The following is a 72089-nucleotide window of genomic DNA, read 5'->3' as shown; positions in this document are numbered from 1 at the left end:
TTCTCCAAAGAGGAAATGCAAACGGCCAACAGACATATAAAAAAAAATGTTCAATATCACTTATAATCAGGGAAATGCAAATTGAAACTACGAGATACCATCTTACACCAGTGAGAATGGCACATATTAAAAAAACTAGCTACAACAAATGTTGGTGAGATTGTGGAGAAAAAGGAACTCTCCTGCACTGCTGGTGGGAGTGCAAACTGGTCTAACCACTATGGAAAGCTGTGTGGAGATTCCTCAACCTGCTAAAGATGGAGCTTCCATATGATCCAGCAATCCCATTCCTGGGTATTCACCCAAAGGGCACAGAAACGTTAATTCAAAAGGGCACCTGCACCCCTATGTTTATAGTAGCACTATTTACAATAGCTAAGCTTTGGAAACAACCCAAATGCCCAAAAATAGATGACTAGATTAAGAAAATGTGATACATAATGCACAATGGACTATTACTCAGCAATCAAAAAAGATAAACACATGCAATTTGCAGCAACATGGATGGAACTGGAAGGGATTATGCTCAGTGAAATAAGCCAGAAAGAAAAAGAAAAATACTGGATGGTCTCACTCATAGCAGGAATTTAGAAAACCAAATAAGAGACCAGGAAAAAGCCTAATTATAATAAAGTAAATTTCAAAATCAACAAACAACTATAAACCAGAGACAATATGGGGGGGGGAGGGGAGAGTATAATGAAAGCAAGGGATGGGGTGGGAATTGTATGGGGAATATGACCAAGATGAAAATACATACATTGTGCAAAAATGAAAAATGTTGTAAAAATATATAAAATTTAAAAAAAGCCAGGATGTTGGGATAAGCTGATATTAGAAGAAATGACTGCCCCATGTACCTATCTGTTCTTTTAACTTTAATACACTTTGAGTGCTTACGTGGAAGCCACGAGACCAGATGTTAAAGCCAATACCCTGACATTGGATGGCTTGAATTTGAACCCGGGATCCATGATTTTTTTAGGTGAGAAGGGACTTGGGGCAAGTTACTCTCTGTATATTTCCTCATGTGCATAGTGGGGTTAATAAAAAATTAACCTCATAGGACTGATATGGAAAATAAGTGACATGCTGAGCTCCTAGTTCCGTGTTGGGCATTACTGAAGTTTCAGCAACAAAAGCTCTTCTTATTACTATGTGCTATGTGTTGTGTCACTGTGTTGAGGATACAGTGAGACAAGGCAATGAAATTATCATACCTAGAAACTTCCATATATTTATACCTGCTCTTTAAATGAGATGTGAAAGCAAGTTTGCTTTGATTTTGCTTTGACTTGAGTTGATACTGCTGGCCATGTAACAATCTCTAAAGCTATTTCAGATATATTTTCTGCAAGGGACCCATGATAACAAAGGAAATTACTATCAAGAAATGAGATCTAGTATATAGTTCTTCCAGAAGGAATAATGAAACAAGTTGCAAATGTCTTTTTCTTCTTTTTCCTTTTTATGTAACTCAAAATAATGCTATCACTCGATGATGAAATAATTTTAAAGTCAAGTGCTTACTGATGTTTTCTTGTGTATAAAAAGTTTGGGCATATCAATTTCAGGTATTGGTTTTTTCAGGTTTTTCAAAATGAGAAGGTCACTGTGCTAGACAGTGGGAAAATCTAAACAGTGCTTCAAATACCTGGCAGGATAACCAAAACAATGGCCTTTATAACAGTAACTTTTTTTACTATCAAAAAGATTATTTGAAGTACTTCAGAGGTCAAAGAAAGGAAGAAATTTTCACTGCCTTTACCATTTCTTGTTCTACATCTTACTAATCTTTTATTTTTAAACTTGAGTGAATAAGGAATAGATCAACTAGAACTGCAACAACAGAATGTTAAACTGAAAAGGAGCTTAGGGATAATTTGAATATTGTTATTCTGCAAATGACGCAACTCAGAAACTGAAAGGGATAGACTCAAAGCCACACAGCTTCTAGTCCAAAGCTTATACCAGAACCCAGCTACTGAGTCCTGACCCAGATCTCTTTCCCCTTTACCAGGTTGGTGGCCTGTGGCAAAGAGACAAGTGTAGGGAACACATTAGAATAATAGGGAGAGTGAGTGTCAAGCTTCCGTGATGCTTCCTGTGACCTGCATCTGTCCAGTCTAGTTTTATTAATCCAAGCTACAACTCCTGGTATATCCCAGGGACTCTCACTCCCACTTAAAATGCAAAATACTACAAAATTAGCTCCTGGTTATCTTCTGGCACTCGCTTATTCCTTTATTCTCTCCCCAACACCTCTTTTCCTAGGCTGATTCTATGCATTAGACATCATATTGAACTTCGATTTTTTTTCAAATGTACCAAGCTCTTCTACATCAGGACCTTGGATGTGCTAGTCTCTATTCAGTCACCCTTATGTTTTTGGCTGGTTAATTTCTCATTATTCTTTATATCTTTGCTTATACATCTTGTCTTCTAAACAATCTTCCCTGACCGCACAGTTTCTCCACCTGTCTGGGGAGAGTTCTCTCTATTTCAACAGCAAGTTGGATCTCCTCGTTGGAACACTTACCACACTTTATTGTACCTCTCTTTTTCCTCTCTCATTATCTTATTGCTCCCTGTGGGATGGAAATCATTTACATTTTCTAGAGGTGAATCTCCTCCAACTATAGCAATTCCTGGCATATAACCATAAAAAGCCTGTGAATGAATGAATGAATGAAGAATGAGCATCTTTACACTTTATAAAATTCTTCATGGGATTAAGAGAGAGATTGAGTTATTGTGAGGATGGGTGAAGAGTGGTGCAGAAGAAAGTCTCGCAACGTGGAGCTGGGGAACAAACAGAGCACCATATATTCCTCTCTGCCTTGGAATTCTAGTAAAGAATAGGCTTGGGGACAACCCTGACTTGCCCTCCTATAAGTAAAACTTTGAAATCAATGAGGGGGGGTCTCTTTATTAGTCTCTTTATCTTAAATCATTGGTTTGCATTTACTTTGAGTATAACATTTTCCATGATAAAAAGTTTAAAAAATTTATACCTTTGTCTAGAATTTCAAGAAATCGGAGAAGCAATCCTTGGGTCAAAGGCAATGTTTCTTTAATCAGTAAACAGGTATTGGGAGGCATGGGCTCAGGGAAGGAAAGTGTATTAAATGGGATGATGTTATATGGAAAACAGTCACCCGAGTAACTGATGGCCAAAATTTAAAAAAAAAAAAATATTGTAGATTGATACGGTTTATTTTGTAATGATTATATTTGAACTTTTGAAAGAAAGCCAGAAACACTGTTTAAATGGGTTATTACTACATAAAAACCACATCATTGTCTCAGTTCCCCTAAGAAGTTTATTAAGTTATTTTCTGAAGGTAAAACAAAGGTTGACAGAGTGGGGATTAGCTGGACATTTGAATGTGTGTCATTACTTAAATTAACCAAGTTTATACATACATCTACAAGCTTGTATTCTAGATGCCTTCTGTGGTAACTTTTAAATTTTCTGGCATCACAATTTTTTTCTTACAACATGGATATACCTATTTGTTACCAGGACACCCAGTCTCTTCATGTTCTGTCTGAAGCACGTTTGTGGAAATGAAGATTCTCTTTCAAGACAGGAGATGAAACATAGTTCCAGGAGTTTCTTGGGATGCCAGTGCAGTTTCTCCTAGCCACTTTGGTTGGAGCCCAAATATATTTGACTTGTGGTTGGGTCTCTATTCCGGTGATTTTCCTCATTTTTCATAATTTACCTGCTGCTGTCAAGAATAATCATTGTCTTCCACTAGAGACTGGTAAATACCCCTGTAAGCCAATGGATTTATTAAAGGTAGAATCCAATGATTCAGTTCATTTGGGCAGATTCATCAAATGCCTCCTAAGTATAAGGCACAGTGGGAGATATTTTGAGGGATGCAAAGAGAACCCTCCTTAACTCAAAGGAACATGTAGTCAAATTATGGACACAGGAAAAAATATACTAGCACATAATTTTTTTCCTGCATCTAGGTGGATACAGTCTATAAGAGAGAAAACCCCTATACGGTAACTCTTGTTGAAGGAACATGTGATTGCATCCAACACCAAAGCCAGGAGATTGTTTATGTAAAGTAGCTGCAAGTAAGTGTTCTTGCTGCCACTGTGTGCTCCATCAGAGAACAGATAAAACCATAGATAGACTTGCTCCAGAGAAAGCAAGTTGCTGTGCCAACATTGCACACCTATTTGTTTTAGAAACTAGTACATTCTGGACGAATAAACTTTTCAGCTAGTCATGCCACTGGAGTTCCACCAATCCAGGAATCTGAATTAAGGGGGTGTAAGTGTTCGGCCTCTTTGGTTTTGGTCATAAAAAACCTAAAATTGTTGAAAATGTTGAAGTTGCTGCTCTGTCTCAAGGGGACTAAAACATCAAATTTATTATTGATTTATTTTTGGCAAAATGCTCTTGAATTTTAGCATTTATTTCTTGTTTGATGGTTCTCATCTTGTTTTTTATTTTTTAAAAATTAGCTTCTTTGGATTAAGGTACTACTTTTAAGAACTTATAATGTATGGGCTCTAGCCCTGTAGACTTACAGCTAGATTTTACAAAGGAAAGCAAATAGTAAAAGAGTTATATATCTCAATCTAAATGTAATTCTAAACAGCCTATAAACTGTATCTATTTATTTGTATATACATGCATTCATAGTTGGTATAAGATAACCATGGGCATTTTTAAATCATAGAATTGCCCTTTGTATGCAGATTTATAACATTTACAAAACAGGCCCTCTGAATTCTTAATTTTTAAGTATAACAATAACATTATATTTAATATGGAAGAAAGCAGAACTCTCCCACTGGCTATTTAATGTTGACAATAGCACAGAAGAAGCCTTGTGTGGAGTGATTCATTGCTACGACCTCACTACAGCAAAGTGTAATTCCCAGCGCTGGACTTTGAACATGATCACATAAGTTGTCTTAGTCAAAGGGATGTTAGTACACATGACACGAACAGGCTTGGCTTGTGCTTGCGTGATTGGGGCTGCTGTTTTTGCACGATCATGACCCCCAGGGATTGCATGCCTCCTGTGGACTCTGCTGCTTCCTGAGTCCCAGTATGGGAACTGAGGAGGTGATCCCATGGCCAGATTCAGGCTCCATGGCAGCCTGGAGCCTCAGTCCAGCTTAGCTCCACCATCAGCCACTCATGCTGCTGGGTGTGAGAATACAAGATTATTGTTCCCAGTCAGTAAGCTTTACGGTGGCTTGATATTCAGCTTTATTGTGGTAAGAACTGACAGATACAGGTGATCTTCCAAGATTTTTTTCTAACTCCATACAGACATACATCACTGTTAGAAATCCTAAAAAAAAAAAAAAAATCCCTTGCCAGAATTGTCTCCAGAAGTATTTTGCAGTATAACTTGGATTTTTAGTGTTTTGTAATGAATAATGTCTTTTCTCTAAACTGTGAGAAATGAGTTGTGTGTGTGTGTGTGTGTGTGTGTTTAAGGGTACCCTACAGTGGAGATATCTGATGATGGAGAGAATCCTACTGGTACTATAATTAAAATAATAAATTATTATTTAAAAATATATACATATATAGTTTGACTTTCAAAAAATTATAAAAATAAAGTAAAAGAAGGATGTTTTGAGTGACTTGTAGGTAGAATACAGGTGACTTTCTTCAGAAGGTGTGAACACTGACTATAAATTATGCGCTTCGAATTTGGGAATTTGATACTTAGGGACATTCTAAGATGTAAAAATTGACAAACGTGCAAAGCTCGAACTTTTCAGAAAAGCTCGGCTGCTTTTGAAATTCTTGTCTTGAGTTTGAACAAACTTTTCACACATAAGCTTTCTAATTTTCCACGTAGAAAAAAAAAATGATATGACAAAGAATGCAAGTGTGAGGAGAAGTTAGTTCCAAACTGCCTGCTGCTTTTCAGCTAGGATTGTGTGCAGTTTATGTCAAAACACTTCAGCAAAGAAACACAAATACAGACTAATGTTTGACTTCTTTTGTTGTGTTGAACTGGAGCCAGCAAAAGTATTTATATATAAATCCACTTGTGAAATGCATAACTCTCTCAATGTGACTTATATGTTTAAGGCTTAAAGAGAATTCAGGTTGATTGACAGAAGCTACTGCTCTTACAATGTCAAAATGTATGACTCTGCTTATGGGGAAAGTTTACAGTTTATTCTTTTCACTGAGGGGTGTTTACCTTCTAATTAAGTGCCACTGCATTAGCAAGGAACCTTTTTTTTTTGCCCTACTGTGTGTATTGTAAAGCATAGGCCTTCATTACACCCCCCGCTTCATTCTTCTCTTTAAAAACCCAAGGGAAACAAATCCCCCCAAACTCCAAGTGTCTCCAAGTGTATGCCTAAAATATCTACTTAGACACTGCCTCAGGGCAAAATAGATGACTTTGCTGTTTTAAACACTTGAACATAATGTAGGTATAAAAGAGGCAGTCAAATATTCTCCTCCTCTCTGTAACAGTAATACCCTACAAAACCCCATTTTCTTTTCCTTAATTCTGTGAGGAACTAAGACATGTGTTTTTGGAATCTTTGATTTTCGTGAGTGTCTGTGGCTAGAACAAGCATGAAGGAGCCTGGGAAAATCAAGGATCTCATAGACCATGTGGGAATGGCCGTCTCTGTTTCTCAAAAACTGTGTCTTTCTTTTTTGTTAAGTTTTCCTACCTCTTTTAAATTTTTATTGCATTCCACATAGCATTATGCATAAAAACAAGAAATGCCACAACAGATTAGGTCAGTGGTCCATATTGCCAGCCTCTGAGGGATGTTTTTTAGGGAGTAAAGATTGTCTTTCTTGATGTTACTCTGAAAAGCATTAGAGATCGATCACACACTTCCCTTACACCCCATTATTATCCCATTATAGAGCCAACATCTGAGTTCCTAAAACTTTTAAAGCTTATTTATAGCATCACTCTTTTATTCTTTGGGGACTCTATGATCACTGTATGATTTGTATTATAAAAAGATCACCACCTTCAAGTTGCAAGAGTTGGTTCTGAGACCTAACATTTTGAGATTTGATGAATAAATCTCTTTGCAAAAATTCTGTCTTCACAATTACCTAAAATTTAGTGATGTGATAGGCTGTCTAAGTGGTTTCAAATTATCTTCAAATTCAGGTATTCAAACCCTTGTGTAATTCCTTCTCCTTATATCTGGGCTGGACCAGTGCTTGGTCCTGATGAACAGAATATGGTAAAATGATGAAGTGCAATTTTACGATTAGTTTGGAAAAAACTCTCTCCACCTCTTTCTCTTGTGCACACCCTTTTCTTGTGTTTTCTCTGAAGAGGTACACTACCACATGTGTGCCCTGTGGAGGGGTGAACAGGCAAAGACCTCAGGGCAGCTTCTGACCAACACCCAGCATGGTACTGGTTACCTCAGTCCAGAAGACCTGGAGAATTGGCTCCTGCCAACAGTCACTCATTGAGCTTGGGAGCTGATTCTTCCCTCACTGAATGTTTACCTGAGGCCACAGACCCAGAAGGCATCTTGATTACAGTCTTGTATGGGACCTGAGAGTAAAGCATGGGGGCACTGATGTCCTTTTTAGGACCAACCAACCTCATAACAAAAGAGATATGGTGAAGGTTCCTGTCTCAATTTATTTTAATTATATAATAATGTCTCAATTTATTTTGTCATTATTTTTTATTTGAGATTGTCCTGGTATAAAATCCTAGTAGGTTGCCATATTGGTCTTTCAAAAAGTACTTTTATCTTGGTAATTACATTCCATCTCTTAAATCATTTATGTGACTTAAAAAAATTAAGCATGATCCTAGCAGATTTTTCTATAGTTGGTGTATCACTTAGTTATTTATGTGTCACGTATCACTTTAATTTTTGTGTTCCCAACTTAACCCCCAAAATTCTTTCTTTTGGTTTTGATTTTGTGGGTTAACAATTTAGTCCGAGATCATCTGGGTGGTTTTAACCTAGCTGAACTTCCTTCTGCCTCTGTCATCAACTACAGGTCACCTAGTGAGTTTTGCTGATCTTTGGTAGACTCTCTGACCTCTCTGAGGCTTCATCTGGGATTATCTAACAGACTCAATTGCGTTCCATGTGATGATGACCCAGCAGACCATCCTGGGGCTGTTCACGTGGCAATATCAGGGTCCTAAGAAAATAAACAGAAGTGAAGCATCTTGAGTCCTAGGCCTAGAACGGAAGCATCTGTCACTCCCACCACATTCAAGCAGTGGTGTCTTGAGCCAAAGCAAGTCAGAGGCCAGACTCATGACTGGGGTGATAGACTGTACCTTCATTGGGAGGAATGAATGAATTGTGATTATTTTTGGAATCTACCCAGTGGACTTAAGTTAACATAGAGTCTACTTCCTCCACAGCACAGAAGTGGTGCCAGTTGTTACCAGTTACACTACCGAGGTAGGGTTTTCGTTTCAGTTTCAGAACTCACTGTCTGTGTGACTCTGCCTCAGTTTACTTATCTGTACTGTTATTAACAGGCTCTAACTCATATGATCATTGGGAAGTCATAATGAATCGCTATGCCTAATGATCTTAGGCCCCCAAAAGTGCTCAAAACATTATTAGCTTTTATTATCATGATTATGTTGATTTGTACCATCTACTTTTATGTTTATTTTCCTGCTAGCTCTGGACTCTTTGAGGGAGTGATCTTTAGGCATTTACTCTTTCATTAAAAATTGCTGAGCATCAGTTATATGCCAGGCTCTTGAGTTGGGGAATAACTGGTTCCCACTGGTACACAAACCCACAAGGGTCATTGTTTATGCTCTGTGTTTTTCTCTAGGTATCTTCCCTAAACTCCTATCTCAGTCCTTTTTGTTGTGATCTCAGTTATAGCCACTGGTTATCTTGTACATATCTCTTTTTAGCCTCCCAAGTTATAGTAGATTGATGAGGTTTGGGATTTTGTGCCTGCATTTTCCACAGACACTGTTTATTCCCACTGTTTCCGAGTTTGTGGTAGAGTTGAGTATGATTAGAATATGTTTAGAGTGATCTTATGTTCACTTAACCAAGTGGTGGAGTCATTCATCTGTTCCTTCTCCTGGCCAATGGGGATGGTGAGTACCCAGGGTTGTTGAATGGATGATTTCTGCAGGCAGTGGATTCACTTGATACCTTGTTTTCCTGATCTCCCAACTGGGAATGGTCCTGGCTATTCTACCTGCCTATAAGGTTGATGTGAGAAGCAAATTAAAGAATAGGAGCAAAAGCATTTTGAAAATGTCTTGATAATATTTGTAGTGGGAATGATGCCATATTTGTTAATCAGCAAGAAAAGACCAGTGGGGGATCAACATTGACAAAGACCCAATACATTCTAGGGACCAAAAGGAACTCATGTTGGTCTCAGGATTTTTGAAAAATAAGAATAAAATTTTACTTAATGTAATGGCTACATTCCTTTGTCATCTTTTCCAATGTTTTTTTTTTTTTTTTCTTTTTTCCCTGCTTCTTGAATCTAAATCAAAGCCGAACAGGAAAGCTTCTGTAGGATGTAAAATCTCTGTTGTTGTAACTATAAAATGTTGCGTGTACTTCATTTCCGTAAGTACAATGTGTTCTGCATCACTTTTATTTTACTCTATTAGGTATGCAGCCTATTTGCCAGGGTGAGTTATCTCCTCTTAGAGTTTGGTTATATACCTAGTCAATTTTGTAAACAGAATTTACATTAAAAATGAATTACTTTTCCTTAGAGCTTATTGATGGGGCTGACACCTCACTGAATTTCCTTTCTGAGCCAAGATTTGTCACCTTGATCAAAAGTTGGCAAAATGCAGCTTGCGGTCATGTGAAAAGTAGAAGTGTTGTGTGCCCTACAAAAGGTTTTCATAGCAGCACACTTGCCCTTGATTTTTGTCTTTAAAGTAATTAACCAGCAGGAACAAAGAAATAGCAACTCTGCGCTATGATTCCTCATATAGTCTTGGCATTCACTAGAAACACTTTTCTTCATTTAGAAAGAAGTGTTCTTCTGACAGACAGTCTGGAACAAAGTGTGCGTACACACATACAATGAGTCAAGAGTTGGATTGCAAAAACATGAGACCCCAAACAGTAAGCTCAAAATGTGATATCGGATGCTTGGCAGATTACATTGTAAACCTTCTGAAATCCAGCCTGTGACACAAACAGTCAGGCACTGAGACGGTTAGTAATTGCTCCCCAATATCTGCAGAAGCGGCTAGAAGAGAAAAGCATTGGTTTGGTGAGATGCCCACTTCTTTCACTTTTACCAATGAAAAAATTTTGAAAGGGATTTTTCTTTTTCTGATAATAAAATCATGCAGGCTCATAGTAAAAATAAAATTAGAACATTTTAGTTGTGAGAATAGAAGTGGGAAGAATTTAGAGATATGTCCCAGTCAACCCTAAATGGCTATTATTATTTGTGAATTCAGATACAGATTGTGTATGACTTAATATATTTAATTATTTGGCATTTATTGATGCAGGGTTAAGATAAGAGAATTTCTAGGACCTCTGAGAAAACAAATATATTTCTTAGTGAAATGTCTGCCCCATTGTTCTGAACTATTTGGCACATACAATATCCTAAGTTTCATTTTTTGTGGTATTTCCCACACAAAACCTGCCTTCCCTCAGTTTCTTAGAATGAAATAACATTAAGCGAGAGAAGCCATATGGATTAGGTACAAAAAAAAAAGCACATGTTCTGAGATGAGTTTGGATGGTTTATTTTCCCAGAGATGAGGGAGGTCAAGATCAGTAAGACTTGGGCTGAACACTTTGATTTGCAGGAGAAGAAAAACCATTTTCTTTTTTAATGTTGAACATCAGTAAATGCTGAGCAGTTTTCTGGAACAAGATAAAACTGTGCTAAGTTGCGAGCGGGTCTACAAAATACCGAGCCTTGTGGGAGACAAGAAAAGAAAACCATCTTCTTATCTGTGCTCCTCACAAAAAGAGGAGTAAACAATAATTATTATTCAATGATGGGTAAGAAATGATAATGGCTGAATTCACCATTAGGTGCTCAGCTTGGGGACTGCTTAACTCCCCATGCATGGTCAAGGGAAGGGCAGCCACAAATAAGGGGGCAGTGATAGTGGGAAAAGACAGCACAGCCCACAGGCTGCCCATTATGCCCTCACACTGAGGCTGGAAGGCCCAAGACATCACTGCTTGAAGAGCTTAAGCAGAGGAGTAGGAACCCAAAATCCTAGAGATAAGCGTTCACGTTTTGCTTGGGCTCTGGGCTCTCCGGGAAAGTGACGTGATAGCTTCACCCATACATATTTTTTCTATATGTGTTCCAAAGTTCCACAAAGGGTTTTGATCCCTTTCTGTTTGTGTTACTATCAAAAGGCTTTATTCAACTAGCAACAGTACTAATAGGAGGAGAACTAATAATTGTAATAAGTACAAGCGGGATTATTTCATTCAATCCTAACAGAATGTTACTAGATCAGTACCATTATTACTGATTTTATCGATGTGGTGCTTAACAGTTGAAGAGGTTCCCTAAATTGCCAAATGCCATTAAAAATAGGTGGCAAAACCAGGAAGTGAACACTGCAGGTTGATTCCAGGTCCTATACTCCATTGCCTGCCTGGGAAATAAGTTGTTAATAATAATAAATATACTCTCTGGCTGGTATTTGTGTGTCATCTCATTGAACAACACAAAGTTGATGTGGCAAATAAAAATGTCATGCCCATATTGCACATGAGAACTGAGGCTTACAGACTTTGGTTGACTCACCTATATCAGGTGAAGCATGTCAGGATGTTACTTGCTTACGTGAGGTCTGATGAACCCCAGAATCCATTGTTCAATACAGCCCATCTTACACACTTTATATGTTGAGAAGTCTTTGGAAAAAGATAAACTTTTCCCTTCTGTTTAATTTCTCTCTTATTTTTTAAAACCATGACTGAATGTTACCATCTATTTTCTCTTTTCAAAAAATGCACCTGTTTTTGGTGTCAAAGGGAAAGACCTCATTGGGTGAGAGGCTTATTAAAAACCCTCACTCTTGAGGAGCCAGGGACCCCTGAGCACTTTTGTGCTTCCCTTGTGAGCACAAGCCAAAAGCATACTAAATTTTGCTATTTGGTACTTGACAGTGACCACTGCTTAATGCTTTTTAGGCATGTTAGAACCCCCACAGTGCCTCTAAATTGTGCAGGAGTACTCCTTGGGGAGAAATGTCTTTCTGACCCCAGCTTGCAATCAATTAACACCATGAAGCATGGGAATTTATAGCCCTTACTTTTTATTTTCTCAGCGAGGGAGAATCTGGAAGACGCCAATGCTGTAACAGAATAAAAGGATGCAATTTGAACTGTTGGTCCACAGATTTCTCCTTGACCTGCCTTGTAAGGTCATCCAGGAGTGAGGCAGTTTCAACAATCCCCCGAATGAATGCATTGTGGCTTTTTTTTTTTTTAAACAAACTTCCAATGTCTAACTTTTTAATTCTTGCCATAACACCAGCTGGCTCGTAATTAACCGCTGGCATCATCAATATCTCGTCAAAGTTAATGAGTTTTTAACATAATTTTTAACTGCTCTGAAGAGGTTACAGAATTAAAAGAACAAGAATAATGTATATATTTATTCACAGACAAACAGAGGGATGAAAGATAAGGATCCAGGTCTTAGGCCACTGGGCACGGAATCTGTGCCCACGACCGGGCCTTCCTAGTGAATGCAGTGGATTGACAGTTCTGGGTGGTCCCAAACACCATTTGTACTTGCTAAGAACTAACATTTACCGTGGTTTCAAATTGCTTGGGCTGAGCATTCAGATGCAATGGGATCAATGCTTAATATATTGATTATTTTCCCCTCTCTTTCCTTGGTCCTCAGACTCGGGGAATTCATTTCATCATAGTTCTCATTTCTTGGCATATTAATGATCGTTGTTAGAGCCAGTTTCCTGTCTTTCTTTCCTTCATTCTTTCCTTCCTCTCTACTCCCCTCCACTACGCTCACCTTCACTCTCCTGCCTTTTTCTTCTTTTCCTTCCTTCCTTTTTATCCTCACCCCCACTCCTATTTCCTTTATCCATAGTCAACCAATGTGATTGATGTGTATCCTTTTATTTGTATATGTTTCTATAAAATGTGTTGTTGATTTCATGCATTCTGCATGAGATCTGCATGACTATTTCTGTAGTCACACCTTGTGAACACTTGTCATCATCCTGGTTTTTTAATTTTTACCAATTTATTATCAATGAAATGAAATCTCATAATTGGCCTTTCTCTGATTATTAATTAGTATGAGTTTTTTGTATGTTTATTAGAATCTATGTTTTCTAGTAACTGCAAGTTTGTAATGCACCCATTTTTTTAACTGGGGTTCACAAAATCTTGTTGACTTATAAGAACTTTTTATTCTTTTTCTCTTTTTAAAACATAGTGTACATGTCCATTCTTTGACAGCTTTATATGTTGCATCTTTCTTCTCCCAGAAGGTCATATGTGAATGAACTTTGCCCATAAATCACATCCTTGACCTGATAGCCTTAATTTCAATGGAATTAAACTTACTAACTTGAAAGTTTGTGCTTGAAACTTGTGCTTGAAAGTTGAAAGTTTGTGCTTTCAGTGTTTTAAGAAATCATTTCTCACCATTATACTCTAAAGAAATTCTCTGACATTATTAAATCTACTGCTTTTACCTACTTTTCACATCTAGGTCTTTGATCCACTTGATGTCTACCTTGCATCCCTTTCTTACCTGGTGTTAGGTAGGGATCCAGTTTATTTTTCTATATATATAGTAAACCAGTTTCCTAACTCTACTTATTAAAGAGTTTATCTTTTCTCATAGAAAAGCCCCATTCTCATGTTTTCTATTTTGATTCAAAGTTAATTAAGTTTTTAATGAGCATTTTTACTATAAGTTTTAGGATAACAATTGGAATTGCATTTGTGGAGAAGTGACATCTTTAGAGAGTAAATCATCCAATCCAAGAGCATGAACTGTCTCTCGTTTTACTTTGATCTTTTATGTACTTTAGTTTAAGTCTACATTTTAATCCATGGACGTGTCCTGTATTAATTTTTAACTTCTTTTTCAGGCACCATTAATACATTTTTCCCACAGCACAGGGTAGCCCACTGGAATGAGGACATGCCATGTGGTATTGTTTGAACCATTTGCTCCCAACGCAGTTTCCAGTCTGGAGTTGAGCTGCCTGTGAAAGAGTCATGTGAGTGTTTTGTTAAAAATAAACATGACTGAGATCCAATTCCTCCCCTCTCCCCAAGATTTTGGTTGGATTTAGGAATCTGAGATTTTAATAGTTCTCAGATAATTCTGAAAAACTACTTTCCTGCTAATTATGTTTGAAGACCTTTATTTGTTTTATTAAAAGTTGCTTTTGATTTTTTTGTGATTCTTCACTCTCGTTTGAAAGGATGCCATGAGAAAAGATAATTCTGAGGTTAGAAGGAATTATGAACTGATATTGGTAATTGCAAACAGAGGTCCATTGTCAATTTATAGTAAATTTTTTAAAATCTTTAATCCTTAGGTCAATGACATGCTGCCTACCCTGTGAATACCATTTAAGAGCAAATTTATTAAAATAATTCAGGACAACACAATATGCAATTTATTCTTTTTTTCCAAGCCTAGTAAACAAGCATGGCAATTATAATTGCAATGATGACTTATAGATGGTTTGGAAATTGAAGTCTATAATAGTTGTGAATGCAAATTCTCTCTGCTCTCAACCAGAATAGTGCAGTACATAACATTTTAACCTCTCTGTGAATGTAGTGTACAAAAAAGGATTTCATTAGTGACAAGTCAGCTAGGAGACTGTCTTTCAGGAGCAAATAGACAACAGGGACAATGGATGGTCATGCAGAAATGTACAATTATCTGTTCTAGCAATCCTAAAACTTTAATAATCCTTAAATGTCATTTAGAAAAAAGTAGATCAATTGCTTAGCCGCTTGTTCACCTGATCTATCATACTTTATCAGGGCTTCCTAAAGACTGTTGAGGCAACAAAAATGTATTTCAGGATGGAATTTAAGGCAGTTTTCAAGGGACTGTAAGAATAAACTTAGCATCAGAACCTCAAGTCATGATGCCTGATGATTATGCTGAGAGAGATTCTAGTTGTCCTAAAAGCGTCTAGTTGTCCTTCAAATGTCGTTGGCAGATTATCTCTTATATACACAATTGAAGCTCAGAAAGTTGAAAAAATAAAAACTTAACAAGCACCCTTTTATTCTGTTTTCCCATGGTTAAGTCAATGGCTTCATTTTCTTTGCTTGTATATCAACCTTTCTTTACAGTTGTATTACCTCCTTCTATTGATTCCTCCGTCTGGTGAAATTCCTATGTGCAAATGAGCTTCAAGGCTGATGGGCTTCATGGAAATGAGAAGTGCTCACAAAATAAAATTTTAAAGTAAACCCTTGATAGGAACTTTTAAGACAAAAGTGGCGTATTGATAATTCTAGAAGAAAAAGCAAGCATCTTTTCAAGAAATTTTGTAGGGCTCTTTGTTCAGCTACTTCCTGTCTAAGGACATCATAGTGGTCAGTGTATTTGAGCAATCCCTGAAGTTTTCGTAGTGTCCATTATGTACAATTTGTGACTCCCTTGTAAGCTGCTGTCAGCAAAAACTGATGTTTTTCTAATGTTTATGAATTGCAGAGCATGTTTATTTATTTATGCATATAAAAACTGGGGTACAGGCCAGAAGTGCGGGAAGTGAGAGGATTCACCAGAGACAGAGTAGGAAGCAGAACAGGCAGATCTACTGAAATATACTGATGAGGGGAGCAGTGGATGAGACAGGAGAGGCCTCCTGTGCTATTTGGGTAGCTCCCTGGCCAGGTTTCGAACTCATGCTGCAATGGCTGCCGGATAGCTGATAGTGCTGAGACGTTAACCACCAGGGAGGCCCTGCAAAGCATGTTTTAAAAAAGTGATTTTCACATTTGAGCTTCCTTATAACTCTGTGAAGTGTGTATTATGAATCCCATTTCACTGAGGGGTAAATTTGGTCAAGGAAACAGTGAATTTATCTTTTATTCCGTTTTGATGGCTCCAGATTTGCCCAGAGAATTAATCTGACCAATAAATTATTTTTTCTTTCATTAATCTTTCTGTACTTCTTATTTCAGGGTTTGTATTTGGCAAGGGTTGACAAATTTCTTTAAAAGGCTAGGTTATAAACATAAGCTTTGCAGCCATGGGGTCAGAACTATGTCACCACTGCTTACTTCTGCCATTATATGTAAAAGCAGGCATGGTCAATAATTACAATGAATGGGTGGCTCTACGTTGTGATCAAACTTTATTTGTAGAACCAGGCTGGCCAGATTTGGCCCATAAACTATAGTTTGTTGACACCTACTAATGGATATTGCAAGAGAAATTAAAGAGAAGATGTGTATAACCAGGTCTTGCTTTAGTAGTTAAACTCCTCACTTACACCTCATTTGTGTTTTTGTATTGAAACTCCTCCCACATTTTTGCTGTAGATTTCACGGAAGGATGACCTTGCACGCATTCACGAAACTTGACATACGTCACATTTAGGCATTTCTTCTATTTCTTTGACAACAGTTGTATCTTTCTCATCTCTCTCTCTCTCTCTCTCTCTCTCTCTCTCTCTCTCTCTCTCTCTCTCTCTCTCTCCTTAGTGCAGATCTTTCTTTCTGAAGTCTCTCTTGTTCCCCTCTGCTGTGGAGTTCCTTCTCCTCCTTCCTCATAGTCTTTCTTTTCTTCTAAGGAGTGATTTAGCTCTATATCAGCTTCCTCATAACTATCCTCACCCTTCATACTCTCTCAGCACATAGCGGGGATCCTGAGAATCTACTTTCTTTCTCAGGTAGGAGAAAGGGTGATTGTTATTTTAATGTCTTTCCCTGCTTAAAGTATGAAAAGGGCTTACCCTAGTGCGTGGCGGCGTATAGTAAATGTTAAAAAAAAGGACAATCATTTTTTTTTTTTTTGCATTAGGTCCCTGATAAAGAGTTTTGGAAGTTGAGAAGTATTATTCACATGTAAGCCATTGTCTATCGTTATGGTGATTAAGACTATGGAAACCTTTCCACAGCTCAGTGAGCCTCAGGTTTAGGATTTATGGGGTTATCATTTTTATGGTCACTTTTATGGTCACTCAGGGGTTCTGAGAATAATCTATAATTCTGGACTATGCTAGTTTTCCCTTAGAAAATACTTTCTTGTTTTGGGTTAATTTAAGCACTAAAGCGTTTTTGCTTGAGGATTTTATGACTTGAAGAAAAAAAATCTTCAAGTTGATAACAGATCTTATTCAAAAGGACCCGCTCTTGGAGCTACACCGTGAATGTTTGCATTCACGGTGAATAAAGAGCCTCAAACATGTTTTCAGACAGACAGTCATTTTGCAGAATAAGACTTTGTGGATAGCACTGAAAAATCTGATGTTAAAATTTCATCCTATTTTTTTATAGTGCTATCTTATGATAACATTATCACAATATTTTAAAGCAAACTGTCATGTACAATGAATACCACGATGTAAGACACTTTTGCACATTTTTCAATCATTTTCAAAGCATTCCCCTATCCTTGTGCTCATTCACTCAAGCAAACATTTTTCAGTTGCCGATTACATGCCAGGTGCCAAATAGTAAGACATAGTTTATTCTCTTATGTGCAGTCCAGGAGGAGAGACATTCATGTGATGAAACTGTCTTCAGCAGAGGTTTCTACCAGAGGAGTCTGCAAGATAGAGTACTTCTCGCCAGGATACTGAATATTCCAGGAGCACTTCATTGCTTTAAAAATAATTTTTGAGGTGTCTTACAGAGTATAATGAAGATAAAAACTAAGTAGTGAGGAAACCGGGGTTAAGGAAAAATAAGGGGAACAAAAAGTCAATTAAACTAAGTACAAGGTTAATGAACAAAATACATGTCGTAAATTATTCCATTAATAGAGATGAACCTTAAATCTGAGTTTGAATTTCCTAGCAGCCAAAGCAAAGGAAAATATGGTCCTTCCCATGGTCAAAGTATCTATATGACAAAACAGGTTATCTATGTCTAGTGAACACCTGAGAGAAATTAATCTCATGGGTTTTCCTAATTGACATTTAGTTCTCACTCTCTACCTAAAATAAGTCTCATTTAGGGTAGTTTCTTATACTTTCTTTCAAATAGGCCAATGGAGTAATCCTAAACCAGAGGTCAGCAAAAACTACTTGATATCATGCCAGAAAAATGTCTCCAGTTTAATTCTCATCTGCTTAAAGGTTTGCGGTATTTAGAAGAATCTATATTATGACAAACTTTCAAGAAATCCTCCGTGTCTCCTATTTTTTTTTTAAGATTTATTTATTTATTTATACAAGCACTGGGTACAGTCAGAAGCACAGGAGGGTGAGAGAATTCACCAGAGCCAGAGCGGAGAGCAGAACAGGCAGACTGATGAAGTGCACTGCTGAGGGGAGCAGCGGGCAGCAGGGGAGGTCTGCGTGCCATGTGGGACCCTCGCACAGTGGCCAGGGATTGAACTGGCGCTGCAGAGGCTGCGGGCAGCTCCACAACCCAGCGCTCAAACACTGCGCCACCTGGGAGGCCTGTCTCCTATTTCTTGCACCTGAAATTTTGTGACTGAGGGGCATCAAAACATTTGAATTTAGGGCCTCCCTGGTGGTGCAGGTGGTTGAACGCCACACTGTGAAGCTTAGCTGTCCACAGCCTCTGCAGTGCGGGTTCAATCCCGGCCGACCAGTGAGAATCCCACGTGGTGCGGCAGACCTCTTCTGTTGTCCACTGCTCCCCTCAGCGGTGTGTTTCATCAGTCTGTTTGTTCTGTTCTCCGCTCTGTCTCTGGTGGGTCCTCTCACCCTCCTGTGCATCTGGTCTGTACCCCAGTTCTTGTATAAAAATAAATAAATCTTTAAAAAAATTTTGAATTTATACTGAGCAGATCTGAAAAAGCTGCTTTTAACTAACAGGAACTAAATAGTCTTTTTTTTTTCAAAATGAACTTGCCTTTCACCTCTGCTATGGAATGAAAGTTTGTGCCCTCCTCCCAATTTCACGTATGGAAACCCTAATGGCCAATGGGATGGTATTTGGAGGGGTTTGGGAGATATTAGGTTATGAGGATTGAGCCCTCATAGTAGGATTAGTCCTCTTATAAGAAGGGGCAGAGAGATAGTGCTTTCTTATCTCCTTCCTGTGTTCCTTCCCTTCTTCAATTCCTTTCCAACCCAATCCCTCCCTTCTCTCACTCATCTGCTGTGTGAGAAGGCAGCTGACTGCATGCCAGGAAATGGGTCCTCACCAGACACTTCATCTGCAATCCTCTTGATCTTGGGTTTATCAGTCTCCAAAACTGTCAGACACAAATTTTGTTCTAACAAAAACATGGTAGTTTTGTTATCGCATCACAAGCTTACTAGCACACTCTGTCATCTAATAATTTTATGATAATGGAATGAAGGAGAGCATGAGAAAATAAAGGTCAGAAATAAAGAAACAGAAAGTTACATCTTAATATACCTTGGGCTGTGTAATTTTTTTGTTCTGCTACATCTGTATCAAACATCTGGCTTCCATGTCCCTAATTACTCTCAATAACATTAGTTCCCATATCCAGAACAATGCTATAATTCTCTTCAAGGGAAGCTGACACTAGGAAAATTTGGTGATAAGTCAAAATATGGATTTTCCTTTAATGTTTGATACTATTATGTCAAAACTGGGTTGCAAAAATCAGTATTATATAAAGCAACATTACCCTAGCATTTTGGAATTAAAAAGCACTCAGAATAGCATAGAGTCCACTTCTTAGTAAAGCTTCATAATAAATTTCTTCTAGAACTTATCAGAAAGGAGAAGTCTTGAGATATCATATATAGTTACAATTTGTAGTTATATTTTCATTAATAATTTAGAAATTGTGTTTTCCTTATGAAATTCATGTCTGTTCATTGGAAAACATTTGAGTCATAAAAAAATAAAGAAGATAATAAGTGTCAGCTATATTATTTCCACCTGGGATTACCCATTGCAGAAATTTTTTTTATGAATACATATTCACATAATTGAGATTATATTTAATTCACTTGACATATTTCATTAATTTTCCTCTGTGTTATTAGGAGTCACTTAATAAATATCATTTTTGGCCTGTTTAATATTCTACTGGATAAGCGACTCATACTTAGCCACTGAGTTCTTAGACACTGGAGGATGTGGGGACAGATAGTAGAAAATAATTTTGAATCTTGACCCTTATGTCTGTAATCTTGGGTCTAATACTACATTTAAACTCAGTGACCCCTCTCCCAGCTCTCATATTTAAGGATACCCCATACTTTGGAATCTCTTCCTTAAAATTTTCTAAGCCCAGGGCTCAGGGTTGGCCTAATGGGTAGCAACTTGTGCAGTGGCACAGAATTCCATGTTCAGAAGGGCCTTTGGGGTTTATACCCTGCTGTCACTGCCTAGAAATTATATATCATTTTTAAGCAGGAAGTTCCACTTATTTTATTTTGCACTGCAAATTGCGTAGCTAGACCTGAGGGCAGTGCCATCCAGACTGGATACATGGGTCTAGAGTGGAACCTGATCCCAGATCCTGGGATCTTGGACCAGGTAACCTATATGTGGGGTCAACCAGATGCCCTTAAGAGCTCTAGGACTTGTGCCAATGGTCTGATCTGGGGGACCAAGTTCCTGGAGTGCAGCCTAGCAAGGAGGTTGATCATATTGAAAAGGATCATGGAGACCAGACTGCCAGAATAGTGACGACACACTAATTCTGGACAGCTACAATTAACTCTGATAACATTATCATAGTATCTTCCCACATACCCTAGTGGTGACCCTGCTTTAGCCAGAGCGCAAAGCACTACTCTGCTTCACTTTTCCTTTCTGCTGTTCACATGTCCACCCTCTGTGTTCTTCCAGCTCTTGTCTTGGCACAATCTGCTTTGATTTTTGGCACAAGTAGAGCATCCCAGAGAGCTTCAGGTCTGATATCAGCGAGGTGCAAGAATGGCAGTAACAAGGATCGTAGATGAGCAGCGACGACCTTCTTGGTGGGGGGACCATCCCAAACTGGGAGCCTGGGTCGGAGCATCAGTTCCCATGAGACTTGTAGAACATTAGCAAGGGCCCAGCTCTGAGTCAGAGCTTATTTATAAACTCTTAGTTAATTTCTCAATGTTATATTCAGAAGCTGAAATTCCCACAATCGCTGGTATGAATGGAAAAGTCACACCATATGGCAAGAGTGATGAATCTTAGGAAGCTTAAATTTTTCCTTTTCTCAGAGGCTCCTCAGCTGAGAAATCTCTAGTTCCTTCATTCATTCTTGCCAGTGGGGGATCAGCTTGCTCAGCTCATCTCTTGGGAAGGCTTGGACTGTGGACTTGGAAATGCTCACTGCCCTGGGGTCTGTGTGCTGGGCACTCTGTGTTTTTTGGGTGCTGGAGGGTGATGGTCTCACAGCCACCCTGGAGAGTGTGTTAAGGTCTGGAGGTCAATTTTATTCCTGTGCTGTGTTTGGCAACTGAGTCCTGCTGTGCTAATTTAAGGCTCCTGATTCTGGGTTTTACTGTTATCTGCTACATCCTTGACTTTGGTTTCTTGCCATTTTCAAAAGGAGAAATATAATCAAAGAGCATTTTCACAGCAGAAGAGACAGGAATGGCTTTGTGGGGACGTTGATGGTCTTGTGATTGGATACAGCAGGAAACTCATAAGGTCATATGTATTTATGAAGCCATAATTCACTCCCTCATGCATTCATTCATTCATTTATTCACTCACCGAACATTTATTAATCCTTGGTTATTTCCCTGGCAATGTTATGGGGGCTAGAATAAGAAACAATCATGACTTTTTTCCCTTGTAGGGTTCACAATATTATGGGAGAGCAGAATGACAAGATAGTCTGAGAAGGGTAAGTTAGAGACATGGGTCATAGTGTGGTGGGGAATGTAAAAGGTGAGGAAGCCATTTCGTCTCCTTGGAAGGGGGCAAGAGGAGCCGGGCAGGTCTTTGTGGAAGAGGAGCTTTTTGAGCTGAGGTTTGAATGAGGCCTGGGGGTTTGTAGCAGGTGGTGGAGACCACAGAATTGTTCTGACCAATGGGCTCTGAACAGAAATGACCAGCTTCCAAGTAGCTGAAAGGTTAAAAGTCAGTGTCACTTAACTACTTCTCTCTTCCCCTTTGGCAGGGTCTGTGGGATTTGTGTATTAACATTGTACAACCTTAAGGTGGAATCCTTGGGTCACTGCTTGGAAGAGGGTCACCCAATAAGGACAGCAATCTACATGGATCTTTATGTGGGCGAGGAAACCTCTGTTGTGGTAATTTATGGAAATTTAGGATCATGTGTTTTCACAGCCTACCCAATCCTATTATGACAAATTGAAGGAGTTTTCCACAAGTGTTCAGGGATTTCAGAATGAGAGAAAAGGAGGTGAAAATTCTATGGAGGTGTTTCCTGAAGGCAAGGAAGCTGGCTTAATTTCCTATTAACCCATTTCCATCTTTGACTAAGGGCCGCTCTTGGGAAAAGTGACAGTTCTCTATCCTTGCAAATGGCTTTATGCATTGGCTCAAGGCAGTTACTTGGAAGGGGAAAGCTCCCGGGTAAAGGCTGCAGGCTCTTTTTGTAGACAGCTGAAAGAGTGTGCAGGATAGTGAATGCCAATGCTGAGAGCATTGACAGGTGATAGTTGGAGGTAGCAAAGCCCATTTGCCTGCCTCTTAGTAATCCCGGAGTGGGTATCTGACCCCAGTTGTTTATGGTTGCCTCTAGAATGCGGGGTACTTGACCCCTCTTTGTCCTACACTTGGTGGCCTATCATCATTTCTGGGCAACAGAGAAAGTGTCATTGAATAGCTCATTCCACTGTGCATAAGCTTTTTGTGCAAGAAACGGGAGCCCAGAGAATCTGTGCCTTGTCTTTCAAGTAGCTGAATGGCTGAGTCAGGATGGAAGCATTGATTTCTTGACTTCACTGTTTTTTTCGCTCTTGCTATTTGTTTGATATTTCTTTTGTTGTTATTGTTTGCTTTTTATCTTCTGTCCTCTTTCTTAACATCCCAATGACCTGGTCAGTTCATTTCTTTAAGGACATCAAGGAAATTCACAATAGGGCTTGTCTGTTGCTTCAGTCCTGTGCCCACCCCTGTCTCCTGCCCGCCTGTGATGTGCTGGCAAGGTGTCCTTGGGCAAGACACTTGCTCTCTTTAACCTTGGTCTCCTGACATGAAAATGAGATAGTAATGGCAACTGTGAAGAATCAATGAGATGAGGTGTGGAACATACTCGAGACAATGTTTGGCTTAGAACCACCACTCAGTAAGAGCTGGCTCTCAGGATGAGGTCTCTCTAAGCGACCTTGCAAAGAAAGTGTCATCCATCTCTGTGCTCAGCAGATTTGTGTTTGTTTATTGTTCCTTCTAGTCCTAAGGCCAACCTGACTACTCTGTGGACCCTGCCAGAAATCTGCACCCATGCTTTGTCTATTGAGAGCCCTCTGCCTCCTTACTTCTGCAAAATCAAACCTTCAGGCCTCCAGGCTTCTCTTTCCAACAAAATGTGCTTCTTATTCTCTCAAATCTGCAGCAGCAGCTCATTTCTCAGAAACATAACTTTTTCTAATAGGGAGGGGAAATGAATTCGTTTCAGACAGACTTAGGTGCATTTTCAGTAAGGTCTTCTGCAGGCAGCACTTTTTTCCCTGTTTTCCCACTTCCTTTATAAATCATGAAGGGAATCGGTTGGTAAGAATTTATATCAGAGTAAGTAGACTGGTAGGCCTAAACCCTCACTCTGATCACTCGGGAGTCTTCTGTAAAGATGAAAGCAGAAAAAGGGCAGGAGGAAACACCAACAGGAGCACACATTTGCCTGGGGCAGGATAAGAAACTAGATTGGGCCTAATTGATATGAAACATCATAGAAATTTGAGGAAATTTGGGGTCACTTAGTTTTAGTTTCTGATGTACAAATTTTGTAGCCTGCGCTGAGATAAATACATTTTGGCAATTATAAAAGTTCTACAGCAGAGTACAGATGAAGATGTAACTCCGGTGATTTGTGATTCCATCACCAGCCCCTCAAGCTGTTTCTAGCCTCTTATTTATAGCTTTCCAGGGCTGTATATCTTATAAATACAAAACAAATGAAGTAGTGCAAATGAAAAAGCAGCTTTCCTTATGGCCTATTTACATCTCCTTGCTTATCATCAGGGTAAATAAAGACACAGGCTCCTGATCTGTGGGGGACTGAGTGACTTCTGGTGTCCACAATGTGAGGAAAGTATATTGGTGGACAGAGAAAGCTGGAGAGGTGAAGGGAGGCATTGTGGTAACTTCCTCAGTGAGGAAAATCCTGAAGGCTGGGGACAGTTATCTGATTTTTATATAGTCCAGGAAACACTTGGCATTCCCCACAGAGGCTTTCTGAGGGTTTCATGAGTACCTCTGATGTAAGATACCTGAGGGGTAGGTGGAGTTATTTGTCCCAAATCTTTACCTTCACAGATTCACACCATTTCCATGGATTTGTCATGGGCAGAGTACATTTCCCCATGTCTGGACTTTGGGCTTGGCCATGGGGCTTTGCTTCAGCCTATGGCATGAGGGCAAAAGAGAGTCTGTCAGTTCCAAGCCTAGTCCTGACAAAGACTTGTGCATTTCATTGCTCTCATGTGTCTATCTTACCCCAAGAACATGACCTGGATGTCTCATTCATGGAGCTCAGGAGAAAAAAGGACAGTTAGTACAGAGCTGCTGAGATGAAGTTGATGAAAGTCATCAAGCTTACTGTGTATGTGTCGACAGTCCAAAAACATAAAGTAGATCCTGTATGGTGATCTGACCCTAACCCTAAATCTCAGTCACTTACCGTAGCAGAGGTTTCCCCAACTATAGAAAGATCAGTGTGGTTTGGGATTCTTACTGGGTACCTCTCTTCCAAGCAGTGATCCAAGGATTCCAACTTGAGGCTCAACAATGTCAACACGCAGCTCCCACAGATTTTGCCAGAGGGGAAGAGAGAAGTGGGTGATGGAACATTGGCTTTTAACTTTTGGCCTCGCTTTGCCTGGAAGCTTGTCAATACCATTCAGAGTGGTTGGTGAGAACCTATTGTCCATAAAAGTCTCAGCTCCAAGGGAGCTCATGTGACCAATCAGCTCATCCCATTTTCTGGAAAGTGGCTGGTGCAGCCACTCAAGTGTCTGCTGGGATTTGACTCCAGGACTTTTTTTTGTTAGCATCGTTGGGAAAGAGAAGGTCTCTTTCCACTTGGATAAATGGCTGTAATGGGAACTGGGGGTGTCTGAGGCCCCTAGTGGAGCAGGCCTGTTGGAGAATAATGTCGAGGGAGGAAGGTGGGACCTAAAGAGATAGAAAGAAAACTAGAGATAAAAATAGAACTAGTGATAGAGGAAGGGAAGAGAAAGAAAGGGAGAAAGGTGAAAATATTATTTGAGTCATTTGAGATCCTGGAATTAGCTGGGCCAGGAGCCATTCTTTCTTCAACTTTGCAACGAAGTAATTTTATTTTATTTTACTTTATTTTTGCTTAAGCAAGTTTGAACAGGATTTGTAACCAAAAGATTTCTGATTTTGCAAATAGTTGAAACTAGAAGTGTAATATCCTAAAATGGCAAAAATCCACCAGTCCTGATAAGATAAGCAACCCTTGCAAGACAGTTTCCTCATGGGGATATAGGCAGGTAGCGTCTGGGCAGCAGTGACGGTGCTTGGACATTCCACTTCAAGCTGCATTGGCTATGGAACCTTCCATCTTGCTCACATGCACCATCATTTCTTTGATGGCTCCCCTTCCACTTCTGGATTATTTTGTTGGCCATGGATAAGTTCTCAAGTCTCCAGGGCCCACCACTCCATCCTGGATTCCTATAATTTACACCAGTTACTATCAACCAAGGAGTCCTGGGTTTGTCCTTGATTGGAGGTGAGCTCAGGTTCCTGAACTGCCTTCACTGATTCCTGCTGTGCTTCAGCAATAAAAGTGAAAGTTTGATAGTGATACTGCAAGACAGTCCTGGGGGTCAACTCGTGATGCAGCATTGTCCGTATGTGGATCATTCGGCAAGAGCCCTCTCCGAGGTATCCCCCCATAACCTCTATAGCCTGGCTCTTTCCCTGAGTGATGATGACTCTCTGCATCCCTCCTCATGCATGTCCTTCCTAGGTTTTTAATTTTCTTTCACTATCTTTCTCTGTTTGTATTCTTTCATCTTTCCATAATAATTCACAAAGTGATGAACGACCACTTGCTCTCTCTGAAGTCATTACCCCATGTCTGAATAAGGATTCTAATGTTTACTTAATATAATTGGCATGTGAATGAGATTAGCTATGTAGGGTGAGTCCCCAAAGCCTGGTGGGTCACAACTGCTAACATACATTAGTTCTCCATGTTTTTGACATATGTGCCATCTTTTATCATGCCTCCTCCAATGTGAGGGTGAACGAGAGTCCAAATATACTTCACCATTGAAAGTCGTTGAGGGTGAGGTATCTTTATGATCTGTCTTCTTTTAGTTAAATTCAGGTTGAGAATTCTTGAATTTTCAAACTCACTCATCTTATATAAAGAGTTTCATTTGAAAAGATAGCATTTTTCCTTTCTTTCTAGGTATGTGCCATTGTCTGCCACCAACATGAAAAGCAGTGAGAATCCTTAGTCTCAGTTAATCTCTGAAGCAATATTCCTTCCCTGAGCTGTCTTCAGTCTTGTGATAATAGCTCCTGTGGTTCCTCTGTGTTCTCCAGAACAACGTTCCATGGACTTATTATCGGTGCTAGGAGATCCAAAAAGATGTCCCTAGTTGAATAAAATTGTGAGTCACTTGGCTTAAACCAAACAGATCAGTCTTCTGCAGGACTTTCTAGAGCCTTTTTATGCGAATGTATATTGTGAATCTCCAGGGAGGTGGGGGGGATACAGCACGCCATGCTATATCTCATTCCCATTTGGCCGTGGAAGCTGTTATTAGTCGAGTCTCTCGTGGACACATTCCAGAGAACACAGTGAAATGCCGACCTAGGGTTTGAATTGGATTTCTCTAATCATGTCCTCTTCTTTGTTCCAGGAATGTCACATTTTTCTGTGCTCTTACTCACTTGTCTTGTCTCTTTTGTGCTTGCTCTTCTATCTTTGTTTAGTTCCTGCTGGGTAAATACAGTCATAGGCTGAATGATAAAACACAGTGATTTACTGTGTTTTACCGAGGAGAAGAGTGAATAGTAACACCAGTGTGTGGTGATAAATGTTTGCAATATAGAGACTTCACCTCTGCTGCTTTTCTTTGGCTGATAAAGTGAATGGGTCAAGGTAACAGTGTGTCTTCTCTTCTCTAGGACTTTCCTTTTGACTGGAACGTAAGAGGCTTTGTGGGGTCTTAAATATAGAGGACTCCTTTTGGGAATATGGTCCAATTTTTCATTGAAAGGCCATGCATCAAAAATAGAGTAGCCATACATTATTAGGCTGTGGTCATTTGGTTTTTATGGCTTATCTGTTTCTAATTTACTTGCAAAATGGGTGTATAATTTAGACCAGACCAAAAAAGAGAATTTTCATGTACATAGTCTCTGATACATTGATTCAAGAAATAATCATTTACTTATTCATGCCTTTCCTCTCTCTATAGTATAGCACATTATTAATTAATCAACATTAGCAAAGTCTCCCCCCACCCCGCCTTTTAGTTTTCCTTTCATTGTAATCCAGATAAAGCTTTTATGAAATGGAATTAGTGCACTTCACACCTTGTAGCTAATTTTTCAAATACAGTTCCCTCCAGATTACTATATATTAGAATTAAATTAAGAGGTCAGAATTAATGCCCTGCTTTCCTTCTTCTTTTTCTTTCTTTCATCTTTGAAGATTTCCTTTTCTAATGAAGAGAATATGATGTTTTTAAAGCCTGCTCTTGTTAATTTTATTTAGTCTAATAAGAGTGAACACAACCTACTTATTGTTTTCTTCGTCTTCATTTGTAAAGTGATATCACCTCTGTGACAGGTATATAACCTTAGGCAACATGTAAATAAGATACATCCTTCCTGTGATTGCATTTGCTTTTTACATAGGATTTAATTCTAGAATTCTCCATTTATGGTATCAATTTATTATTAGTCATTGTAGCGATGCAATAGAGTAAAAGAATTTTAAAGCAGTCTAGCTCATTTTTAATGGGAGTTGAGTAAGAAATGTATTGAATTTCCCTTTTATGGCATATACATTTTTATAATACTTGGGTTCTTTACATTACATATATGGTCATTTCTACAGAAACTAGGGATGTGTTTATCAGAATTGCCTTTAAAGGTAAGCAATGAAAAATATCCAGGGCTGTTTTTCCCTTAGAAACTCTGACTTAGTCCTGGGGTGTGGCCCCAGCATCTAAATTTTTAGAATCCTCCTCTGGGTTTTAATTTTACATACCCAATTGAAAAATGCTGCTTTAGAATGTTCTGCTTGGAAATAATTTCCTGTGTGAGAAGTCTGCCTCATTTTGTGACTGACAGGACAAAGGCGCAGAGAGAGGCAGAGATTTTTGTGAAAACCACACAGCAAGCCCTTAGGGATGTCTGAATTGTGAGAAATTATTTCCTTTTTTTAAAAAAAAATATTTTTTATATAATTATTACATCATTTTTCATCTTTGCACAATGTATGCATTTTCATTATGGTTATATTTCCCATACAATTGCACCCCCCCCCTTATTTTGACTCTAGTCCTTCCTCTCCCCACCCCCCCCCCCCAAAGTGTGTCTCTGGTTTATAGTTGCTTGTTGATTTTGATTTTTACTTTGTATTGATAAGTCTTTTTCCTGGTCCCTTATTTAAGTTTTCTAAATTCCTGCTATGAGTGAGACCATCCGGTATTTTTCTTTTTCTTTCTGACTTATTTCGCTGAGCATGATCCCTTCTAGCTCCATCCATGTTGCTGCAAACATATTACTCAGCAATAAAAAAAAAATATTTTCTTTTAAGCTCTCTCTTTTTAATTCCTGCAAATAACCAGGGGGTCACACTGGCTAAGGCCCTGGTTGTTATTAATTGAGCTGCAATAGAATGCAGCTCATCTAGTTTTACCTCTTCTCTGCTCTTCTAGAAAAATCACAGTCCAAACTGGCAAAGCAGAGAATGTATATAGAGACACTCTGAGCATCCAGTGGGAAACTTTGCTATCTTCAAATTCAGCATGGGTTTAGATCTGACTTGGCTTAAAAGGGCCAGTCTGCCTAAAACAGAATTTTGTGTATGACTGGTGAGAACTTGTCCAGATTTCCTCTTCACTTTCCTCCCCTCATATGTTCATGATTCCACCCTCTTCACAGTGGAAAGGAATGGATAACAAAGGCCGTGCATTTCAGAAGCTAGAGTTTGATGAAAATGGATCAGTGTTTCACATCCTTTGCCTTTAAGAACAGGATGTAAAAGTCAACATGGGTGTCTCCTGTGCAGGCCCCGTTTTCATGGTAGTTACCTAACAGATGGAACTCTGTAATGGTATGTCTAGAGGTGGTAGAAAGGTGTCCTTTCTGGTAGTGAAATGTCGCTTTGTGAGCAAAGACAGGCAGTCTAAGCAGGTTTTCCCCAAAACTTTCATACCTTGTGGTGCTGAACCATCACTCTTAACCACATGTGGTTAAGCAAAGCGTGCTTCAATGGGATTTAAGCATGACATCCCTTCCTTCATTCCACAAATGAGAAGCAGATGTCCATATTCTCTGGGTAATATTCAGGCCTTAATAACATTGTCATGCATTAGGCCCATTAATTGACGCTGACAGTAGCAGTAATAATAGTAATAATCATAGTAAACTTTTATTGAGTGTTTACCATGTGCCAGCTATTAATGTTTTATGTGGATTACTTTATTAATCCTCACAAATTCCTGTGTGGAAGGGTTCTGAGGGTTTTTGTTTTAGGCCACCCAGATTCTCCTTCCCCTCCTGTTGATAATAGCACCCATATTTTCATTTCCTCCCCCAGGATATCCCTTATGCTTTGGGGAAAACAGATCTCCTCCCCATCTGTAAGAGGAGCCCAGAGAGACTTAAATCAATCAGCAAATCCTATTCCCCAGGCTATTGTGATTAGTTCCAAGAAGGTCATGTGACCTTGTTTAGACGAGTTAATTCTCAGGAGAACATTTCGGCTGGATCCTAGGTCTTCTGTGGAAAGATCTGGACAGGCATTCTTTGCATGTTAGGTAGGAATGTGGAAGCTGCTAGGGGAAGTGAGCTTTGGGTAAAGTAGTACTAAAGAAGGCAGTAAAATAAAAATAGAGAAAATTTGGGACTTTTGTGGAGTTTTTTTTATTTTAATTTCACTGAGCTGCTAAATCAATCTTCAAAACTTTACTTTTATATTTTTCAGTCAATAATTCTCTTTCATCATTTAAGTTGAATTGGCTCTTCTATATTTCTAACAGATTCTGACATTAAAATCTTTAATTTACTGATAAGGAAATGGACTGAGAGAGTTTGAATACATTCCCAATTTAACTGAAAAAGTAAATGGGAACTTGTGAATTTGAATCCAGATTTGGGTTTGATTCCCAAATCATGAACACACCTGATACCTTGAGAAGATAGAAGATAACATAATTATTAAGGAAAGAAAAATGTTTTCATTCTATTTCTTACTCCTAATAGAATGTGAATTTAACTTGTGAAGAATGTATAGGAAATTCACTTGAAATCTTGGACTCTATACTCTTTGTTCAATATAACTTTCTAGGTCTGAATTCTGGAATGCCTGCCAGAGCCAAATTATCTTGTTGGAGAAATCATTATAAAACCTCTTGTTATGAACTCGTCCCATATAATTTTTAACAATAAGTTTTTGGAATAGAATTGGATTTAAGTGCATTACTAGATCTGACTTACGTTTTTTAATCACTTGGGAAGCTTAGGAAAATGTACATTCTTGAGCTTTGAAAGAGTCTGTTTGAGGTGAGACCCCAGGTGGTTATGGCACCTTTCTGGATTGATAGCCTGATTTACATTTCACACACACACACACACACACACACACACACAGAAACTTAATGCAAGCAATTGATCAAAACCAAGGCCCTGAGAGAAGTATACAGTTTCTACTAGAGAAGAACTAAGAAGACTTAGAAACCAAGGTACATGGTGGAACAAAGACCATTTCAAAAGCCTTGGTAACCCCTTAGAACAGTATGATTGCTCTGTTCTTTCCTTTTGTTTTCCCTTTTTTTCTTTCTTCTTTCTCATCTTGTCACATCTTGTCTTCTTTCTTCTTCCCACCAAGATTGGAGTGAGAGAAGAAACAAAGAAACTTGGAAGGACATACAGACCCCTTCTCCAATAACTTGATAACTTTTTAGCAGTCAATTAGAAATGTATCTTGCAAAAGAACCCAAAATCTCTGTGGAAGACAATTGCAAGGACCTTTCACTTAAACCTTCTCTAGAAAACCTTGACCACTTACTAAAGTCATTGACAAACCATAGGCAGTGTTTTTAAGTGTACATAAGAATCTCCCGAGAAGCTTGTTATAGTCGCATATCCCATCCTCATCCCACATCTTTTGGATCAGAATGATTGCAGCAAGGGATCTACTTGGGAAACTGTATGTGGCCCCTCTCCCGTGGGGGTCCCCATCATAGTGACTGTAAATGCAGATCATCTAAGGGACCGTCTTAGGACTGCCATACTAGATACCACAATATTGAAGACCATCAGTTACTCATCATTAGTTAGACAACTGATTATGCCTCAGAGTGGTCTTTCATTGTGTTCTAAATTTTGTATCATTCAAATTATAGCAATCAGTGATAAAGAATTGGTTAACATAATTGTTTAATATATGGTTCGGATTTTCAAAGTTAAGAGTAAGAAGGGAGTAACAGTGAGCTTATGACTTCTGTGATCCAGTGACCCACACTCAGGACACCTGGCAACTCACCTCATAAAGCTGTGGCTCAAGCTCTTGGGAATAGTTTTCCTGGATGGAAGAGATATTAGTGTTTAGAAGGCAAGGCTTTTTAGAGTGCTAGTCTTACCAAGTCTTCTTGTGGCGATGGTAAACCTTGAGGTCTTTGAATAGCTCTTGCACACCAAAAGAGAGCCTCATTTTCTGTTAACAGAAGACAAGTAGTATTCTCAGTAGCTACAGCATTTTAGTCATTTTAGGCTGACTACAATAGATTCCTCATAAAATTCTGTGCAAATTGCCAGAATGTTAGTTATTCCATCAGTAAGAATGAGCATAAGTAATAATACTGATGTAAATAATCATCCTGTAAACACTTTATTGCTAAGGAGTTCAACATGAGGTCATGCATTCTGAACATCTGGTTGAATGACTGAATTGTGAATTATCAAGGTCTTGTGAAGAAGGGCGCGAGCTGCCTGCTATCTTTAGGATGCCTGCCTTTTTGTGAAAACATCCAAAATAGTGAGTTTGGATAAATAAGAAATTGGCCTTCCAGTGCTAAAGGCGATCAGAAAACTATTCTCTTCACCCATATTTACGAAAAGGTATGGTGGAGAGATCTGTTCTTATCACAGTACTTAGCAGATTGCAGTGGGCTGTAAAATGGCCACAAATTCCTCCCATTCTTGTTATACTAACCCTTTTTCAATATAAGTTCCTCACACCTCCTATCAAGAAGTGAATTCTACCTTCTGTGCCTTGAAATCTGCTCTTAGTCACTTGACTTGTTTTCTCCATTGCACGTTGGGTCTTGCCTTTCTTGCTTCCCTGGGGAACTTTGTAACTACCACCATGTGAGGAAGGCAGGGCTAGCTGGAGCAGCAGCCACACTTTCATGGACAGCCAGCACCAATGCACAGCCCTTCCCCTGCCAGAGAGGAGAGAAGCCCTCAGTTCAGCCAGCCCCGGTCAGCGTGCTTGTGGCGTAATAATAGCATGGCTCTTGTTTTAAAGCCCCCGACTTTCATAGTGGTTTGTTATGTAGTGAAAGCTACAGTGAGTTTTTGTATCCCCTCCCCCATTTCATGTGTGGTCATCCAAGTCCCCATTAGAAGGCCAGGTGCACCTTTGGGAGATACTTGAGTCACTGGGTAGAACCCTCACAGACAGGATTAATGCCCTTACAAAAGAGCTCCCTGGATCCCAGTGCTCTAGCCCCTTCTGCCCCATGACAGCACAGGTAGAAGTCTGAGACCTGGAAATGGGCCCTCACCTGAGCCATGCTGTCACCCCAATGTCGACTTCCAGCCTCAGGATTGTGAGAGCTACATCTCTCATTTTTATAAGTTACCTGGTTTGTGGCATTCGCTTAGAGCAGCCTGAATGACTGAGATACAGAACACATCTGTTGAAAAGCACTTGGAGTTTTCTTTATTTTGGGGGGAGGAGGTGTCAGTGTCTATTCTTAGGCAACATTCTTTGAGGACAAAAGAGTTCCTTTTTCATTGTGAAAACACATTTTACTAGTCTCCTCCTCGGATGGCTCACTCTGCTCCTGCATTGCCACAGCCACCGTACTCCTTAGGGGTCACAGGGCCTTGCTGCCAAGGCTGAAGGCTGCTGCTCCCCTTCTCTTACTTCTCCCATCACTTCTGAGCACCAGTGAAGTACCCTGTGAGATCTGGCTTCCGGAGTAGTGGTTAAAGGGGATAGATGATATTACTCAGTATTGCAAGAAGTTCATTCATTATAGAGCAAATTTTGAACAGGGGAGACAGAGACAGGAGGGAGGCAAGCAGATCAATTCCCATTCTTGCCTCCCTCTGATGGACTTACTGCAAGTGGTTTCTCGCCACAGCCTGGTTAAATATGTCCCTTATTTGTTGGGCACCCAGCAGTGTCTCTTTTAAGGCCTACACAGTAAGATATCATCTGGGATTACTTCCAGCTTTTCCTGCCTCACCTCTTCTCCCTCTCACTTCTGCCTTCTAAATAAAACATCAACACTCAAACGTGGGCAGATTGTAGGGAACTCAGAGATCTCTGTTTTCTATTCCTAGCATGTCAGAGATTTCTGGTGTTCAGGACGCCCTTAGCCCAGGAGTCACTTGCTGCAGTCGCTTGAGGGATTTTCTTAGAAACACAGCAAGGTGTCACAGTGATTTAGATTGAGAGTCTAATTGTCGTTCCAGCATCGAGGGAAAGCCTCAGTTGTGTTGCTGCACCCTGACACTCATCTTGAGCCACACGTTTTAATGAATTGTCGATCAACGCATTTGCTTTTGTGTCTGTGATTCCCACACCTGGTTCAAAAATTCAAATAATGAAGAAGGTACAATGGAGTCTCCCTCCTACTTTTCCTCCAACCCTCAATGCCATTCCTGGAGAATTCCTTTGTCAGTTTTCTTTTGTTTCCTTACTGAAATGCTTATGCATGTACATGTATGGAATACGTTGTTTTAAAATATTTATTATTATCACACACTGTTGGAGTCCTTCCTTTTTCCAATTTCCCACGTGTCCTAGACATCAGGCCAGATCATTTCACAAGCGCTGCCTTGGTCTTGTTAATGGCTGTACAGTTTCCCACCGTATTTTAGCAGAAGGGTTGAGGGTATTCTAGTGATGAACATTTCAATTGTTTCCAATTTTGATATTGGTTCCAGCATTGATATTGCAAAAATGCTGCAACCTAATGTACATATATATCTCTGAGCAACTGATGACTTCTTAGTAGAGGCACTGCTGAGGCAAAGGGATTTGTATGCTTTTATATTTTGATGTTTTGAAATTGTCACAATGCCGTGTCATTCATGTTTAAGTTGTGGGCTCAAAATGGCCAACAGTCCCTGATCTCTAAGTTTATTTTACCGCTGCTAAGAAGGTGGAGGTTTAACCAGCTTGTAAGTGGAAATGTGAGCGGATTCACCAGACAGAAGAGGTGGGGTAGGGGTTTGGAAGGAAGAAAAAAGGAAAGGAATTGAAGCAAGGAGACAATTGGAGGAGTGCCAAAAGCAACACCCTTTCATCATCGTGGAGAAGCAAATTCTAGGAGGCGTCGTGGGCGCTGCGGTGATCAAAAAGGCAAAGGAGAAGAACAAAATCTGCCTTAGGTTAAGCCAGCGCCAGGCAGTGAAGGGACTAATTAGGAGAGTAAAGAGGCAAAGGCTCACTTTCACATATGGAGTCAATCTTTAATTGCTTTAAATAGGTTAAAGATTCATTAAGAATTATGATTTTTCTCCCTGGACATCTTCTGATAACAATAGATGCTTTATCCTTCCCTTCTAAGTCGGACACAATCAAAACAGTCACAGCGGCACATGTGAAGGCTCTTCCAAGCCTTGGGGGGATTCCTTCCTCCCGTGCATCCTGCGGGGACAAAAGAATCCTTTCCATTCTTTTGGTTCTTCTTTCATTTAGGGGTACCTCTCCTCGCACCTATGGCCTGGGGGGCTTTGCCCCAGCCCAGGTGGGAGGGCTGCAGAGGGAGACGGTTGCTTGGACTCCAGGGCAGGGGCTGAGGAGTAAAGGGCTGACAGCACAGCCCTCCTCAGAGGTTCTCTAGTCTCTGTTCTGGCTGACCTACTGCTAGCTCCCTTCACCCAGTCTCTTGATTCTTGTTTTCAGAGGTCCCGCTCTCTGTTTTCGTCATTTTGGCAGAAAGCTTTCTACAGTGGAGGGTGGATTCCTCTGCTTCTGTGAGGGTCCAGAGAAGAGGCAATAACCCCTTGCTATGAAAGTAAACTCCATAATTCTACCAGGATAGTCCTTTTCTATGTCTCTGTGGTTTTCTCTCTCTAGAGGAAAGAACAGAGGAGAGGCAATATTACATAGAAATAACATACTTTAATTGATAAAAAAGAGTAATGTAATTGAGGAGTCTGTGATTCAGATTGAGTCGATCCATGAGGGGACTTTAATATCTGTTTGTTCATTTGCTGGCAGACTTGTTTAACTCATCTGTCTGGCTAATGTGTTCTCCAAAAGCTGGGTACTAAATGGAAAGTGTTCTCTTCCCATACAAAGGGTTGTGTGTGTGTGTCTGTGTGTGTGCTTGTGTGTGTGTTCTTCATCAAGGTTTAATGTACAACTGTGAACTGGTAGATCAAGGGAAAAATCTAGCTCAAAGACTTTAGCTAACAGAGTGCTTAGAAATAATTTTACATCTCCCCCCAGGAATTTATTTAGTAGTGTGGATTTTACTTATTATTTTTTTTAACTTTTATTTTTTATTTTTTTTAATTTTTAAAATTTTATGTATTTTTTACATCATTTTTCATTTTTGGATTTTACTTAGTTTATATTGAGGTCACATAGATTTACAACATTGTATAGGGTCTAGAGATAGCAGATCCCACCACCACCAGGACACTTGGAGTCCTCCATCATTGTCCATCAGATACCCTCTACCCTTTGTTCTTCACTCTCTTCCTCCCCCTTAGGTAGCCTCACAATTGGGGGATGTTACATATAAACCTAGATTTCTGGTTTCTCTTGAGCAAGTAGAAGATCTAATTAGCATCAACTGGGAACTTGTCCGTAACTCTAGCGCAGGGCCCATCACGTGTTGGGACAAGCTCTCCAGGTGATCCAACACATGTCAACAAGGACCACTGATGTTGACTATAAGCAGGCTGAGCTGGTGGTTGTGTGCTTTCACCTCAGCTGTTCTACTCACTCATGAGATTACCTGGCTCTATAGTAGTAGAGATATTTTCTCTTTGTAGATGGATAAGATCACCCATTCTGAAGGTAAGAGATTTTCAAACTTCCAATTATGAATCTCAGGCCCCAGAGATCTGAGGTCATGCAGAGATCATTAGGAGTCCTAGCACCATCCATAGGCATATCAGATCTGCTGCCCATGTGGCAGTATGAGAAAACCCAATTAGTACAGACAGATAAGGGTATATTAAAGTCTTAGGAGGAAGGGAGGCTTGGTCGGAGTCCCTAATGCATACAAGTAAAATGGTTAGATAAAGCCTGATTTAATAACATTGCAGGCGGGAAGAGAGTCACAAGTCATCTTAGTGTACTTAAGAGTGTGTTTTTTAATGAACTTTTCATAATGTCTGTGGTTTCTGCCAGTTTGTCAGACAGCCATCAGTTACTTAGTCTTGCTCCAAATATAAACAATCTACCATTTCATTACCAGGGAGCATGGACTGAAGCTGACCCTCTGCATGTGGATCTGCCTTCTTAGTAACTGCCAAGCGGGGGTCCCATGTGGAGGTATCTTCAAATCAGCCTCTTGTTTACTTGCTCAACTGCTGTTCTTATTTGATGGCAGATGTGTGCGGCTCTTAGATCAACCTGTTTAAATCTTAGTTCTTTCAGATCCTGAGATGATGTTTTACTTCCTGAAGTAATATTAATTAGTGCTCATCAAATAATCTTCTGTATCTCCTAGCTCAGAGACAGGTAGGTGGATTCATGTGAAATCTTATCAATGGAATGTAAGGAGAAGACTTGTATCACCTCTGGTCTGAGGCAGTTGAGAGAAAGGTGCGTCTTCTTCATGCTGCTGCCTTTCTTGCCTTCCCAATTTTAGAGAACACTTGTTTGAGATGGTGGGATTGAAAATGGAAGCTGCTTGGGTCCTTGATTTGCCATCTCAAACAAGCCTGTGCAGGAAGGCTGTATGCCTGACCCACATCAGACTCTGATAGGAGCAGGATTAGGCCTTTGTTGTGTTAAATGTTGCTGTAGCAGGAGAGCCACCCTAACCGTTTAATTCAGACTCAGAAATTCTGATAAGCTGGGTTGGTTGATCATCATGCTAGGACTTCAGTGGAAGCCTTGGAATTACCCATCTGCCAAGCTGGTCCTTGAAGGGAGTGGTCAGGAGCCCATTTGCTGGTGTCCAAAGAATGAAGCTTGTAATCCACAGGGCTCCCCAGGAAGGAAGTGGTGATACTTAAAAAATTATACAAGAGGAATCATCATGAGTCAGAATAATTTTGTGATTTCAAGTAGGACTCAGTTAGTCACTGAGAAGGCAGGCCAACCCCTTGGAGACTGAAAGCTGCATTCAGTTATCAGGATCCCAAGAAGGAGGACTGTAGTTAGTTTTAGCCTTCATGGTCCAGAAGAAAAGTTGGGGGAAGGAATACACAGTTACTAAAGAAGATACCAGTTTGGGGTTTGGATGGAATTAACATTCCCTAAGATAAGGGATAGGGGATGACGGATAACGTTATGAGACATCTAAATGTCGGTATGGTACCAAAAAGTAGCTGGAGTATCTCATAATTTGCTCCCATAATTTTAATTAGCCTTCTACTTGGCCACCCCAATTATGTACATAGTTGTAGTCAAGACAGATGCATGTGCTGTACAAAGACCATTTTAAGACAATCCAAGACCTCTCCTTCCCACTATAGTGCTGTTTAAACCTCTAAACCTTCTAAACCTCTAAGCCTTCTAAACCTTCTAAACCTCTCTGATTTAGAAATTCTGGGGTCGTCACTGTGAAGGAAAGATGTTGTGTATATGCATCTGGAGATCAGGAGCAAGGAAATTAGAAGCTTTCTGTCATTAGCATAAAAGTGAAACTGGACCTCTTGGAAGAAAAATGAATTATCCAAGAAAAGTCCACCAAAGGAGAAAATGACCTAATTTAGAAACCTGAGCAGTGCCAATGTTTGAGCGTTCTCTTGAGAAGGAAATCCCATGAAGGTGATTAAAAGAAGAAAGCAAAGGGAGATTTCTCTGAGATCAAGGCACGAGAGCATCATAGAAGAGGGAGAGATCATTAACAGTTACCAAACTTAGTGGAAAAATAAAGAAAAATGGTCACCTTTGGGTTTCTCCTCTAAGGGGTCATTGTCAGTATTGGTGTGTATTTTGGAAGGCAGATTGAGGAGTGACTGGGAGATGAGAAAATGGAGATATTAAGTGGAGACAACTTTTTCAAGAAGATTGGCTCTCAGGAGAGAGCTGTGCGTTACCAGAGGGGGACTTGGATTTGCTGTCCGCCCATAATCTCCACAGAGCTTCCTTTAATGCCTGGGTCAGTTCACCTCTCCTCTCCTGGAAACCTTCCAGGGAATCCCCATTTCTCTCAATCCCAAAGTCAAACTCCTCAGAAGACTATGTGGTCTGACAGGATCCGCTTCTCCATCAATCTCATCTCCTATGACTGTCCCCCTCCCTCATGCCCCCTCCTCTGCATCCACCAGCCACGCGGCCTTTCTGTTGACATGCCAGGAATGCTCCTTCTTTACCCTGGCTATTCCCTTTGTCTGGATCATTCTTCCCCTAAATATGCTCTAATCCACTCATCTCCTTCAAGTTGTGTCTCAAATGTTTTCTCCATGAATAAAATCTGGACTGACCTTTGAAAATTGCCACTTGCCCTCCAATGTCTGCACTCCTGCTTCCTGCTCATTCTGCTTGACATTTTCTTTTTCCATCATGTGGATCATTTAATATATTTGTTTATTGTCTGTCTTCACTCATGCTAGCATATAATCTCTTCCAAAGCAGGGATCCTTGACCATTATATTTCGCTGATATATCCCATTACCTTCACCGGCATCTCTCTGGAACAGTGCCTGGCATAAAGAAGGCCTTCAATTAATAATGAATAAATGAAGTCATTAAAAAAATGGAGACTCTTTATGATACTTAGATGTTGACATTACGAAAGAGACAATGGAGACAATGGATGGGTCAAGGGCCCCAGGGGGATGGAATGCTGCCATGGAAGAATCAATTGTCCAGGAATGTGGTGGATAGAGATTCAGGGGTAATGTGTTAAGTAAGGTTGGTGTTAGCTGATCAGGACACATTGCCCCTGAGGTCCAGGTTGCAGGTTCAAATCCTTCTTAATGTGTCTTCTGACCCTGGGCTGCTGTCTTCTGACCCCTCAAAGCATGGAATTGGTTACAATGGATGAATATGTCCAAATGGATCCTTGTACATCTGTGTACCTTCCAAGGAAAGGGTGGCCAGCAGCTTCAGGTCAGAAGAGAGACATATTCTAGGATTTTCTTATTGTTACACTTTTCACTTAGCAGGGCTCTTCCTACAAGCTTGTCTTAAGCAGTGGAGAGGTGGGGAGGAAGGTCTGCCTTCATGGGAGGGTGTTCTCACCATGGTGTCCCTTTTGCAGGCTGACAAGGCAGCTGAGTTACAAGTGAGGAGAATTCTTTGCCCCTGGATGTTTGCAAACGGGGCTCAGTTTCCTCCTGTGTGAGCCTTCCCACTATGTACAATAGATGCAGACAGGCAGGGGGCAACTCCTATGCACCACAAAGATAACCTAACAAGAGCTTGGCCAGAGTGCCCCATCTTTCCCAAGCTCTGCAAAGAGACTTGGATGGCAGAGTAACCACTTGCCACCAAAATAGCAGTTACCACCACCCCCCACTCAGGATCATCGACAGGCTGCCTGCTAGGTTGGTTGATCTGCCTTTTATTTAGCGTTTTGTTAATGTGCTAAACACTGTTTTGGTCTATGTGACTGTAGAATATAAAAATGCAGTAGGTGGTTTATAGGAGACGAGTTGCAAGCGAATGCTCAGTGCTCTGAGCTGAGCACACAATACCTACCCTCCAAAGGGCTGGATTTTCCCTCGGGCTATCGGAGTGAGCTAAGCGAGGTTCCCATCCTCTTTATGGCTCTCTTTGACCTGCTCCTCCCCTCGGTGCTGTGTGGTGGGCGTACAACTGTTGCAAGTAGGTGGCACAGCTGTTTGCTTTGACTGCCTCTGTACCTCGGGGATCCCCGCCACACAGTTAACATTGCAGGATGAAAATGGCATTTATGCTTTAATAAACTCACCCTATTTCTTTGTTAGAGGAAAAAAAGGGGGGCATCCCACCCACTGCATTGCCAGCTACATGTCACTGCTCGGAGCACACCACAGTGGCTAATGTTTTCCAAATTCTCCCTTGCAATGGAAATGGAAACCATTAGAAAAATATTGGGATGGTGTGAAGATTTCCCAAACACCTGCCTCCCACCTCTTATGCACATATGCCTGCTTTTTGCAAGGCATGGAGCTTTTTTTCTTCTGTTTAGTGCATTTTCATTTACAAGTGCATGTATATTTTATAAGTGTATGTGTACATACTTCTTGGTGATTTACTTGTAAATTTCCTAAGTGGGGAAGCCACACAAAGGTCGCCAAGCTGTGGACAGAATTAAATAACATTTTCTAATAGGAAATAATAAAACAGGCGTCAGAAACATATAGGCAAGGGGGGTGGTGGGAAATGCATTTTCACCCAGAAAGTTATTGAGTGTTTATAATCAAGGAGCTGATCCAGTGGAGGAGGGGTTCCGCCCTCTTCTTCCCTGTCAAATAAATCAGAGCAGGCTCTCAAGTTCTTTCTCTAAGGGACTAAATCTTTCAACCTTCACTCCTTTTTTGTCCTGCAAAAACAACATGTCCCCTACCCTTGCCGGCACACCTGTTTCTTCCTCTTCCTTGCCTGGTGGTATCCAGCAAAACATATTTCATGGGTTACCTCACAGGGCACATTTTGCTGATTTGACTTGAAGTATCCATAACTATGATGGACTTCTTTGCCTGACTCAGAATTCAGCTGCCTTTCCATGCTTCATGGAGAGGATCTCTGTAAATCAGGGGAAATAGCAGCATCAACTTCTTGCTATTGTTGTCATTATGTTATTTTTTATTAACAAGCCTGTTATTATTTTAACATTGTGAAACAACAAATAACTCATTCTGGGATAATAAAATCCAGAGTATTAAGGAAGTCTGAAATTAGAAGGACCATCCGCTCTGGTGTCGCTAGACCGTCGGAAATGACGCCATCACCAGTAGCCATCCGCATTATGTATTCCACGTTTATTTAATCCTTTCCTTCCTGTAACACTTTTTAAAAAAGAGTTGACATTATTTGACATAATGACATATATATGACAAAAGTTATTTTACACTTTTGCCTTTGGATTTTCAGATGTGTTAAAATGATGGATACATTTTGGAGTTAATATTTCCTGTGTTTTTCTCAAAATGTATGCTGTATCATATAAGCAGAAAATGTTTCCTTCATATATTTATTTTAAGTGTCTTTATTGAATAACTACTGTGTTATGGGAATTATTCTAGGTGCTCAGGATAAGAAAGTCCAACAAGAGTGATACTGTGCTTTCACGAGCTTATTTTGTAGGGGTCAGGCAGTAAAAGAGTAAATTAGCATATGTGATAACTTTAGACTGTTGTGGGCTATGATAAAAGTAAAACAGGGCCATGTGGTAGTGACTGTGGGGTGGTGAGGGCCCCAATCTAAATAGGTGACATTGGGTTTGAGAATTGAGTGACAGCTCACAGGTAAACAGAGACTTGGGAAAGAAATCCCCTCCTCCAGATTACAACCCCGCCCAGGGGGAAGCCTATATCCAATGACTAGATGATGCAAGGGTACAAAGCTAGGCCCCTTGCCTCAATTAGGGACAAATTCGAAGAGCCTCTTGCCTAGACTCCCTGCAGGCTAGGCTGAGGCATCTGCTGCAATGGCTTCAATGTCTGACTTCTTCATCTCAATTCTGCTTCCTTTACAATCCCAGGGATATTGATCCCCAAAACAGCCCAATAAAGCTCCTGCACCCAAATCTCCAGGCAGGGTCTATTTCCTGAGGAATCTGACTTAAGGTTCCAACGAAGGGGAAACTATTTGTAGTTTCCTCTGTTCTCTTCTTGGGTCCTCATCTCTTTCCCAGTAACAGCCGACAGAGACTAAAAACACCCCACTGATAACACTGGGAACTTGAAGGTCCTGGTGATCCTGGCTGTGGGGAGGTCCAGGACTCTGCCGCACAGGCCTGGATAGCATCCCTGTGGTGGAAAGGAAGCCTCCTGATCACAAGGCGTCTACTAAACAGATGGCCTCCAGGGCCTCCAGAGCCAGCCAAGTTCAGAATGGTCTGTCAAGTGGTGAAATGTTTTCCTGAGATTTTTATGACTGTAGAATATTTGAAGAGGCCAACATATATCAAGAAATGTAGACAAGGAAGGACAGCCTCCAAAAGGAGGAAGGAAATAAGAAGGCTTTAAGACTTAGATTTAATATTCTTGGAAACAGAAATGAATGATTTAAAACTCATTTGTTTATGTTTGTTTACCATTTTGTGCCTAGTGTTCTTATGAGATCATTTGCTTCACAATTTTAGGATTCTATTTTACATACCAATCACACCTTACATTTTAGGCATATAGCACATCTCATCCAGAGACTATATGGGCATCTATAAAGGCACACACACACACACACACACACATGTTTATCTACACAGTGTAATATACACAGAGAGGGGGTGATAGGAAGTCTCCCCACCTTCATAAATTCTTTGTTATTGAAATGATTGCTTGGAGGATAGTGAACACAGCTCAAGTTTCCTATAAGCTTTCAGAGTCTGCCTGTCCAAATAATGGACTAAATCACATTACAAATTTTCGCTTTTCTTCTGCTGCTTACTAAATTCAAACCTGAGTTGTTGGACATTGAAAATCAAGAAGCAGGAATTACAATCTATATTAAATATTTAAATTTTATATCTACATAGCATTGATGACTGATTTAACTATCAGATTATAATGTTAAGTAACTTATGGGGAAATGATTTTCAAAGTGTTCTAAAAATATAGTACTGTAGGTTGAGAATAGCGTAAGTTCAAAAGGGCATCTGTGCTGGCAGATTCACCAAATTTTATATTCATGTGAATTGACACAAATTGTATAAGAAAACATTTTATTGTATTCCATGTCAAGACACCAAGGTCAGGAGGTAGGATGATAGTAACATCGGCTGATTTCAAAGTATTTTCCTTTATGAAGCTTGTAACTATGTGAGCATTTATGGAGCTGATGAATTCTTTCTACCACCCCAAATATTTAAATTGGTGAAAAGACACTTTGGACATCAAGAATTTTATCATATTAACAAGGATGCTTATTGCACTATTACATATATAATATTGAAATATTAGAAAAACACAGATTTCCATCAATAGAGGAAATTATGGTATATTATGTAATGCATCTTTGAATAAGTTATCTAAATATACATTCAGTGATCATAAGATAGCATAAATGGTATAATTCATTTATATACAATTGTATGTAGATAGACAATAACAAACATGTAAATATAGTTCATTCTTGAACATCATGGAAACGAAGGCCACTAATCCCCATGCAGTCAAAAATTCACATAAAACTTTTGACTTCCCCAAAACTTTACTAACTAGCCTGCTGTTGACCAGAACCTTAACAAACACATAAACAGTTGGTTAACACATATTTTTATGTTATGTTTATTATATTCTGTAATCTTACTAGAGAAAAGAAAATGTTATTCAGAAGCCATAATGAGGAGAAAATACATTTAGTTGTGTACTATATTTATCAATACCAAAAATTTACTCTTCTGCAGATTTGAAAATCTGAAAATTTACTCATCTGAATATCTGCCTACAAAGGGACCCACGCAGTTTGAACTGTGTTAAGAGTAAACTGTATACAGAAATATTATATATAGTTGTACATAATAGTAAGTGATTCACCAAAGTTTAATTGTGATTATTTCTACCTAAAGAGTAGAATTTCAAGTAACAGTTATTCTTTGCATCTTAAAATAAAAGCAACTGTAAGTTACTTTTATAAAAAAAGAAAAAAAAATCTCTCCAGCATCTGAAAATATTGTTCTGACCATCATTTTTCTGCCTAAAGGGCACTCTTCATTTGGTTTCCATGACACTGCACTGTCCTGGTGTTCATTTAGCTCCTAGGTCATTTCTCAGTTTTCTGAGAAATGTCAGGCTGGGGTGACCTAGAGTGCAATCTTTGGCTTCTTCTCTGTATCATTGGTGACCTCATCTAGTCTTAGAGTTTTAAATGCTATTTATGCTAAATATTGTCCTTTGACATTCAAATGACTCACTTTATGTTCAGGTGTGTGGAAGCTGAAAACTTGGCTGCCTAGGGTCTTTGGCAGCTTGAATGAATGAGTGCAGTTTAGGTTCTGCCCATGATAAATAGGTGGTAGTAGAAGTAGAAGTAGTGGTAGGAATGAGAGGTAAAGACAGCGAGCATGCTGGCCATTTCCCTTGGCAGCTCCTTGGCATTTTCTAGTAGCTTAAAGCCATGCAGGAGTGTGTCCAGAGCTGGGCTCTGCATTTCAAGTCTGTTTGCCAGTTTCATGGTGTGAGACACGTAGCCATGGTCGTATTAGCAGTTTCTTGACATCTTGATAGCTGTTATGATGAAGGGACTACAGACTAAAGAAATCCAGTGATGGCTCTGAATTTTGTTCTTTCAGACCTTCCATGACATTTGTAAGTTCCTGCCTCAACTACCTTGAGTAATTTTTCGGTCCTGTGCTGAATTTTGACTGACACACCAACACCAAGGATTCAAACAATTATTTCTCCAGCCCAGATCGCTCCTTTGAACTTTGGGCTCATATGTCCAACTGCCTATTGACATTCCATTTAAATGTGTAATAGACTTCACAACCTTAAATCCAAAAGTTGTCTCTGGTTATCCCAAAACCCCTGCTACTTCCACAGCTTTCCCCATATTTATTGATGGTAATTTACACTTTCAGTTGCTTGAGCCATACATTTGGGAATAATTTTTAATTCCTGTGTTTCGCACCTCATAGGACACCTGTCAACAAATTGTGTTGTCTCTACTCTCAGAATATCTTTCTGCTTCCCCAAATAGAATGTAAGTTTCATAAAGGTGTGGCATTTTGTGTTTTGATCCTTTGCCAAAGCAGTGTCTGACACATAGTAGGAGCTTAATAGTCTCTGAATGAATATGTAAAGATGAGTAACGAATGAAGATGTGAATAAGAGCTAAAACATCTGGTCACAACATAAGAGGAATCTTTAGGTAAACTTTCTACTAGCTTAAAAAAAAAACACTCAGCTATCTTTTCAGAAAATTGAGTCTCGATATTTCTAGTGCATTTTCAGGTTTACATGTGTCTTGGTCTTGCCTAGAATTTGATTCACGAAGCATTTTTATCTTTGAGTGGAAAAATATAGAGATATAAAATAACTTACCTTAGGACTGCTGTACAGAATATGGATTGATTCTCATGGTATTGTTGTAGCTTTAGCAGGATCACAGCAGCCAAAGTATCAACATCAAATATTCATTGAGTGCATACCATGTGACAATTCCTGTTTAAGGCATTTATGTTTTCTTTTTGTTATTATGAAAGAGATGCTTGAACAGAGTGGAACAAATTGGAAAAAGGGGAAAAAAAGGAAGAGCAGGTCAAATTGTCCAACAAGGCTTATAAGAAAATATTACTTTGTTGCTCAAACCTCTCCTCTATCTTTCAAGTCCTCCTCCCTAGAAGCCAAACACTTTCAACTTATTCCATAATTTAAAAGAACAAGTTTATAGTCTTGAATTTCTTGAATTTTTCATTTTATATTATCTATTGATTTCCTGCCTTAGAAGATGAGGCTTCAGCTTGGCAATGGCACCTCTCTTCTCCCCCTCTGCATTCTTTCCTTATAGTTATTTCAAAACTTCTGAAAAATTCAACTTCAGCCTTACAAATGTCAATTACAACTGAAAGTTTTATAGTACTTTTGATTTTTTTATTGGAGTTAATAATCTCTTCATTTTTTAAAAAAACTTAGTTTTTTACTTGGCTGTCACTAATTCTTCAAATTCTAAAAACTAACACTTAGTTTAAGAGGTAATGTTATATAATCTACCAGTTACTTTTATTTTTTGTTTTCATAGGAGATGAGGACTCTCAATCCTTCTGTTCATATAGTGATATGTTGCTGTTTAGGCTACTGTGCATCTATCATGTGGGATCTCCTTTCAAAGCCATCTTTGGGATTGCTTATTTCTCCTTTTGGTTTTATTTCTTTGTTTTGTTGGGTAATAGCCTCATGAATTTTCTGAGAAAGAGTACATGGGAGGTAAAAGTTTTTGAGACTGGGTACATTTTAAAATATCTTTATCTCACTTTTGACTGGTAGTTTGGCTGGGTATAGAATTCTAGAATGAAACTCATTTCCCCCCTGAGATTTTGATATCACGGTTTTATTTCTTTCAGCTTTCAATGGTGCCTTTAAGAAATCTTCTACCATTTTTACCACTCCTTTGAATAGCTTGTTTCATTTCCTTTCAGAAAATTTTTAGGACCTCTTTATATGTGCTATTTTGAAATTTTATTGTGACCTGATTTCATAATCCCTTCAGGCTGCTATAACAAAATGTCACAGACTGGATAGCTTATACACTACAGACATTTATTTCTCATAGTTCTGGAGGCTGAGAATTCCAAATCAAGGCTCCAGCAGATTCTTTGTCTGGTGAAAGCCTGTTTCCTGGCTCATTGACAGATGGCTGCCTTCTTACTGTGTTCTCACAGATGGAAGGGTGGGGGATCTCCCTGGGGGTCACTTTTATAATGACCTTAATCCTAGTCATGAGGGGTCTTCTCTCATGATCTAATCACCTCTCAAAGGTTCTACACCCATCTACATTCACATTGTGGAAATAGACTTCAACATGATTTTGGAGTATAGGAATATTTAGTCCATACTAGATAATTATTTTTCATTCATTATACTGGGCATGTCCTGCTATTCAAAAAAACTTGTCCAATGATTTCTTTAATAATATCTTTCTCTCTGTATTCTCTATTCTGATTCTCTGAAGCTATTTTTAGTTGGAGGTTGAAATTCTTGGGTTTTTCTATCTTTTTTTCTCACCTGTGAGCTATATTTTCTTCTATCTAAACTATCACTTGAAATATATATTTTAACCTTTTCAGTAATTTCTCCTCAGTTTCTACTATTTTTTTTTATTTCTTAATAATCTTATATTGACTCTGGAACCAGAATTCCTATGTTCCCAGCCCAGCTTTTCTGTGTGATCTTGACCCAGTTACATACCCTTTCTTTTGCCTGTTTCCTTATTATAAAATAAGGTTAACAAAACTTAACTCATACGGTTGCTATGATGATTAAAAGTCTTAATACATTGCCTGACACACAGTGAATTCCATGTAAGTATTAAATAAATACAAGAATTAAACAGCACCCTACCCTGTTTCATGGATGTAATAGCTCCACTTAATTCTTTGAGAGCATTATTGCCATCTGTGTTATTTGTGTTCTTTGTTTCCATCTCTATCTTTCAGATTAGAAGCACCTCTCAAATGTCTACTGATTCTCAGTTATATATTCACATTTAAGATGAAAATCAATTGAAACGGTGTACATGTGGACTAGCCTCCTGTTGCTACCCTAGAAAATTACCTCATAACACAACACAAATTTTCTTGCATGCAATTTTGCATGTGAGAAGTCCAACATGGGTCTCACTGGGCTAAAAGCATGGTGTTGGCAGGGAGGGCTGCCTTCCTTTTATTACCTTTTCTGGTTTCTAGAAGCTTCTTCCTCCATCTTCAAAGCCAACAAAGACAGATTAAATCCTTCTTGCATTATATCACTCACTTTCTGCCATAGTCACAACTCCTGCTGACTCTCCTCTTTTGCTTCTGTCAGGATCCTGGTGGTATCATTGAGCCTGCGTGGATAATCCAGGGTATTCTCTATATTTTAGGGTTCTCTAGTTAGTGACCTTAATTCTGTCTTATTTCCTCTTTGTCATGTAATCTAACATATTTATAAGTCCCAGCATTACGAAGTGGACATCTTTGAGGGACCATTATTCTGCCTAATGCACTGTGTGTTTATGAATCTCAACAACCTGTAGGCTTCTCTGAGCAGTCCTTCTCTTTCACTGAGTGACCTCTTTCTGTATTTGTATGTTTCTTCTCTAGGATTTGTCCATTCTCCAGAAAGACATATTTTAAGCTCTGTCAATTTGGAGGGGGTAAGGATTTCAAACTGGATACCCATGTTTTGAAGTTAATGGAAGGTCAACATTACACTAACCTCCAGTTTCCAGTAAAAGTTCTCTACTCCTCCCATAGCTTGCATGGTGTCCCAGGTCAGAGCCTCTTAAGAGACTGAAACTTTAATATCTTCTCTTTCTAAAGATTTGGTATGTGTACTATTTCATAGTACATATAGATATGTTGTGATATGTACTTGAGTTTGGAAAGTTGGGATATGAAAGGTATGATAGGTAAGTACATAGTAAGTGCTTAACAATTATTTCTACACTGATAAGAAAATGAACTGTCTAATAATATTCCTTTATTGTTTTTGAGTAAATGAAAATCTATGCACTGAGTTGCTTGTTTGAGCTAAGTAATTTTATAACAATCAAATTATGCATTTATTATATGTTTTAGTTTTAATAATGAAACTGTTATAACTGCATTGGATTCAAAACACAGGCTTTAAAGTAACTTATTTGCTCACATTCTTGATCTAAAGTTGGTGATTCATTTAAGGATTGACTTGAAGAACATTTTTCCACAACTTAATTAATGATCTTGATTTTGGTATAACATTTTTATTTTTGTCTTTTGTGGATGAAGATGCTGTGTAATTTAACAATATGGGTCAGACTTGATTGAGCCCAGTGTAACAGGAAACTGTTTTGATGTTTAACACCCACCCCAACCAGTATTTATAATAGAAATAAGCCTTCACCATAAAGCCTCTCCAACAGGCCTTGTAAGTATAATGGCTCTAGCAGGTGCTGCCACAATAAAGAAGCCAGCCTCCCCATGAACAAATATTAAATTAAAAAAATCAATCAATCTGTAGTCTCATTTCTGGCCCCAGCCTCATTTCTTCCAATAATGGCAAACAGTGCATTGTTAACAGGTTAAAGACCTTGAAATTATTATTTTAGTTTGAAGTATACCAGACAATTGGCTCTTTTTCTCCCATAGTTGCCACTTTGGAATTGGCATGTAAATGTTGATGGGACTCATAGCCTGAAGGCAAGTCCTCTAATCCTAAAAACTGTCAGGAAACAACAGGATTTTGCAGGATAGGCTTGGGATACACTGTGCCATTGCCTCTAAGAGAGCCAAGAAAGTCCTTCGTTCTTCAGGGCATGACATCATCCAGACTTGGGGTCTCTGTGATTCAGTTACCCTGGAAAGGTGTTTTTACCCTCTCCTGCTTTGTCCCCAGCTCCTCTTTCTAAAGAGTTTTGTCTCAGCCTTGCCTGGCCAGGACTCCTAATCTGCTTCCTCTCTTGTCCCTTTTCTGCCCCCTACTCCTGTCTCTATCATTCCCAAACCCATTTCCTCACACTCCACCCCATTGGACAGTTTGCGTTCCTCTTTGACTTTAGCCTGTAATAACAAGCAATCAGTTTGGTTCTATGGGGATGGCCCCTGAAGACTAGTTTGAGTGCTGGCTGTGGAATCTCCACCATCACTTGAAGTCCAGATCTGAACTGTCTTTCAGCTGCCATGCTTCTACCAAGGTTTGTGTTAGGTCACAGAAGTTTGTTGTCTGGGTTCTTAAGTTCTTACAGAAGAATCTATGATTTTCAACCTCAGTTGTCACTGTAGTATAGGGAAGTTATAATTCTACTGTCTGGACTTAGGTTGTGTAACTTGGAATCATCTAGATAGTATGTCTCAAACTTTCAAGTAGATAGGAATCACTGGGGATGTTTGAAAGCACCAGCTCAGGCACAATATGTCTAACTTGGGACTGGAGAGCCTGCATTTTCTCACAAGTTTCGGAGTGATGCTGATGTTTCTGGCCTCTGAGTCATACTTTGAGCAGCAAGAACTGGAGTGAGGTGACCTGGGGGATTTTCAAAAATGTTTCATGTTTTCCCCAGGGAGACCTGTGGAAAATGTCTTCAATTTGGAAGGAAACATGATTATTTTTTCCTAGAATCTTTCTAGAACCCTTCTCTTTGAATCATCAAATATATGGTCAGTTAACTAATGGAAAAAAAAAATATGTGCAGATACTTTATGTGTTTTCTTAGTTATGATTGCTCTGAAAATAGTGTTAGCACACCATCTTACAGCCATAAGTTCTAAAGTAAAAACAAAAACAAGAAAGTCAAATAATCACCCATAAAATAATATAAATTTAAGTGTTTCCAAATCACCACTACACACAATTTATAATACAGTTTGCTGGATCACTAAGGGGTTTATGGATAAGCCACATTAGGGAAAGAATAGTATATGTCAGGTAAAGAACAGGAGCTATATTTACTAAATTTAAAACAAATCTGTCATTGAATTAAAAACCCTTTTCATGCTGATCAAGGAAGAAAAGTTTAAGACATCTTTTCTCTCTGTGATATACTTTAAGCTAATCAGTCTTTTCCTTTCAAATCTTTATAAAAATCACCACAAAAAAAGACAACAGATCTATGGTCCTGAGATAGTTCACCCAATTCAGGCCACAGCACTGCTAAAATACCTGTACAACACATATAGCTCTTACTTTTAAGATATATTTTTCAATTTAACATCAACTTCCCAAACAATTTCCTGGCATGCATTTTGTTTCTCCACCAGTAGTATTTGGAATGGATAACACAGTAATTTACAAGGGAAGAATAATTGACAGTGAGAAGTCTAACAAAACTGAGCTTTGGGAGTCTAGTCTATGCATGTAAAGATGTGTGTGTGTGTGTGTTATTTGGGATAAGGAAGTTTAGGGCTGTGGGAAGGCTGAAATAACATTGGAGGTGACTAGTATTTTAGTTCCAAATACCATGAAAATCCTCTGAGACTCATTTTTCTCATCCATAAAGTGGGACCGGTAAGTGGTACAGTGAACTCTAAGTTTCACACATGTGTTTTGAAAATCAAATGAGATGATGTCTATAAATGAGTTGGTATAGAAAATAGTCTACAAACATAAGGTAAATTTTATTCAGGTAGGATTCAAATCCCAGGCACCAGGGCTTCCCCCAAATACTGCAGCCTTGCACCCTACACTCCATGAAATGGATTATGTTCTCTTTCCACTTATGCTAAGGGACCATGAACTCACTGCCTGCACAAGCTTCGGCCTAACATTAATGGAGTCTCCAGAGACTCATATTTCATCCAGTCACCAAATTTTCTAATTCCTTTACACCTTTTCCAGTTGGATTCCTGATTTCCTTCACATCTTGCCTTCTGTACATGGTCTTTTAACTCTTTCCTAGTGCCCTTTTTGCTTTGGGTTTTCAAGGTAGCTACTTACATGAAGCCTACTTACATGAAGTGTGTTTGTGCTGTAGCTGCTGTAGCAGTGACTATACTTTGCTGACCGCAATAAGGCTTCTTTGCAGCCACCTTCATTTAAATATTGGATGGCGTTCCTTGTCTTAGAAGTCCCTTGAATTCTCACCACACAGAATTTATTGCTGGCAACAGTGATAAATTTTGTCTGTGATCTCCAATGACATTGTTTTATTCTTTATCGGCCCTTTCTCCTCCTCCTTCTCTATCTCTGCACACATTTGGTTTGTGAGTCTGTCTCGTCCTCTGCTTCTCTGCTTTGGTCTCCCCAATCTTGTTAAGTCTAGTTAGGAATTCTGCTGCCTTTTGACTCTTGTTTCAGGTGAAAACACAGCAAAAACACTTCAGAAAGTTGTGCTCAATTAAAGGACATCTTCTCCATCCATTATGGGATGAATTGTCCACCACCTTCTTCCCACAACCCCTGCCATATTAATCTGTTGAAGTCCTAAACTCCAGTGCCCCAGAATGTGACTGTATTTGGAGAATTTGGAGGTAGGGTCTTTAAAGAAGTAATTAAGGATCTATGAGATCATTAGGGATCTTTATCCTTTATCCATGTGGGGTCCATATAAGCAGAGGAGATAAGGTCAGACACATGGAGAAAATCATGTGAAGACACAGGGAGGAAATACCATCAACTGCCAGAGATGCATCTGCTTAAACGTATCTGCTGTTTAAGCTGCCCAGTCCATTGTGCTTTGTTACAGCAGGCCTGGCCAATGATTATTTGACCAATGGGAATATAATAATGTGAGCTACTTTATTTTTGATTCTTAAAAGTAAAAAATAGTAAAATTAATGATAGCAATATAATTTAACCCAATATATACAAAAGAGTATCAATATGTAATCAATATAAAAAACCAAATGGGGCATTTTTAATTTTCATCCTAAGTCTTTGTAACTGGTGTGTGTTTTACACTCACAGCTTATCTCAGTTTGTTCCAGTGACATTTCACTTACCTCACAGCAATATAAGGGTCATTCTTTTTTTTTTTAATGCAGGTCAGTTGGAATCTTTGGTAGGAGCAGAAAAGAGTAGTATGAAACTTTGTCCTCTCTCCTTAATGTCATTTACCGATGTTGCCTCTGAAAGCCTAAGAAATAAGAGTTCATGTTTTTAAAACAATTTCTTCTTTCCTCACCACAAAGGGATTCTCATTTGGAGATTACACTTCATTTTCTTACAGCAGTGACTCTTGTTAACCCTAAGTAAGATTTCCCCAGCTAGGTTTGGGCAACTACTTGCCTTTTCTTCTAACTAAATACACAGCTGGAAGAAAAGGCAAATAGTTGCTTTTTCTTCTAACTAAATACACAGCTGGGGGCCTGCCCTGGTGGTGCACGGTTGAGCGCTGGGCTGTGAAGCTGCCCACAGCCTCTGCAGCGCGGGTTCGATCCCTGGCCGCTGGTGAGGGTCCCACATGGCACGCAGACCTCTCCTACCACACCTGCTGCTCCCCTCAGCAGTGTATTTAGTCTGTCTGCCTGTTCTGATCTCCGCTCTGGCTCTGGTGAATTCTCTCACTCTCCTGTGCTTCTGACTGTACCCAGTGCTTGTATAAATAAATAAATAAATAAATCTTTACAAAAAATAAATACACAGCTAGTTTGGAGTGACCATTTCTCTGATCCTCTTATCATGGTCTGTTCCATGGTTCAGTTTCTAAGAACTTCCAGACCATTCCAGTCTTCATCTGCTCTGAATATCTCTAATATGTGGAGTCTGGACTGTAACCCCTAGCTTTTAAGTATTTCTGTATTTTGCATCACTAACTGTTGCTTCACATATATTTGCCTATATTTGCCTTGTTTTCACCACTAGATTATAGGACGCATAAGTGTATACATAGGCCAAGGCTTGTTTCCTGCTTCTGCTCCACACAAGCTGTGTAGCTATATGACGTGTTTCGCTTCTCTGTGGCTCCATAAAATAGGGATCAAACCACCTAGTTCACAGTGTCTTCATGGGGATTAAATATGAAAATGAACCCAACATGTCTAGCTCTTAGTAGGTTCTTCATAAACAATAGCTGATACTGTTCCTTATAATCCCTGATTTATTACGCATCTATTAAGTGCCTGGCATAATACTCAGTCCTGGGAATTCAGCTATGAGCAATAAAAAGCTTAATATTAAATTCTTGTAAACAAAGCTCTGGTCTTGTATTTCTGCTTTATTTCATGTTGTGAAATAGATCGCAGAATGTAAGGTAATCGTTTAATAACTACTTGTTTATGTAACAATATGCAATGTACAGTGAAAATATCAGAGTCCATTGTGAATTCACTGTAGGTTTTGTATTTGGTGGCCAGAGTCAAAGGATTTTTCAGTGTCTCTTTGATTTCTCCTCGGAAGGTATTTCTTCAGTTTCCATAGTTTGATAAGTGTTAATATGATGTATTTTATTTTATTTTTTTTATCTTTTTTTTAATAGAGGCATGTTTATTTATTTATTTGTTTGTTTGTTTGTTTGTTTTGTTTATACATGTGCTGGGTACAGTCAGAAGCGCGGGAGGGTGAGAGAATTCACCAGAGCCAGAGCGGGGAGCAGAGCAGGCAGAGGGACCGAAGTACACTGCTGAGGGGAGCAGCGGGCAACAGGAGAGGTCTGCATGACATGTGGGACCCTCCTCCGGTGGCCGGGGAGCAGCCGGGGATTGAACCGGCGCCTCAGAGGCCACGGGCAGCTTTGCAACCCAGCACTCAACCTCAGAGCCACCGGGGAGGCCCAATATGATGTATTTTAAATGATGTTTTGACAGGTCAAGATCAGATTTACTTTCCTCTAATTTTCACTTGAATATCATTCTATATTTTTGTAGTGTTTAGTCTGTATTGCGATGGGCACTCAAAACATTGAAAATTACATGGAAGGGCAATGGAACACAGGAAATTTTAGAACAGGAAATCTCTCTAAGTCTTGTTGAGTCTGCCGTTGTGCCACCCCATAATTACTTTCCTTTGTAATGCTTATCTCCTTAAAATATATAGTATTTGTATAAATACACATATGCATATGTACAGTACACATATATTAGCAATCTGAGCCTGCATAGTACTTTGCACAGTAAATTCACCCCGTCTTTGTAAAGAAATCCCACTAAAACTTATTTAATACCATGTTCTTTCTGGGTTTAACTACCTGCCCTTTCTTTTTTCTTTCTCTTTGGCATTTTGTTCCTGCAAATCTCTCTCTATTCTGCTACCTTAGAATTGAGGACATTCTTAGTGAATTCCCTTTACATTTTCTTTTTTTCCAGAGGAAAGTAGAGCAACTATGTTTCCAACCTTTGTAAATAATTAAGGTCCTTGAGTCCTTGTATCATTCTGGTTGCCCTCTGTTGTACCTTCTTGATTTCAATAATATTCTTTTCATATTAATGCGATCCGTCTTGTAGGACTGCTCTCACTGCATTCCAAATGGAGACTCTCCTCCAGCCCCCTCTATTATAGCACAATAATTGTTGTTGACCTGTATTCTGTGGCTGTGCAGCCACGATTCATTTCCTATTCTTCAGCTGCTGGAATTTTCCCCTACTGCTTTTTCTTCCCACACTATTTTTATTTTCTAATGATCCATTGAGCCCCAAACTTCAGGTTATCTTCAGTTCCTTTCTCTATGTCCTTGGTTGCAGATAGCCACCTGCAAAAGACAATTGCTTGAGCTAAGGAACCATGCTTGCTGAAGATATAAATAGGTTCAAGAAGTGTTTGGAGATAATTCTGACATGAGAGAACCCTAATGAACTCATGAGAGGAAGTAGGAAGTAAATTGCTAACCTTTTCTGGGTGCAAAGGAAGCAAATAGCCATGTTCAAAGAATGCCATCACCATGTTGGTGCCATTTGCCAGAAATGAACTCTGCCCTCGATGGACTTATTTTGTGAGCTGCTGTGATACTTCCTTTGCCTTTTTCTGATGTACCTTGAGTCTTCCAATTCTTCCTTATGTCTCTGCTGCACTCAGTTTCTAATTTACTATTTGGATTACCAGAACATTCTTCTTTCTCAACTCCAAATGCACTGTCTCTATCCACTCCAAATTATTCTGCACATAGCTGCCAAAATAATTTCTCATGCCTGGCACTGGGATCATGGTATTCAGTGACTTAATCCTCCAGTGGCTCTTCATGGCTCTAATCAAATAAATCTTCCACTGTTGCTGCTCAAGGCCTCCAGCAACTTGAGCTGGATGCGCCTGTTTGAAATGATCTTGTGCATTTCTCTGGCTTTTGTCACCCACCTACTCATCTTAGATTTGACCCTCTTTCACATTTTGTCCCCCTCCCCCATCTCCAGTAATCTCAAATTTGTGCTTTAACATCTTCCCAACATTGTCCACATCTCATTTCTCTAAATTACTAATAAAGTTCAATTTCTCCTAAAGTTTTTGCTTAAATAACCACCAAGCCATTGTACATATCCTAGGCTTGTCTTGAAAATATTCATATAATAGTGGCAAAATGTAAGTATTTGTTTAAAACTCTGTCTCCAAGTCAGATATTGTTGTATACATTTTAGAGGTGCACATTCATTTCAACTACTTAATATTTTTTTTTATTCAATGGTTCCCAAGGGGGTGTGTGTGTGTGTGTGTGTGTGTGTGTGTATGTGTTTTGAGATGAGTGGAATTATCAAAATAAGCTAGACAAGATTTTTAAGAACACACATATTTGAGATTTTTTTATACCATTCAGGCTGTCCTTTGATCAGCCCTGTTGATTTCAGTATTGTTCTAGTCTGGTGATGATGTCCATTTGTGGGGCTGCCTTTATAACTTCCCACATGGAGTTGTTCCTTAGAAAACCCATTATCCTTCCTTCTCCCTGATCTTCAAATCTTAGTTCAAATTCCATTTCTTCTCTAAGGAGAGTGCTCTGACTCCTGAGTCAGACTGGATTATTGTGACAGAGACTCATAATAATCCTTGTCACATAGTCAAGTTGCCCCTCCACACCCCCCATCTTGTCAATCCCTCTCACAGTCAGAGTCATGTGACCTTTTCTGGCCAATGAAGGGAGGGTGAAAAAGACACCTGGCAATTCCAGGAACTATAAATCTCCTATCTGGTTCTCCCCTTTGCTGCTTCCCCTCTGTAATGATGAGTAATGTCCCAGATGGTAGAATTTGCTTCAGCCGGAGTCCCTATGACCATGTGGGGTACAGAACCTCATGCTGAATGTGGGGCACAGGCATGAAAGACAACTCTTAACGCAGTTATTTGTTTTAGTCTATCAGGTCCATATGGGCAAGAATGACATCTGTTTCATTCATTGTTGAATCCCCAGCACTTACTTTACTAATTGGCACATTTGGGTTGAGCAATACATATATGATGAATGAATGAGAGCTAGAGATGAGAGCTAGTTATATCTTCTTATTCTTTGTCAGTGCGTACAGAGCACTCTATTTATAGTATATAGGCAAACCCCACTATTATGATAATTACAGAGAATATAAGGTTGAGACATTACTTATAAGGATAAATTCAAAGAGCTGGAGCTAGAAGGAAACTTAGACATCATCTAATTCAGGGTGTCTCTAAGTGAGGTCAAGAGAACATCTATGTTGAAATAACCCAGGGATGTTTTTAAAAATTAGCTGGTTTGATGAATGTCGTCAGCTGAAGGAGTCTCTACTGCTTTAAGGGCATTTATCACCATTGCAGGAAAAGGAGGCTGAAGAATCAAACAGGAGCTTGAGTTGGGTCTTGAAATTGCCACATACCATCTCCACTCACCTAAGTCAGAGGAAACTGGGAATTTGGGGGATGGGACCTGGATATTTGCATTTTTATCAAGCACCTCAGGTGGTTTTTTTAGGCATGAGAGGTTTAAACCACTCACCTAGTTTAACAAACAGAGAAAGAGAGGAGAATACAATTACACTGTCATCTGCTCTGTGGGGGCTAGTGATTATTAGTGATGGTATCTTCATAAAATCATTTTTTGGGAAAAATTCCAGAACTAATCCATAGGTAGCCACCCTCCTGGGTGGAGACCAGAAGGGGTATGATCGCCCTTCTGGATTCACACTCTCATTAACAATTCTGGCTCCAACTCTGGCTAGATTTCTAACCTTAAGCTAGCTGCTTCCCCTTTTTTTGTGCCTCAGTTTCACCCTCTGTAAAAGGGGTATAATAACAATTTTTTTCCATAGACATACTTTTAGGAATTGAATGGGATGACATATGAAACATTTGATGCATAATAATAGTATTCAGTATATATTTGTTATTCTTTTAGCGTTTTCTGAGTCCTGTGCTTTTTCCAGTATTTTAGAATAATTGTATTTTTTTGGGTGGAGGTTGAAAATAAAGATATCTGCTCATAGGAATTAGAAATTATAGTGCTGTTTCTACTTCTATCAGATTATCTTTTATGATATGGGAGGACCTCACTTAAGTAACCCAAATATATAAAAATGCACATTTACACACAAGCTTTATTAGCAGGTTATTATTTACTTTATAAATATAATTCTTTTTGGAAGAAAGTCTTCCTCATAAAATATGTTAATTAAAAGTTAAAGAAAAAGGGCCTCCCCTGGTGGCGCAGCAGTTGAGCGATGGGTTGCAAAGCTGCCCACAGCCTCTGCAGCGCTGGTTCGATCCCCAGCCACCGGTGAGGGTCCCACATGACGCACAGGCCTCTCCTGCCGCCCGCTGCTCCCCTCAGCAGTGTACTTCGTCAGTCTGCCTGCTCTGCTCCCTGTTCTGGCTCTGGTGCATTCCCTCACCCTCCTGCACTTCTGCCTGTACCCAGTGCTTGTATATAAAAAAAAAGAAAGAAAGAAAGAAAAATTCTGAAAGAATAAGAAAGAAAAGCTACCTACAAGATCAGTTTGAATAAAAATGTCCCAGGGAGCATTTAAAATGTGACTTGATATACCCCAAAATGAGTTTACATGAAACTTTACAGAGATATGTTTATTATACAAATAAGAAAGTTCTTTTTTTTTTTTTTCTGTTTCCCTCTCTAATTGCCTTTTCAGGTCATGCAGTAGAGCTGCCCCACTTCATCTAAGCAGCCTTAGTGCTCAGGTTAGTCCGATGGTATTTCACTCAGAGGTATGAGTTTAGAAAGATCATGAAAATTTAGAATCACAGAGTTATTAGCACCTGAAAGAAAAGTCCAAATTCCAGTGATTCTCAAATGCCCATGTGGAGGTTGGGAGCAGCCTGGGATACTTTATACGTTTCTGTGGCACAGGGAGATAAATAAGGATAATGTGTTCAGGTTTCCCTGTGACGAAATTTCTTCAGCTTAAAAGGTAGTTCTTCATTTGATAGTATTTCCTCTTAGGCAGGTAAAATTTCCTGTTTTTTATGAAGCATTGGCTATGAATTTGACCATCTTTTGCACCCTACATTATGTTTTTTTTGTGTGTATTATTTTAAAAGTCCAGGGAAAACTCACATTCAACCACCATTACATTACTTGAAGATCAGAGAGAATAAGTAACCTGTCTGCAGCTAGTGTTAAAGTTAATGTTTGAACCCTGGTCTCCATATAGTTTCTGCTACTTAAGACACTTCTTGCCATTGTGCCTTTTATAATTCCTCTTTCTGCCTTTTCTTAGTCATCTCATTCTGTTAACATTTGTATTTACATCCTACTGCTAGAGATTTGCTCCCAGTGTGCAAGGCATTTCCTTTAATATGACTTAACCTTTTTTCCTTTATAAACAAACCTTATTTATTTCGTAGCTAATTGGGTTGTTAAGACTAAGTGGTTATTTATTCATTTATTATAATAAAAAGATCTGTTGAAACTTGCTTTCCTTATGTATAACATGGAATTTGACTTTTTTTTTTCCCTTCTATAATAACACTAAACCCCGAGAACCCATGGAGGGAGCTGAGGGTAACTTTTCAGTGGAGTTGATGGACATATAGGAGTTGATGGACACACTTAATTTTTTTTTAATGTTGTTTGAAAAGTAGACAACTGGCTAACGAAAAGTTCCAACAATTATTCTGTTGATCATGTCTTCAAGGAACTGAGACTGTCACCCTCTAATGGGTGGGATTCAGGGCACAGCAAGCCAGGGAAAAAAACATAATTTTGTGTAGAGTGCTTGCTCCTCCCTCTCTCCCTCCTTTCTTTTTTCTCTTTCATAAAAAAAAAAAAAAAAAAAAAAAACCCAACTGGAAACACATCTGAGACTGAACTTCTGCATGGAAAAATTACAGGGGAAAATATTCTTCTGATCACGTTGGGGGAAAAACCCACCACCAACCTGGTCATGGTAGGAAAACAAGCAGCCCCACAGAGCTCCCTTTGTGTGATTAGCTGAATCAGATGCCTCCACCCCACTGGGCAGACTTGCCATGCTCTCTGCAATATCTCCTGAGTGTCCAGAGTCACAGGGAGGTCAGGAGCCCAGCTCAGGTTTCATAAAAGAGCTCATGGCCCTTCCATGGAGCTGCTCTGTTAGCTTTTCTATTCATCTTCTCTGGTTTTGATTTTTCTCTAATTTTTTCCCCCCTGGTGAAAAAAAAATCTTTCCAATCTCTCCAATCCCTGGTAGTCATTTGAAGTTATAAAAATTTTTTGACTTTAAGTGTCTATATATGTCCATCATTTGTCTCTTTCTAATTTACAAGTTCTTGCTCATTTTATTACCAAGCTACATATAAGAAAATGTACATAGACATAAATGATCCATTGTGTATGCACTTGTGTGTATATATGCCTATAGATGTCTATGCTTTACATATGTTTATTTCTATGCTTTATGGGTATACATGTATATATGGACACATAAAACATAGAAATAAAAATAGAGGCATAATATAAAATATATCTACTCATTTATTTGAAATTCCATAGGTTACTTATAGAAAAAGCCTCAATAAACTTCAACTAAACACATTTATAGGTAGATAAATAAAATATAGACCTAATTAACACGCCCAAAAGAGGGAAAACACCCTGTGGAAAATAATCAATCACCAACCAGAGAAGCTGAACAGCATCGTGAGCACAGCCTGCTATTACCATCATATATTTATACATCCTATATGTTCTCCTAGCCAACGTAGCTAAGCTCATCGGCTGAATGTAATGTGCATCCTTTTTGGATACAGTGAATTGTCCTTTTCTGTGGCTAATGAATGACAGGGACCATGTACCTGCTATAAGCTGTAGACTTCAAACACACACACATATTTCTACACTTATATTTATACTTCAGTTCCCAGCCAGTACTATTGGATCAGGATTTCTTTTTTTCTGTGTTTTTTTTTTTTTGTTTGTTTTGTTTTGTTTTAAGGTTTGAAAAAATGTCTCTATTATCACCCATGGTAGGCTCTATGTTGTTTGCCCTGCCCTCAAACTGAACCTTGAAATTCCATAATTCCATTTGTAGCAGCAAGACTGCTTGGAGGTGACAGACCCTCTAGAGAGAATCCCTCAGGGTGGGGCCCTCAGGAGTGGTCCAGATAAAGCCACACGCACAGCACAACTGGAGCAGCACAAAGTAGAAAACCAAAAACTAGCAACAACAAGCAGAGCAAGATTTCCCCCCTTATTTTTCTTACAAGAGTGATAAAGGTGATGAAAATAGGTTGATATTTGATGAATTGGTTTTATTCAGAGGAGTGCTATCATTTTAATGTCCTTTTTTATTTTTTGAGAATGCACCCACAGTCTCTGAATTCCCATTAATGCAAAGTTCAGATAAAGCTGATGAAAAGCATCTGCCATCTTGATAGTTGCCATGGCAGATGGCGCCAGCCTTTATGCTTTTATCAGTATTAGTATCAGAACACACTTTGTGTTCCAAGCTGAGATAAAAATCATTGAAGCTGTACCTGGAAGAGGCAGCGCCACACTGCAGGCCTCACTGTTCTGCATCTTAACAGAATTGCCTGCATGAAAAGCCACGCACTACATCTCCTTGTGGTTCATTAGTGCGGATGGTATTTTACGAACTTGGAGGACTGAGGTAGTGGTGGGGGTTTGGGGGAGGTGGATTTTTCTAAAAAAACACTGCTGTAGCCCTTTGCCACTTTCCCTTACCTCTTGTCTCCTCAGAATTTTTGGGCATGCACCACCAGTGGCCATTTATGCTAACCCTGCTGGTCCTCTGGGAAGTCCTGGGGGGGAGGGGGTTCTTCAATGTCAACCTTGGAACCTGAGAGCAGGGGAAAGGAGCCCTTTAAGCACTTTGAGCTGAGTAAGGTGCTGGCTCTGGAAGGGGGTGGGGTTGGGGGCTGCAGCTTCATTAGCAAGTGCATTCCACGTGGTGATGCCCACCTCTCTGCCCTCTATCTCCCTGTCACGGCCACTGCTGCCAAGTCCCACATATTGGTGATGTAGAACTGAAGCCCTGCACCAGCGCCCCACTCTAGGCCTCAATCCAAGGTCTATTATCTCCTGTGTGAGGGCCCAGTGGGTCCTTGTTTATTCTGAAATCCCCAAAGATATGACTTCAGGAAGTGAGAGCCCTTCCACCAGCTCCTTATTGTTCATTTCCAAACATATTGGCAGATTCTCCCCAACTCTTGCTTCCCCTCTTCAGTTATGTGTGCAGTTATTTTTGGTAACATTGTTGCCTGATAAATAGAGGGGTTGAGAGATCTGAAGTTATTATGCAAGTGTTAGCTACACAGCCTGGTACACCATTTGGCTGGTGCATGGAGGGAGACGAACAGTAACAAAGAGGAGGAGGGCAAGGGAGTTACTCTAAATTGAAGTATACATATGTATCTATATGACATTAATAATAAGGGTTGGGAGCCATTAGAGTTGGCTGCACTGACTTCAGGCACCTCCAAGAACACTTGAAAAGAATTTTAGAAATGAAGACAAAACTCAATTCCTGACTTTTCCTCCTTTGATTAAGGGAACAGGAGTCAGCGCCCAGACTCAAATACTGGCGCCACCACGCACTCCCTGTGTGATTCGGGGAATCCTACCAAACTCCTCCATGACTCATTTTCTTTATGAGTGGTAGACGGTACTCATCCATCTCACAGAGTAACCGTGACTATTAAATAAGACCGTCAGTAAGCACATACCAATGCTCAATGAGTGTTAGTTATTGCTAATGTAATTCACATCAGTTTCCTAGTAGCACTGGAACAGCTTTAAAGGGGACACATGTCATTAAAGCCTACCTCACCAGTGGCATCTACCTGGGCAGGGCACCTCACTACTGTGTTCCAGAATTTTAAGCATTCAGCAGCTTTGGTCTCAGCCCAGGTCCAAATTGGCGCTGACACTGGCTTTTTGAGTTGCTTCCATTGCCTGGCAGGCATGTCATAGCCTGGTCCTCACTTCTGCCCCTGGGTTGGATGGGTGAAGGTAAGTGATTAACCCTAGGCTTCTAGTTTAGTCTAGTTCTAGAACTGAATGGCTTACAAAGAGCTGTCACAGAGACTGTGGTAACACCCGCCTCCTGCTGCTGCAAAGTCCATGCCTCCTCTATCAGGCTGTGCTTTTGTCCCAAAGGAAAGAAAAAGGGAAATGTGTACTTTCAACACTCTGTTCAATAATTAATATATTACATTTGGAAAGAGAATGATACATTGTCTTTCTTAATCTCTTACTGAAGTATAATTTGCATACAATAAGATGTAGTTTTAGTATACAGTTCTGTAAGATTTGACAAATATGTAGCTGCATAGCCGTCTCCACCGTAAAGCTATGGGATAGTTTAATCATTCTAAAAAATTCCAGTGTGAAGCCTCTTTCCAGAGAAATTGTACTCCAAATCCATTCCCTGGTAATCACTGATGTATTTTCTGTCATTGTTTTTTTGCCTTTTTTATGAGTGGCAGATTAATGGAATAATACAATATATACAACTTTGGGTGAGCTGCTTTCACATAGGATATATGTGAGATTCATTCATATTGTGTGCCTATTCCTTGTTCCTTATTACTAAATTACTTCATTGTATAGATGTGTCACAATTTACTTACCCATTATACACTTGAGGGACATTTGAGGGACAACTGTTGTTCAAAACAACAATTATGAATAAGGCTGCTATAAACATAAGTGGACATGTTTTTGTGTGAGTATAAGTTTTTCTTTGACTTGAGTAAATTCTTAGAAATGTGATTGCTGGATCATATGGTAAGTTTTTGTTTATTTATCTTTATCAGAAATGGCCAGACTCTCTTCCAAGTGACTGTACTATTTTGTATTCCCACCAGTAATGAAAGAATGTTCCAGTGGTTCCACATCCTTGTCAACACTTGGAATTGTCAGATTTTTTGATTTTAACTTTAACCTTTTTTGAAAATGTGTGTTATTTTTTCATTGTGGGTTTAACTGGCCTATCTTCAATGAATAATGATGTTGAACATCTTTTCATGTATTTATTTGACATTTGCATATTTTGGTGAAGTTTCTTAACAAATGTACTGCATATATTCTTTAATCAGTTTTTTTATTATTCAGTTTTGAGAGCATTTTAAAAAACGTATGCTAGATATAAGTCCTTAAACATACATGCAAATATATTTTCCAAGTCTGTGGCCTTTCTCTTAATTCTCTCAACAGTATCTTTCAAAGAGCATACTTTGATAAATTGCCATTTATTAATTGACTTTGATGAGGTAATTTTTTTCTCTTATGTTTCATGTTTTTGGTGTTGTATCTATAAGAAGTGTTTGGTTCATGTCAGGTCACAAATATTTATTCCTTTGTTTTCTTCAGAGGTCTGATACTGATAGCTTAGATTTTCTACATTTGGTTTGTGAACTACTTAGAGTTAATTTTAATATTAATGCAAACTAACTTAATAATACTATGAGGATATCATGTTAGGTATAGATCAATCATTTTTTTTTTTAAGATTTATTTATGCATATAAGAACTGGAGTACAGGCTAGAGATGCAGGGTTGAGAGGATTCACCAGAGACAGAGTGGGGAGCAGAACAGGCAGATTGACTGAAATACTCTGCTGAGGGGAGCAGCGGGCGAGACAGGAGAGATCTCCTGCACCATGTGGGTCACCTCTCTGGCTGTGAATCGAAATCATGCCGCAGTGGCTGTGATTGATTGCTTCATAGTGCTGTGACTTAACCCCTTGTGCAACCAGGGAGTCAGGCTCCTGTTTTTGTTTTCTATATTGGTCCAGTTGTTCTTGCACTATTTGTTGAAAACTTTATTTATCCTTTCTCCATTAAATTATTTGCCTTTCAACTTTCTTGAAAAGCATGACCATAGAGGCCTAATTTTTATAATTTCTGCTTCTGTAGTTTCTAGCCTGCTTAATTGATCTATACATCACTTCTATTTTTAATACCATACTGTTTTTATTATTATAACTTTAGAGTAAGAACTGAAAATCGCGTAAGTCTTCCAACCTTATTGTTCTTTTTCAAAGTTGAAAGCTATGTTATGTAAACCATAAATACGTTTCCCAGTTACTATGTGTAAAACGTATACACTTACTTTAAATGCACAGTGATTGTCAGCATAGACCAAATGTGGGGGATAGAGTTTTAGTCTGTAGTTTCAGGAACAATGCAGCCTATGAACCTATGTATTAAAAAGATGAGAGAAACTAATATGAATGGCCAGAAACCTGAGAACCGCTTGGATCTCTAATCAGATAGAATGTCTTATGAAGGCTGTAGATATATTAGCCTCCATTTAAAAAACACTCATCTTTTTACTTTTGTGAACACCTGTCCATAAATTCAATTCAGAAAATTTTTACCCCTTTAGGTTGCTGCATGAAATTTCAAAAATAAACAAAATATGACTGTTTCCCATGATTTATCATTAGATAAGATTCACTATTAGAAGTTTGCCTTGTCGCACCCCACTGTTTAGAGAGCTTGTTTATGTACTTAATTCTGTTAAGTTTTTACAACCTGTCTTGGAGCAGACCTTCCTTTCTCATTCTGCAGATAAGGAATTTCAGAGTTCAAATCACTGACTCATAATTACTAGCTAAAAAATCTCTGACTTGGGACTCCACTTAGCTTTTGATACCAAGATGTCTGATCTATGCCTCAGCAAATCCCAGCTTTAGGAAGTTCAGCTTGCCCTAAATAAATGCTGTTTGGCCCAGGATATCCTAAAGGACAATGTGACTTTGTAAAAGTGCTATCACTTCAGATTTAGCTAGAATCAGATCAATTTGCAGGAATTGTGGCCTTAATTATTAGCTGCCCTTCAATGGCCAGCTTCCACTGTGCCAAGCTTGAATTCAATCTTCCAGACTTGCTTGGGTTAGCAAACAGAGTGGGAAGTGCTATTTAACAAACAGTGTGAAGTCTAGGAAATTCTCACTCTTACTGTTGAAACTTGTTTCTCCATTGTGCTGGGGTAAAGATGCTACTGATTCATTTTTGTTGTTGTTATGTTAGTAATTAGAAGCCATCAGCCACCCTGAATGAAAACTATGAGTTTCAATATTTGACTAAATTTTCTAGCAAAGTTTGGCATCAAAACCGGGTCAAACTCAGGAGTCAGTTCCTGCATCTTACAGCTGCAGAATAATTTTAACACTTGCTCAATCCAGAAAGTCTTAAAAGAAGCTTTCTAAACTTGTGGTTCTCAAAGTGAAGTCCAGGCAGCAGCATCCCTATTTCCTGGGAATTACCTAGAAATGCGAAGGTTCAGCCTTCCCTCTCAATTGATTTCATCTAATTTTTCTCTTTAAGCAAGTGAACAGAATCTCCAAAGAAAAACACTTGAGATGGGGAAACATGCTAAATCACCATAGAACTCATGTATAGGTGTTAAGTGCCATGTAGGGGTTACTGCTGAGAAGACACTGACATTATCTACTGCAGTTCAGGAAGAGTTGGAAAGCGCTTCTAAGATCAATCTGGTAAACTAAGCCACAAAATTTTGTTCAGGATGGACTCTAGTTATAGGCTAAGTTAATCTCCTGAGCCTGTGGTGAGAGCAGGGCAGCTCTCACTAGAAAATGCTCAGTTTTCTCAAGGTTGCAAGAGCCTCTTACTGTACTTTTTTTTTTTGGGAAAATAGAAAACCAGACACCTTTTGATGGGAATCTCTTGGAATGAGAGAATGTGTCTTTGGTTTATGTTTTCACTTTCACAAGGCTCTAAATTTATACTTTCCAAGAGAAAGAAAGATTATCAAGAATCCTCTTCCTTCAGTATGTCTTCCCTGACAGCAAGCACACACTTGTTTTTTGTTTTCTTTTCCCCCCAAGATAATTTATATGATGTTAGAGAAGGAAGGAAGCGTAGAAAGCATCAGGGGGGTTTCAAAGAGAATTTAGCTTATATTTTGGGTAGGACAGGGTTTGTTCCTTGATGAGACACTCTCTTTTCTTGAAGATGCTCAGCATTCCTCACCTCTGATATTAATATTAATAGCATCTCCTGTTATTGGTTAGGAAAAACCTCCCAGCATATTTCTGATCACCCTTCAGGGTTGTGCCTTAGGTTGAGAACTATGGTTTTATCAATGAGGAAAGTGAGGTCCTGTTGGCTAACAGCAGAGTCAGCATTTGACCCAGACTTTCTCACCTTCAGTCCCACTATAGTGTATGCACGATGAGGGTAAGAACTTCTGTCTAGTTTGGTCATTGCTGAATTCTTGATATTCAGTCATTTCTCACTCATTGGAGATACTCACTAAGAATTTATTGAATGGATAAATTAATAAGTGAGTTGGTAGATTACTATACATTCTAGGATACCATCTCCAAGATCCTCTGGAAACAAAGTAATTGACTATTGATGGTTTTTGAGGCCTTCAACTTAAACAGCTTTCAGGTATCCAAAAAAAAAAGAAAAGGTCTATTATCAGAGATGAAGGAGCCACAGAGTAAATGGGATTCTTCAAGACAGTAAGAACATTGTCACAGGAACTTGCCTTCCAAATTAAATTCAGTACCTCTACTGATTTAAGATGTACAATATTTCCATTAGAATAATAATACCACCACTAAGATTTTGAATTTATGTGCATATTGATGGAGTGAGCTGTCTACTGATGGATCACGACGATGATGTCTCTGCTATGAAAGAGTCCGATGCTGGCGCCACAGAATGGTCCACAGCCCTGGAACTTTGCCACGGATGCAGCACCCAATACACTGTTGCCTCTTGGGAATTGCTAATTCCATGAATTGCTCCTTAAAGGGTGTTTTCTTTATTCATCTTCCCCAATTAAAAGCATATCAAAAGAGTGGTCTAGGCTTTTAAGTTCACGCAAGAATACTTTTGTGTCCTTTGAGAGGATGCTTATAGAGAGCTAGCTGGAGAAAATCATTTTTTACTTAGGAACCATCTTCTGGAGTGTCAGCCATCATGGTGTATACTTTGTCCTCCTAGTAATACATTCTAGTCACACATCAGTGTGGGGACTCTCACCTTTCCAAGTAATGATGCTTCACAGTTCACACCTGATAGCTGGGGGAGGCAGGTGAGGTTTCAAAATGCAAAGAGGCCTTAACAACTTAGAAAGCTGTGGTGGCAGAGCTAAATATCTGAGCTTCAGTCACCAAGACACTGGGCTAGTAGGTTACACTTCTTTCTTGTGAACATATGGAAGAGGATTTTATTTGTGTTGGACTTTAAAAATAGCTTTAAGTATCTTACTGTGCACACAGTAAAACTCCAATTCGAATCCACATTTCTCAGTCTGAGAAACTGAGATACAGAAATGTTACCTATTTCTAGTGTATTGACAGGGATAGTTTAGTTTATACGGTCGCAGTGAACACCCCCTCCCCAGTCTCCCTTGATTCACATGTTGAACATTCGTTTCTTATTCATGTCACTTTCCCACACAGGTGGGCTGGGGATCTCTGTCATACAGGACTTATGGACCCAATTTGCCTTAGCACTATCTAGAATGTCTGGGTTCCCATGGGTAGAGGAAGAACTGTTGGGAGGGTCATGCCATGCCCATCTCTTTATCCAGAAGTAACGACACCACACTTTCCACAGCCCACTGGTCAAAACCAGCTATGTAATCTCTTCGGCATAGGGAGTAGCGAGATGTCATCTCCTGTGTGCCTGGAAGAAGAGAACCAGACTTCGGGAAAACACCAGAGTGTCTGCCACAGCAAGCAAAAACTGGCTGCATCTTTCTATAAGTACAATTCCCTGAGATAAATGAATTTCACAACCAATATGTCCAGGTTCCAGTATTGTGTAGTCAGAAAGAAATAAAAATAAGTGACTGAAACATGTTTGAGATTTATTTTCTTCTGTAAGTCATGTAAGTTCAAATGGTATGTTAAAGAAAGCTGTTATAAAATCCTTCATGGACTAAGGTGGAATAAACATGCTCCTAAATGTATATATGTAAATACATATAAACATATGTAGTGGGTTTGGATATTTAACAGCAAAGCCTCTACAGCAAAGCAGAATTTATTTTTTGCTGTAATAATTTAGCCCTTCACATTCCTGCGTTCATTAGAAGGTGACAATGTGCCTTAAAGCTTAGACTTATGCAGTATTTTTGTCAGTCTGTTTAAAAATTGCTTATTTTCCCAAATATCCTCTCTCTGCTCATTTGAATAAGAGGAAGGAGGTGCAATTTGAATGCCTCCTGATGGTCAGGGGAGGAGGCTTCGTCCCTCAAGCTGCTGCTCGGATGTGTCGGGGCTGTTTACAGATGTCTGAAGTCGTGTCTTGCCTTCACAGGCCATGGATGTCCGGCTGGCCCTTGAGAGTGGAATCTGCTGCCCCTGTAGACTTCTCATCCGATCAAACTGTGCTCCAGATGGTGAGTCATGTCAGACTTCATTGCCCCATGGCTCACGTATGACCTCTCGGAGTTCTGGCTGGCAGCTACCCTTGATGTCCAAGCCATAACCCGTGCTAGTCACTTCCTTGGTGACCATGACCATCCTGCCTCGTTGCCATCATGTTTTGGGGCCAAATTTACTTCCATGTGGTTGCATGTTAGTGAAGATAATCAATAATGTGACCAACTCTCAGAATACTAAGTAGCCTGTTATTTATAGGGGAGGGGCGACAGAAATGCCTCTTTCCAATTTAGTAGTGTCTTCAATTACCCAACAGTCCTCTCCCTCTGCCCGTCAACCTTGCAGCTTCTCTGGCTCTCCTGCTGCTCCTCTTAGCCTGCACAAACCCCTGGACTTGGGAAAGGACACTCTCTTCTATCTTCTTCCTGTTGGAAATTTCCTCAGGTCTATCAAGGCTGACTTTCAGTGTGCTACATCGGATAACTTCCTTAATACAAGATCCAGGCTGCAAGATGATGGTCTTGTTGCAAAATTTTATATTTGAATGTCAGGAGCTGGCAATTACCTCATTTTTCTCATTAGATTCCCTGGTTAACATGCCTAATCTTCTCCCTGGGCAGGTGACCCAAGTCCACTAGGGTGAAGGGCCTGTACTTGAAAAGACAAAACAGAAAAGCACACGAATTATTCTGAACATATCAGCTCCATACACATAGGTGGAAATTATGGAGATTGGGGTTTCATTAATCCAGTACTCCCATAGATTTTAGAATTTGTACTAGAATTTAGTGCTTGAATGTATATGTGTTTGTGTTTCACTTCATTTACCCAGTAATTTTTTTTTTCAAATAATCTATTATATGCCATACTCTTCCTATGAAGAACACAGCCCATTTCCTCTTCAAGGCTCAAAATCTACTGGTAGAAAAATTTGACTAAACAGATATTAATTCTCATGCAGTAGGTACTCTCAAAAGAGTTTTTCAGGGGCACCATGAGAATAGAGGAAGAAAATTTAATTCACTCTGGCAGTGTCAGGGATGCAGTCCCCAGAAAATGTGACATTTTTGATAAGCCTTACTGGAAGCATTCCTCTAAGGAGAAGGGGTTGGACAAGGCTGGAGTCATTCTAGGAACAGGAAGAGAAAACAGCAGGTGCTGAAGTGCATAGGTAACAAAAGACATGTCCTTTTGGTGTTTGTTATGGCTGGAATATATAGTATCTTGGGTACAAATGGGGCTGGTTTCAACAGTGGAAATAATGGGTTGTAGGAAAAGTCGTGACATATATTTTCTATGCCAACCCAATAGATGAAGAAGGAAATCTAAGAGACTGGTGACAAACCTAAATGGGCTTGTTCTACGTGCCAAACAAGTTCAGCTTCATTTCAGGTGATCTGTGTGCCAGTCCATGTTTTTCATCAAAGTGGTACGATGAGTTGAAGGAAAGTCAGTGAAGAGGATGAACTGCAGGAGTGGGGGCAGAGGGGTGGCCAGGGGGCCACTCAGCTAAACTGAATGTGGTCAGTGGTTTGCACTCAGTAGTCCCAGCTTTCTTGCCTCTGGGCAGGTATGGTATGATTGAGTTTTGGGTTCTCTGGAAGGCTGGGTGTGGCCGGGTGACTTGCTGTAGTTAATGAAATGTTAGCTGAGGAATGGTGTCACTTCTGGGTGGAAACTTGAGGAGTCAGTGCGTGATTCATCTTGTCCTTTCACCCCTGCCTGGTGACCTCTGAGCCTCCCTCTGCGTCCCTGGGGTAGCTCCAGGTGGTGCTCTTCAAATATGCTCAGGAGTAAGAGCCCTGTGTTGGGTGAAGTTTTTACTGTTTGGGGCTTTTCATTACTGCTGCGTGACCTAGACCATCTTGACCACTAGGTCAAAGGCAATAGGAGCTGAACTAATATTGATATTATCACAACAAAAATGGGTTCAAGAGACAGTAAGTGGTTGAAATGACAGCTTGGTAAGCGAGTAGATGGAGGGGCAGCGGGGAGCAGACTTACCATGTCAACCAGATTTCAGATTGGTTCCTTCAATTTCAGATTGGTTCATCTCTGTTACATGCTCATTCATTTTGCTTCCCCATTAAGTCTAAGGTCTTTGAGAACACTCTTTACAACTATCTTGCATCGTATTTTGTACACCTAATCTCTGCCCCCGTACGTCCCCTTCCGACTCTTAGAATTAATTAGTCAAAGAGCATTTCTGTTGATGGCCACCTTTTCTCCGGGATCCCTAAAAGAAGTGACCTTCTAGAAACACTAGCAATTTTCTGATTGGCTTTTTAACATTCACTCCTCCC

The sequence above is a fragment of the Talpa europaea genome, assembly GCF_964194135.1.
Source record: "Talpa europaea genome assembly, chromosome: 11".
Classification (NCBI taxonomy): Eukaryota; Metazoa; Chordata; class Mammalia; order Eulipotyphla; family Talpidae; genus Talpa; species Talpa europaea.
The sequence above is the reverse complement of the archived record's forward strand: the minus strand, read 5'-3'. Positions refer to the sequence as shown.